At 42.9% G+C, this 72,089-nt stretch overlaps 2 long non-coding RNA genes across 5 annotated transcripts; both read right to left on the reverse strand.

Moving 5' to 3' along the window:
- Positions 1–3,384: 3,384 nt before the first annotated feature.
- Positions 3,385–18,007, reverse strand: LOC129527610 (uncharacterized). Of its 4 annotated transcripts, none has more exons than XR_010131524.1 (5): positions 13,908–18,007; positions 13,260–13,505; positions 12,687–12,832; positions 12,466–12,591; positions 3,385–3,559 (listed from the first exon to the last, which is right to left on the reverse strand). It is a non-coding gene; the product is annotated as an uncharacterized lncRNA (long non-coding RNA). The 4 variants fall into 4 exon arrangements; XR_008672608.2 differs by lacking the exon at positions 3,385–3,559 and adding an exon at positions 7,038–9,207; XR_010131523.1 differs by lacking the exons at positions 3,385–3,559; positions 12,687–12,832 and adding an exon at positions 7,038–9,207.
- Positions 18,008–18,036: 29 nt separating this feature from the next.
- Positions 18,037–23,991, reverse strand: LOC134757495 (uncharacterized). Its single transcript, XR_010131525.1, has 3 exons — positions 23,932–23,991; positions 23,286–23,344; positions 18,037–18,140 (listed from the first exon to the last, which is right to left on the reverse strand). It is a non-coding gene; the product is annotated as an uncharacterized lncRNA (long non-coding RNA).
- Between the last annotated feature and the right edge of the window lie 48,098 nt (positions 23,992–72,089).

Consider the following 72,089-nt stretch of genomic DNA (forward strand, 5'->3'; position numbering starts at 1 on the left):
TCGGTCTCCCAAAGTGCTGGGATTACAGGCATGAGCCACCGCGCCCGGCCTCAGGTGTAAATTTCTAAACTCTAGTCATGGGAGGAAACAATGATGTTGATTTGTTTTGCCTCTCTCATCCCACTGCTACCGTCTTCCATGAACTTATTTCCTGTTGATTCTAACTCTCCCAAGCCACTGAAAAAAATCTTCTCAGCCATAATGGTTGGTTCCTCTTGCCCTGTGTAGGCTAGTGTTTTAGTCTCTTTTGTGTTGCTATCAAGGAATACCTGAGGCTGGGTAATTTATAAAGGAAAGAGGTTTGTTTGGGCTTATGGTTCTGCAGGCTATACAAGAAGCATGGTGCTGGCATCTGCTCCTGGTGAGGCTTCAGGAAGCTTCCAATCATAGTAGAAGGCAAAGGGGTAGCTGGCATACCACATGGTGAGAGGGAGAATAAGAGAGAGATGATGAGGTGTCAGCTCCTTTTGAACAACCAGCTTTTGCATGAACTCATTGCCACAGGGACAGCACCAAGCCATTCATGATGGATATGCCTCCATAACCCAAATCCCTTATATCAGGCCCCAACTTCAAATTGGGGGTCACATTTCAGCATGAGATTTGAAAGGGACAAGCCTTTAAAGCATATCAGGCACGTAGCAGTGACCTACTGGTCCATCCATAGAGCCCACATTTTCAATGTTCCCTGTTGGAGGTGCATTCTTGATAGCATCTAGTGAGAGCCCAGGTGTATGTGACATTCACACTAGTATCATTAGCGAGAGTGGAGAAGGACTCCGGGGTTGGGCTCCTGCTCTATAATGGACTTTCTTTCTCTGGGAAATGTCCGTGCTGGAAAGAAGGGGAAATAGTTTTTTATTTTATTTTGCTTTGTGAAAGAACCAATTGTCCATGACGTCAAATAAAGGTGAAATACATATTAAAATACTATAGGTCTGCTAAAATCAGTTAGATGAAAAAAATAAAAGCTCCCATAATGCCAGTCCATGCCTCTGAGATTTATAATCATATTACATTGCTTGTAGTTTGGTAACAACTACAACAAAAATATAAGTGTGTCAGTTTAAAATATGATTCTAAGCAGTGAAGTGTATTGTAAAAAATAAACAAACAAACAAACAAATCTCTCAAGCAGAAATCGTGGGGCCGGATTCCATTCTGCATCCATCTAACTCCATGCCGAGACATTATAGTCCCCTCAAGACTCAGTTCTTCCAACCATAAGATTTGGGGATGAGGCTTGGCACAGTCTAGAGACCACCCCAGCATCTACATTGCTTCTCCTATTACGGTTTGGTTGCTGAGAATGTTCAATAGGATTTTTTAACTTGAAGAGTAAAGTGATGGACGAAGCCAGCTGAAACCTTTGCAAACCCACCTTGCTTCTGTAACTTTTTAAAGCTCTAATGCCTACCAGTTGCAAAAAGGTGGCTGCCCACCATTGCTCCAGAAAGGGGAATATACTGAGCTGGGCTTGTTTTTCCCACACAGATGTAGGTAGGGTGGAAGCTGCTTTTAAGTCCCTGCCTCATCAGCAGCCCAAGCCCAGCCTTCAGCTCACTCTCAGAGATGGAGTGTATGATCTCCCTAGGTTATAGAAAGGTGACCCACACAGAGCCGAGCTAGGTGTGGATTGAATCATGGAGTAGATGGGTGTCAATACTGTTAGAATGTCAGTTGGTCATTGGATGCTGCTGAGAGTGAAAGGTCCTACCCAATGCCAGTGCTCCCGGAAAGACCCACAGCAATGAAGTCTAGATAGCTGGGGGCAGTGACTCAGCCCTACTTAGCCCTGGCCTTGGACAGCCCTTCCTTGAGAGATGGTTGGGTGGCATGGGCTGAAGGCTCTTTCCTCTCCATGGAAACATTCCATGTCTTGCTTGTTTTCCCCCTTCTGAGTTCTACTTACCTCTGCCTCTGAATTAGTTTCCTATTGTTGCTATTATACATTAGCTCAAACTTACTGGCTTAAAACAACATAAATGTATTGCCTTGTAGTTCTGGAAGTCAGAAATCCAAAAGGGTTCTCAGTGGGCTAAATCAAGCTGTCGACAGGATTGCATTCGTTCTGACAATTTTTGGGGAAAATCTGTTTCCTTGCCTTTTCTAGCTTCTAGAGGCAACCTGTTTCCTTGGCTCATGGCCCCTTCCTCCATTTAAAAGCCAGCAGTGGCATCATTTTGACCTCTGCTTCTATCAACAGCCTCTGATCCCTCTGTCTTCCTCTTATAATAAAGATCCTGGTGATTACATGGGGCCCACTCAGATAATCCAGGCTAATCTCCCCATCTCAACATCTTTGACTTAATCACATTTGCAAAGTCCCATTTCCATGTAAAGTAACCTATTTACAGGTTGCAGGGATTCAAAGATGGACATCTTTGGGGGATCATTATTCTGCCAACTACTCCCCTCATCCCAGTCTTTTCTGTTTGTCACCTGTCCCCAATCCTGGAAACTTCTATTACTCTTGGAGAAAAAGAGATTTTATGGATCTTTTAGTCTTCCAAAAGCTCCAGGCTTCTGGTTTTTTATCTAAAAGCATTTTTCTCTGCTTTTTCTGCTCTGAAACCCTTCCCTGAGGCTACTGATGCCTCACAGTCTAAGTTTAAAAACAATGACAGGCAAATAATTACCGGGAACAGAAAGGGTGTGAATAAATGCATTACCATATTATCCCAACAAGAAAAAAGTCCATCAGTCAGTGACTCATATTGCCTACTCTTCATTTGCTTCTCTGCTGGAAAGAGGAGGAGACTGGGGTCTAGAAGTTCATGTTGACAGTTCTTGCAGCAGTCCAGGACACTTAAGTCACAACCACTGCACAATGCCGCCTGCTTCACGCCAGACCACATGGTGAGAGTTTAAGATGCAATCATAAATAGTAGGGGGCTTTGCCTCAGAAAAAGCTGAAACCATAGTGGGCTAGCACTAATATTTGTGCGTGTGTGTGTATATATATATATATGTATATTTTAATGAGATACATGTTTCCAAATTTAAAAATACAAACAGATATGCAAGTGAAGAAAGAATAAGTCTTCCTTTAATTCTTATCTTCCAGTCCTAGTTAATTACCTTCCCATTAAATACAATACCTTTTTGCCCTTTCTAAAATAATAAACACTTTCAAAGCAAATTGAACAGGTAAACAAGATTAAAAGGAGGTGTTTAATGTTCTGTCTTCATTATGCTCTATTTTATCAATGCTAAGCAAAGAATGACCAAGCAGAAAGCCAGCTGCTATACTACCTGGTCAAGCCAAAGAAAAGCACAGGTAAGCCATCAAATTCAAGCCCAAAGGAATAAAAGATGAGGTCTGTTAATCGGGATATACTAACTGCTGTAACAAGTAATTCAGAAATCTTAGTTGCTAAACAAAATAAGTTTATTTTTCATAGCACATGTTCATCAGCAGAAGGAAGTGCTCCACACAGTCATTCAGAAACTCAGGTGTCTTCCATATTGTGGCTTTTTCTTCCCCTAGGTCCTTTGGAATCCTCCTACTTTGGCAGCAGGTTCCCCCAGAGTATGTGGATGTTTACATGGAAGGAGTCTATAGGGAGGTCAATACACAGTATGCATCATTTCTGCCCACATTCTCTGGAACATATTTTAGTCTCAGGGACCTAGCTAAATATAAGAAAGGCTGAAAAGTGGAATCTAGCTGTGTGCCCAGAAAGAAAATGTACGAGGATGAACACAGAAATTCATGGATCCTGTTGAGGACCAAATCCTGTGAGAGCAAATAGGTGAAAAGTTTAAATGGAGTCTATTGCTGAGGCTGCGGCTATGGGGAACACAAGCAAATTCTACACATGCTTTGCAATTTCCATCCTAGGTCCCATAGAATCAATTCTTCACACAGTGATAAGTTAAAAATGTGAATTTGACCATGTTTTTCTCCCAAGTTAGTACCCAGCTCACTAGTCTCTTATGCTTATATATTGTGGGTGTTCAATGGTGTAAGCACTTTGGAAAACAGTTTGGCAATTACTTATTAATTAAACCTACACTTACCATATTGCACAGCAATTCCACTCCTAGATATTTACCCAAAATAAATGAAAACATATGTTCATAAAAAGACCTATAGTGAAGGTTCTTAGCAGCAATATTCATAAAAGCCCAAATCTCAAATACCTATCAACAAATACATGGAACAACAATTTTTGAAATATCTATGGCATAAAATACTCCTTAGAATAAAAAAGAACTCAAACTGATATACACAACATGATGTATGTCAAAAACATTATGTTGAGTTTAAAAGAAGCCAGTATCAACAGGATATACACTGTATCATTTATCGGAATATCTAGAAAATGCAAACTAATCTATGGGGACAGAAAGCAGATCTGTGGTTGCCTAGGTGGAATGGGATTGACTGCAAAATGGTTCAGGGGGACTTTCTGGAGTGATGGAAATATTCTATATCTTGAGTGGTAGTTATGGAGGTGTGGTCATTTGCCAAACTCATTAAACTATATGCTTAAAAGGGGAGCATTTTATTGTATGCAAATTATGCCTCAATAAAGATGACTTAAAATATTTTTTAATTCTCCTCATTTTTTAACTCTCATTCAGAATAAATTCCAAAGTCGTCACCACAGCTCCACAAATCCCTTTCCTCTCTTGCCCCTCTTCCCCTTGCTTCCCATGCCCAGACACACCGGCCTGCTCTTCCTCACACACACCACGCCTTCTCCCACATGCATTGATGCTCCCAATTCCTTCTACGTGGACACCTAATTCCCTAGATGTCTTCCTGGCTCCTGGCCTTGCTGCACCCAGTCTCTGCTCAAATGTGGCCTCCTCAGAGAACCTCCCCTGATCTCCCCTTTCCATCCCTCACAATATCTTTATTTTAATTTTCCTTCTTGTAGCTGATCATTACCTGAAATTATGCCGTAAGTCATTTATTGCTAGAAAGGAAGTTTTGAGGGCAGGAATTTTGCTCAGCCGTCTCCATAGAGTCAACGCCTATTATAGTGCCTAGTATGTAATAGCTTCTTAGCAAACGTGTGTTTAATTTATAAGAATATATTTGTGTGTCTGTATACATATATCTATAGACACATACACATATATATACACACACATGTATTAATATATACACACATATATCCACAGGTACATATTACATAAAGCACTAAATGCTATGAAGAAAAATAAAGCAGGGTGTGAACATAGGGAGTGATGTGTGTGTGTGTAAAGGGGGATATTTTGGATGGTGTAGTCAATGAAAATATCTCCAAGAAGGTGAGTTTTGAACACATACATAAATGTAATGAGGGAGCAAATTATGCAGATATCTGAGTGAGAGCATTCTGGCAGAGGGAACAGCAGGGGCAAAGGCCCTGAGGTTGCCACTTGCCTGAGGTATACAGTAACAATAATGAGACCAGTGTGTCTGGAAAACACAAGATGCAACACCCCCCCCATCCACAGTAATATTTTCTACCACTGCATCCGATTCCTTTCCACTGTCACACTTTTGACCATTTGAAATTATACACATATTTAAAGTTATGGATTGCTTGTCTCTTCCCCAAGACTGTAAGTTCCATGAAGGAAACCCCATGTCCATTTTATTCAACAGGATATATCTGCACCGAACATTAAACACCACCTTTTAATCTTGTTTGCCTGTTTCATTTGCTTTGAAAGTGTTTATTATTTTAGAAAGGGCAAAAAGGTATTGTATTTAATGGGAAAGTAATTAACTAGGACCGGAAGATAAGAATGAAAGGAAGGCTTATTCTTTCTTCACTTGTATATTCTTTGGTATTTTTAAAATTTCAAAACATGTATTTCTTTAAAATATACACATGTACAGCTCCTGGAACAGGGTAGGTGCAAACTGAAGCATGTATTGAAGGCATCAATTATGTAATGAGTGAATGAGAGGCAGAGAAGAGGAGAAAAGCGCCAAGTTGGCCCTGGGCAAGGAACTCTCAGATTCAAGGTTCCAAATGAGAATACTGGTGTTATGCTGGAGGCAGGGTCACTTTGAAATCTTGTGACAGAAGGGGCAGTAGAAATCAGGCAACCTCCTGGTTTTGTCAGACAGTTTGGGTAGATGGCAAACAAATCCACTTCCCTCTCATCTCAGAAGCATGGCTTCTGTGGACACCACGGGTTCTGCTGTTCACCTGATCTTATTTGGTTACACGGGGGACAGCTGAGAAGATTTTTAAAGTAATTTATGAATCCTTGATGCATTTTTCTGAGAGACAAATACACCATCCTACTTCTGACACCTGCATTCCTAGCACTAGAACTTTCTTACCTGAAGAATTATTTTCCTGATGGCCAAAAAGTAACAGTGTGTTACTATAAAACATACACAGACAGACAGACAGACAAACACACATATCACCCATAATTCACCAATTGAAAGACAACCATCATTTATATTTTGTTGTATTCTAGTCCAGCCTTTTGGTATATTGAAAATGCATAATTTTTTAGCAATGTAAACATCATACTATAAATGCTATTTTGTAACAAGTTTAAATACAGCAACTAATTTTAATGATTTCTCTTGTCATTGAATAGTCCACTAAAACTCAAATTTTGAGGCTACTTTGAAAGGAGGTACTGTAATTTTATCTCACCCTGGTATTGAGCATTAAGATTTTTTATGGTTGTTGTTGTGCTTATACAGAGCTGCAAAAGAAGTCTATGTGCGTATCTTTTTTGTCACCATCTGTGAATTTCTCACCTGGGGATATGTTCTGAGAGATTTGCTGGATGAGAGGAGGAGAAGAATTATATGTGTCGTCAATGTGCTGCCATTTTATCCTCCAGAAATGCTGGATCCCCCTTCCACCAAGTGTGCATAAATTTCTCCTACGTCCAAATCTTTTGCAAATGTATTACCTTTTTATTTCTTAATTACTTACACCAGGGCTAGTCATTGAATGATTTATTTGTTAACCAACATTGTCATTTTTATCGACATGATGCATGAATGAGAAGACAGATGAGAAGAGTCAACGACAAAAAAGCTAACATCTCCCACCCCACTCTTCTGCATCCCAAGTTCAACGACCCATGGATCCTTCTTAAATCATCAAGATTTTATTTCTTCTGATGATTACTTCCATACGATGGGATGATATACAGCACTTCTATTTATTAGAAAATAGTTATCCTCTCCTCGATACTAAATGGTACTGCTTATATCATTTATGATACATCATCTTCTTCCCCTCTGGTGCTTCCTATATTTCATAGTTATATATTCCTTCTTATTCTTCTGTTGGCCACATTTTTTAACTTTTTGCTGTGAAATAATCCCAAATTTCCAGAAAAGTTATAGACCCACTAAAGGAATGTCTGTATATTCTTCACCCAGATTCCCCAAACAACATTCTCATTCTTTCTAACAATATAAATTTAAACATGCATACAGATACAGATGAGGATATATATATACTAATAAACAATAGTTATATATATACTAATAATTTAAAGTTATGTATATGTAAAGTTATATATAAATATAATTTAAAGTTATATATGTAGTAAGAAATAATAGTTTATATATATATATAAAAACTATTATTCTGAAGTGTTTGAATTGAGTTGCAAATACGATGCTCCATTACTTCTAAACACATCTGTGTGTACTTCCCTGTGTGTACTTCCTGAGAATCAGGACATGCTCTTATACAACCACAGTACAATGATCAAAATCAAGAAATTACATTGACACAATACTCTTATCTAATCTACAGCCCTTATTCAAACCTTTCCAATTGCCCACTACTGTCTTTTATACTACAACCAAAAAAATAATTAGCTGTCTTTTAAACTTTGAATGTTAAATACAGATCACCATCTCCAGGTTCATTTGCTTTATTCGTGTCATCTTTTATATCCCTTAATAAATGTAGTACATTTCTTATTGTAGGTCTCCTATAATGCTGGTTAAGTGTATTCCTAGACATTTTAATTTGTTTTTGCTGATATTATTGTAAATGGTATCTATTAATTTTTCATAATGTACCTTACTGAACTCTTAATATTAGTTCAAAGCCTGTTTTACCCAATTTTCTAAGTAGACAGCCATATTATCTGCAAATAATAATTATTGCATTGCTTCCTGTCTAAAAATTTAACTTATTCCTTTATTCTGTCCTTCTGCACTGGCCATAATGTCCAGACTATAAATTGTTCTTGTTTATTTTCTCAATTTTTAAATTTAGAATGACTACAGAATCACAGGAAATTGCAAAGAACTGTACAAGGAGGCCCTGTGCATACTTGACCTTGCCTTGCCCACATTGCCGTCTTCCCTAACTGTAGGACAATAACAAAATCAGGAAATCAGCATTGGCATAATCCATAGAGTCAGGCATATTTTACCATTAACACATGCACTCACACACACATGTGAATATGTGTGCGTGTGGCTCTATGCGTAGACGGAGTCTTACTCTGTCGACCAGGCTGGAGTACAATGGTGTGATCTCGGCTCACTGCAACCTCTGCCCCCCCAGTTCAAGTGATTCTCTTGCCTCAGCCTCCTGAGTAGCTGGGATTACAGGCGCCTGCCACCAAGCCCAGCTAATTTTTGTATTTTTAGTAGAGACGGAACTTCACCATACTGCTCAGTCTGTTCTCAAACTCCTGACCTCAGGTGATCCACCCACCTCAGCCTCCCAAAGTGCTGGGTTTACAGGTGTGAGCCACTGTGCCCGGCAGGTTCTATGCAATTTTATGTGTGTAGCTTCATATGACTAACTCTGTAATCCATTTTCTTTTTTAAATAAAGAAAAGGAAAACAGAAATTAAGCCAGAGACCCTTCCAAAGATACATCAAAACATCTTATGAGGTGTACAACCAGCCCCAGAAATTTAGAAAATCTTGAGTTAAATACGTGCAGTTTTTTGATAAGTAAATTTTTTCCTAAATTAATGCAAACTTATGAATAAACTCATCCAGCCACAGTCTAAGACATAAAAAGCAAAATAATGCTATCTTATCAACAATGCAAATTAACGTGTAGAATTGGGTCAATTTTACTGAGCAATTTCCAAGGAAAGAAAAGCAAGAAGTAAAGGGCATTTGGGAGAGCTTCCTCTGAACTAAGGAAGATGAATTGTTATTTCCACTTCTGCTATGGGCTTCTCATTCTTACTCATCAGTCCTGTCTCTCGTTCTCCCAGCTTTTTCATCCTAATCTTCCAGTCCTGTGAGACAGTATGTAAAAGACACAGAGTCACCTGTGAAACATTCTGGGCAAAAAATGTTTAAGTTTTTAATTTTAATTTTCAGTTTCTAAGAAATACAAAGAATAGAGGAACAAGTTAAAGACTCCCACAAGGAAGTATGTAGAGAAATCCAAAATGTAGGTCATGCTATAAGAGGGAGAGATGCTGTTTCAGATTAAAAGGAAAATAAAAACCAAATGGGAACTGTCACAGCTAAGAGGAGTCTAAGTGGACATGATGACTAAATGTAATGTAGGATCCTGGGTAAGACACAGGACAGAAAAAGGACATTAGGTAAAAACCAACAAAACCTAAATGAAAAATTGACTTTAGCCAATAATAATGCATGAATGCATCAATATTGGTTCAATAACTGTGACGAAAGTTCCATACTAATGTAGGATGTTAATAATAGGGGAGGCCAGGCGCAATGGCTCACACCTGTAATCCCAGTACTTTGGGAGGCCGAGGCAGGTGGATCACCTGAGGTCAGGAGTTCAAGACCAGCCTGGCCAACATGGTGAAACCCTGTCTCTACTAAAATACAAAAATTAGCTGGGTGTGGTGGCGTGTGCCTGTAATCCCAGCTACTCACGAGGCTGAGGCACGAGAATCGCTTGAACCTGGGAGGTGGAGGTTGCAGTGAGCCGAGATCGTGCCACTGCACTCCAGCCTGGGCAACAGAGTGAGACTCTGTCTCAAATCATCATCATCATCATCATCATCATCATCATCATCATCATCATCATTATCATCATCATCATCATAGGGGAAACTGGGTATGTGGTATATGAGACCTCTTATACTATCAATTATTTCTGTAACTCTGAAACTATTCTAAAATAAAAAGGTTATTCAAGAACAAATGTAGATACTTGGAAGATTTTTTTAATGTGAACTGGATGTTAAATAATATTAGAGCTTAGGTATTATTAGATGGGATAAATATGTTGAGTTATAAGGATAATGCCCTTACTTTTTGGCAATTTGTGCTGTAAGTATTTAAGGATAAAGTGGCTTGGTATATGAACTTACTTTAAAATGATTCAGCCCAACTCCTAGGGAATGACTGTCTGTGAAAACCTATTAGGTTAAAAGCTGTCAGGGACTTTACAATGGGTAGATTAAATGATGCAACACCGGAACCTACTTAATATCACAAAAAGAGACAACCAGACATTATGACCCTCCTAATGGAACCACACGGACGCTGCTTATAAAATACTCTGGCCCAAAATCAGATGTGGATCTGATGAAGGCTCAATAGCTAAATCCCAGTTTACAGGAGATAAAAGGAAAGGAATAACATGTTAAATAGCACCAAAAGGCTAACTCTGCAAAATTTCAAAAGTGGGGAAATTGCACAGGAGAAACAATGCAGATTTTTCAACAAATATATTGCACTAGGGGAACAAAATAATAACAAACAGAAAAACAAGAAGACAAAACCCAGGGACTTAAACAATTATCAACCAAATTCACTGTGGAGATTTTTGTTTTAATCCCCATTAAAAGACAGCAATTATAAAAACAAAAGAGAGAGAGAGAGGGAGAGGAAGAGCAGGAATCAAGAAATTTACACACTGACTAGGTATTTGGTGATATTCAGAAAGTGTTCATTATTTCAGATGTGAAAGTGACATTATGATTATATAAATGAATAAATATATATATATATCTAGAGAGAGAGAGAGAGAGAGAGAGAGAGAGAGAGAGGGAGACGGAGTCTCGCTCTGTCCCCCAGGCTGGAGTGCAGTGGCTGGAACTCGGCTCACTGCAAGCTCCGCCTCCGTGGTTCATGCCATTCTCCTGCCTCAGCCTCCCAATCAGCTGGAACTACAGGCGCCCGCCACCATGCTTGGCTAATTTTTTGTATTTTCAGTAGAGACGAGGTTTCACTGTGTTAGCCAGGATGGTCTTGATCTCCTGACCTCCTGATCTACCCGCCTCAGCCTCCCAGAGTGCTGGAATTACAGGCGTGAGTCACCACGCCTGGTCATGATTATATTTTTAAAAGAGTCCTTATCGTTCAGAGAGACAGACTGAAATATTTACAGATAAATGTCTGGGATTTGCTTCAGAAAGAATCCAGAGCTGGGGAAGAATAGGCATGGAATGACTGAGAGAACAAATGAAATGAGATTGTCCACACATTGAAGATATTGAAGCTGGAATGGATCCACTTTACCAGTCTCTCTGCTTCAATATATAGTTGATATTTTACAAAATAAAATGCTTAAACAATGGCTAAGCAAATAAAAATACGGGGCAAATAAAAGCTAAACATTAAAAAGTTGTTGAATCCAGTTGTTCAATTATAGGTATATCATATTCAATAGTACTATCCTTTCTAATTTTCTGCATGTTTGATAATTTTCATAAAATATTAAAATGAATGACTGCATGACTGAATAAATAAAATAATGCAAAATTCAGGAAAGCAGCATCCTGCAGAGAGAAGGGGCAAGATGGAATTAGAAAGAAACACACAAAGCTACTAAGCTATAGCTAAAATTATATTTCTTAAAAACGATGGTGAACTCACAGATGTTCATTTTATTAATGGCTCAAAAACTATGAATGTATGCTCTATTCACCTTTATGTATGACACAAAAAGAAAGGATAAGAGTACTCTTTTTTTTAAGGTTAGAGATGCTTCGAGATCCTCCCTGCAAAATCTTTGCCTTGGCACTTGGCTCCCGGGGAGTCTTATTTATGTGTCCCACCATAAATCATGGCTAGCTTAGAGACTAGAAGTGGGAACTGACCACATCTCTACCTGCTTTCCTGGAAGAAGATGAAACAGAGTTATCAGCAGTGGGAGTCAAAGGGAACTAACTAAAGAAAGGAATAAACATCACAGACATGTCACTCTCCAGTTTGTGATTTTTCCTTCCTTCTTTTCTTTCTTCCTTCCTCCCCTTTCCCTCTTTTTCTCTTTCTCTCCTCTTTCTTTTAAGATGAAGTTAAATTTTAAAAGTCTCCACTAGCTTTCCATCCTCCTAAGAGAAAAGGTTCAACCCTTATTCATTTCGAGGTATTTGACAAGAACAAGGCTTTCATATAAAGTGTTAAAATAACCTGCGAGCAGGGTAGCCCCTCTTGGGGTGCTTAAGTAGAAATGATTTGACCCAGAGAATGTGACCCACCAGGAGGTTGAAGTAGGTCAGCCATAGAGGAGACAGCAACGGACAGAGAGACACAGGACGTCAGAGAGCCAGATAGCTCTGTCTCACCATATAAATGAGTGCCCGCCAGAATGACGTTTCTTTAGGCTTGCTGTGTGACTTCTGACCAGTAACTACTCCTCTCTAAGCAGCAATTTTCACTCCAGTAAAATGGACTTAGTCAGTGGCTGCCAACTGCAGGGGCCAGGTAGAGAAAGTAAAGGAGCAAAGTGAGCTAGGGCTGGGGGTGAGGGAGGGAAGGGGTCTGAACTAGAGAACAGTATGTGCACCTGATCTAACTGAAAGTCAGGACTCAGCTCCAGGTGGGAATGAAGCCCCCTTTTAGTCAGAGCACCCATTTCTTTCTGAACAACATGAAAGTCTGATATTTGAAAGTGCAGTCTCCCTATTTTCAAATGCTGACAATAAATTCAATCTGAAAAGGAAAGAGAAGCAACAATCAAAGAAAAAGCAACCATAAACCCATTGTGCAGCTCCGAACTAAAGTTATCTGGGAGTTGAAGGTGGGATAGTATCTTCAGATACCATCTAATCTGTATTAGATGGTATCTGAAGAACCTCTGAAGTTTTAGCAGTCTATGTTAAAAGTCTGACTTAGGGGTTAGGAAGATATACTTCAGATTCAGAAAGAACTGTGTTCAAGCCCATTTCAAGCTTTCTCTTCCTGCATCTGTGATATTGGGCAAGTTTCTTAACCTCTCTTAGTTTCAGCATCCTCCCCTGATACTGTGCATCTGCAAGTTCAGAATGAGAAACCCCCAGCCCTAGCTCACTTTGCACAAAATGTAACCCCCCGTGCCTACCACAGTCCTCAATAAATGACAATCATCATAATTCTCTACCTTCACCAGTATATGATAGCTGCATACTTTTACATCCGGATGACTCGAAGCAAATAAATAATTGGATGAACTTCTGGTTGCTTGGGTTTCCCAGGAACACAGCAGGAAATTCCACTGGGGAAGCATCAGACAAGACACCGATGACGCAGAAAGGCTTCATTTCAGCCACTGCAGGCGACGGGCTGCTCTTGAGTTCATCTCCTGGATCTCTAAGTCTGGGGACCTTGTGGAAACTGATGCCCACAACTAAACCAAGATTAAATCAAAAGCAATTCAATATTTTATTTTGAAAGCTGTGTTTTAAGTATTTCTTTCTTGTGTAGTAATTTTAGACTTATCAAATGGCTTTAAAGATAGTACGGGAGGTTCCTATATACCCTCGCCAAGTTTTCCCAGTTAAAAAAATTTTTAAGGAGAAATTATTTGACCCAGAGAATTTTACTTGAGATGGGATCTCACTATGTTGCCCAGGCTGGTCTCTAACTCCTGGGCTCAAGCATTCCTCCCACCTCAGCCACCCGAAGTGCTGGGATTCGTTAACACAAACTAAATAGGGACTCTGTACTTCTATATTTGAGTCCTTGTGGACAAACTGCAACCTAACTTAATAGGTAGACAAAATTGAAAACTGAACATAGGAGTACACACCTGTAACAACAGCTGAGTCTTGGCCAATCCCAGGAGCTGCACTTCAACCACTCATACACCGATGAGTGTTGAAGCTGTGTTCAAATGAGGCAAACGCCAACCTGTAACCAATCCAGCTGTTCTGTACCTCACTTCTGATTTGTGTACATCATTTCCCCCCACTTTCTTTTTTTGAGACAGAGTCTTGCTCTGTTTCCCAGGCTGTAGTGGCGTGATCTCTGCTCACTGCAAGCTCTGCCTCCCGGGTTCACGCCATTCTCCTGCCCCAGCCTCCTGAGTAGCTGGGACTACAGGCGCCTGCCACAACGCCCGGCTGATTTTTTGTATTTTTAGTAGATGTGAGGTTTCACTGTGTTAGCCAGGATGGTCTCGATCTCCTGACCTCGTGATCCACCCGCCTCAGCCTCCCAAAGTGCTGGGATTAGAGGCGTGAGCCACTGCGCCCAGCCCTCTTTTTTTGTCTGTAAATCTTCCACTACATGGCTGTGCTGGAATCTCTTTGAATCAGCTGTGATTCTGGGGGATGTCCGATCCCCGAATCGTTCATTGCTCAACTAAACTCCTTTACATTCAATTTGACTGAAGTTTTTCTTTTCTTTTCTTTTTTCAGACGGAGTCTCGCACTGTCGCCTGGGCTAGAGTGCAATGACATGATCTCAGCTCACTGCAACCTCCGTCTCCCAGTTCAAGCAATTCTCCTGCCTCAGCTCCCGAGTAGCTGGGATTACAGGTGTCCACAACCATGCCTGGCTAATTTTTTGTACTTTCAGTAGAGACGGGATTTCACCATGTTGGCCAGGCTGGAGTGCAAAGGTCAGGTCTCAAACTACTGACCTCAGGTGATCCGCCCACCTTGGCCTCCCAAAGTGCTGGGATTACAGGCGTGGGCCACAGCACTTGGCTGAAGTTTTTCCTTTATCAGATGACAGGCATGAGCCAGTAGTTTTGCCCAGCCGTTTTCTCCTCTTGTTGACATCTCACATAACCTGAGTAAATTTGTTACAACTGAAAAACCAACATTCGTACATTATTATTAACTAAATTCTGTACTTAATTACAATTTCATCTGTCTTTCCATGTACGTCCTCTTTCTGTTCCAGCATCTGATCCAAGGTATCACATTGCGTTTAGTTGTAGCATCTCCCCAGTCTCCTCTGATGTGTCCATTTCTCAGTCTTTCCTTGGTTTTCATGACCTTGGCAGTCCTAGGGGGGATACTGGCCAGGTATTTTGTAGAATGTCCTCCACTCTGGGTTTCTCTGGTGGACTTCTCATGAGTAGACTGGAGTTTGGGTTTGGGGGAAGAACACCACAAAACTGAAGCATCTTCCTCTTCACATCTTATCCAAGGCTGCATGAGAGCCACCAGGCTTCCTCAGTGAGGTTGGCATTCATCACTTGGGTAGCATTTGCCAGGTTTCGCCACTTGCTTTTTCTTTTTTTCTTATTTTGAGATGGGGTGTCACTCTGTCACCCAGGCTGGAGTGCAATGGTGCTATCTCAGCTCACTGCAACCTCCACCTCCCAGGTTCAAGCGATTCTCCTGCCTCAGCCTCCTGAGTAGCTGGGATTACAGGCACGTGCAACCACGCCTGGCTAATTTTTGTATTTTTAGTAGAGACTGGGTTTCACCATGTTGATCAGGCTGGTCTCCAACTCCTGACCCATCTCGGCCTCCCAAAGTGCTGGGATTATAGGTGTGAGCCACCATGCCTAGCCTCCACTTTCTAATTAGTGTATTTTCCCTTCTCATACTTTATTCTTTGGAAGCAAACCACTAAGTCAAGCCCACTTTTTGTGGGACGTGGGAGGTGATGAGGAAGATTAAGTAGCTTCTCCCGGAGTGGGAGTGCCTACACATATTAAATGTAAGCAGCAACTGGCCGGATGCTGGGGCTCATGCCTGCATTCCCAGCATTTGGGGAGGCTTTGGAAGGATTGCTCAAGGCCAGGAGTTTGAGACCTGTCTGGGCAACATAGTGAGACCCCATCTCTACTAAAAAATTTTAAAATTATCTGGGCATAGTGACATGTGACTGTCATCCCAGCTACTCAGGAGGCTGAGGCAGGAGGATTGCTTGAGCCCAGGAGTTGGACGCTGCAGTGAGCCATGATTGTGCCACTGCACTCTAGTCTGGGCGACACTGCAAGACCCTGCCTCAAAACAAAATAAAAATTAAAATTAAAAAAATATATATATATACATATATATATATAATGATCTTTCATTCTTGTGTGGTACTCTACCCCTACTTTACAAAAGTGGAAATGGAGGCCCAGAAAGGTTAAATGACTTGCCCACAGTGGCTACATTTATAGATAACAAAGCTTAGGTTCAAACCTCCATCTCTCTGCCCGCAAAGCCCATCTTCTTAGTCCTGCATGGGATGCCAGACTCCACCAGCACTGCCTCCGCCCCTCTGCCTCTGGTTATCTCCACAGGAAACCATGAGTCTTTGATGATCTCACCTTTGCCATCTCCTTCAGGTCTGAAATGGTTGGTTTCTACCATCTATGGCGTGAGTTAAATCACTGACGTAGAAGCGTAGAAGAACAACCTGGCCCAGTCTTTCTCAGAATTGCTGTGCCCTCGTGGTCACCAAAACTGAGTCAGGAGTGAGTCACACTTATTTCCAGGTACTGGTGAAATCTTGTGGGGGCAACTGTCACCACAGCCTCTTAACAGCTCAGCAAGGTGCAAACTTACTTAGGCAAGCCCCTGGCACTCTAGAAAGTAAAATGCACAAGAAAGGATAGAAACACTTGTTTTTGTTACTACCTGGAATTCGGAAAAACAGCCGTGTTTTTCTAGACTCTTGACTTTCCAATGGAGGCACATTTATAACGCATTACTTTTCACAATACTCTACATTGAAAATACATCTACTGATCAGGACTCTATGATAACCTGGGGTTAAAAATCCAACGTAAGTTGACTGTAGCAAGAAACACAAGGTAGCATTCAGTTCATTTAAGTGAAAATCTAGTTTAGTTGTTACAGGAATGGCTTGACCCTGGAACTCAAAAAAACGTTGTTAGAATTCTTCCTTCTTATTTGTAAATTTCTATTCTTCTGTGTTGGCGTCAGTCTCAGACACCCTTTCTCCAACGTGACATGGCATCTTCCAGCTGCTCTAGGCTTAGAGCTTTTCAGCACAAAAGTATCAGTAGAAAAATAAATGTCTCTGTGCTAATTGTTCTAGCAAAAGTTTCAGTTCTAACTCTGATTGGCCATAAGTGTGGTCATGAACTGTATCAATTATCTACTGCCACAGAAAGAGTGAGCAACAAAGCCTCAGTGGTATATAAAAATAAATGTGTTCCTCATGCAGCTGGGGTCATTGGGGGCCCACTGGTGGCTTTGCTGATCTTGGATGGTCTTGCTCACATACCTGGGAGTTGGTTGGCCACCGGTTGAGGAGACTGGAGTGAGTTGGCTCTGCTCCACACGTTTTTCCTTCTCCAGCAGGCACGTTCCCATGGTGAATGTGTAATTGTAACAGATCCATTGCCAGATGTGTTCTGCAAGTCAACACCCCAAGACACCAGTTTGCAGCAGAGAAAGAGGTTTAATCGTAGGCTACCAAACAACAGGATAGGAGGAAACCTCAAGTCCATTTCTGAGGGATTTGGGGTAAGCGTTTTTAAGGGTTTTGGAGTAGGCTAAAATGTGGAGCTCATTGATTGGTGAAAGAGTACAGGGCGAAGTCATTGGACAGGGGGATGAAAGAAGCTGTATTCATGTGTCGATTTGGTTCCTCCCTGGGAATCTTTGAACTGGTGGGCTTCAGCTATTCCACTGGAATTCAGGACCTGAAAAACATCTAAAGCGATCCTTAAACAAAAGCCTTATGATTCTAATGCCAGAGATCCTGTCTATAGGAACAATGGGTATGCAAATCAATTCTTAAACAGCCTGTGACTCTCATGTCAGAGATCCTGTCTATAGGAATGATAGGAACGCAACGGTCAGTATCTAGTGCTGTGTGACTTTAATGACAAGGAAATGGGTAAGAGTGCAGCCTAATGAATGCTGAATTATATTTCTCTCCAGAACCCAGCATGCAATTCTTGTCACTCCTATGGAGATGGTAGGGATGATATCAATAGCAAAGCACAACAGTAGCCAGTGGAAACTCACCAGGCAGGTCTCAGCACCACAGTGACTCACCCCCACTTCCACTGCATCTGATTGGCAACTCCAGTGTCAAGGTTGGAGAAACGGGCTTCCTCCTTTTTAGTGAGAGGAATGCAACAGCATGCATGCGGGAAGCAGGGTGAAGAATTAATGTCACAGATGCAATCCATCTCACCCACTAGCCCTTATGGAATGAAAGTGAGGCAGACATGAGCTGTGTGCCCTCCTGAGTTGGGATATGAGAAGTAATTTTTTTTTTTTTTTGAGATGGACTCTTGCTCTTTCATCCAGGCTGGAGTGCAGTGGCACAATCTTGATTCACTGCAACCTCTGCCACCTGGGTTCAAGCCATTCTCCTGTCTCAGCCTCCTGAGTAACTTGGATTACAGGTGCGCGCCACCACACCTGGCTAATTTTTGTATTTTTAGTAGAGGTGGGGTTTCACCATGTTGATCAGGCTGGTCTCGAACTCCTGACCTTGTGATCCACCTGCCTCAGCCTCTCAAAGTGCTGAGATTACAGGCATAAGCCACCGTGCCTGGCCAAGAAGTGACTTCTTGTGGGAGGATGAGTGGAGTAGGGTTGTTTCCCCAGAGGAATACTGTAGGGGCAAATCCAGTGGAAGTACACTGCAGTATCCCTAAACTGAAGTTCAGATGTGGAAACAGACTCAACCAAGACCCGTGATTTTGGGGGTCACAATCAGAAGCTGTCCAGGTTGTGGGCCAGGTGCAGTGGCTCACGCCTATAATCCAGCACTTTGGGAGGCCCAGGCGGGTGGATCCCCTGAGGTCAGGAGTTCAAGACCAGCCTGGCCAACATGGTGAAACCCCATCTCTACTAAAAACACAAAAATCAGCTGGGTACAGTGGCACACCCCTGTAATCCCAGGTACTCGGGAGCCTGAGGCAGGAGAATTGCTTGAACCTGGGAAGCGGAGAGGTTGCAGTGAGCTGAGACTGCACAATTGTACTCTCCAGCCTGAGCAACAAGAGCAAACTCCATCTCAAAGAAAAAAAAGAAAGAAAGAAAGAAAGAAAGAAAGAAAGAAAGAAAGAAAGAAAGAAAGAAAGAAAGAAAGAAAGAAAGCAAGCAAGCAAGCTATCTAGGTTGTTTTTGCAGCCTAGACCTGTCTTCTACCAAAGCCAATTCGTTTGATGTCTCATCTTACTTTCTCTTGAGAATCTTTCACTCCTACAAACACTTTGGCTTTGACATTTTTTTTTTACTCCACTTGGGCACCCTATTAAAGTGAAACTGTCTTACTTGCCTTTTATGTATGATTTTATTTTGTCACCAAAAAAAGAAACTTTTTACTAAAGCTGATGCATCCATTGTAAATTATTTGCTATTATTTTAAAAAGGCACTCTTTAGCTTAATGCATCTCATCATGTTAATGCTTTATAAAACTGACATGATTTTAAATGGGAACTAGGAAGCCTTGTTGTCAGGAAGTTGCAAAGACTCACACCTCCAACATGTAAACCAAGGGGACAGCATCATCTTCCCCTTGGTGAATTTTGTTCCCAGGCTATTTGAGACACTTGGCAAAGATGTGCCAAGACACTTGGCAAAGATGTGCCTTGTCACTGAATGCCCGGGCTTCCTTGCCGTATTTCTGTGAATCAATCTTCCATGACAGGCAGTGGCTTCCTGAAGCCTGCAAAAGCCTTCTAAACAGACAACTTGAATTCATTCCTATCTCTGAGCCTGTGTTTAGATGGGAGCTGATATTGAAGGGTTTGGCAGCATCTAATCTCTGCAATAAATTCTGCTAAGAGCTGAAATCTCTCCTCTTGCAGGGAGCGGTGGCCTCTTGAATGGCCTATCTTGTAGCTGCTGAAAGGAGAATGAGGAAAGACATAGCGGATGAGACATAAGGACCCCTCTCCCAGGTCCAGAGAATCAGAGCTAGAACCTAAATCCATCAGAAGAGATTGTAAGAGAAGCAGTTATGCCCTGGCAACATTTTAACCCAAAAGCAATTCCATGAGTAGCCCAAAGGGGGTAAGGACACATCTGTTCATATCCACTGGCAGAGATGAGCTCAAGCTTCTGTTGTCCATGGAATGCACTACTGGTTTTTGAAAATTCACTCAACAAATGTTTATTGAGCACCTACTAAGTGCCAAGCACTAGAACACCACAATGGGCAAGACACAGAAGGTCTCTGCTCTCATGGAGCTGGGGATCATGTCATCCCCACAAGGAAGAAAGCGTGGAGTATGTCTGGACGGTCCTGACTAGGAAAGGAAAAGCAAATTGTGGGACCTTCAGGGAACCTGGAGGTTACTGGAAAGGTATGCAGAAAGACAAAGGAATCACAAGTAATGGTCAAGCTGATAAAAGTCAGGAACTGTTGAAAAAGGTTGAAGGAGCCTGGAAATCACTGGATGGGGTCCAGAGCAAGAGTAATTTTTATTTTTGTGTTTTTATTATTGCTGCTTCTGTTTTAGAGACAGGGTCTGGCTCTGTCACACAGGCTAGGCTGTAGTGGTGCAGTAGGATCATTGCGCACTGCAGCCTCAAACTCCTGAGCTCAAGTGATCCTCCTGCCTCAGCTTCTCGAGTAGCTGGGACTACAAGTGCATACCACCATGCCCAGCTAATCTTTTTCTTAAGGTTTTTGTACGGACAGGGTCTCACTATGTTGCCCAGGCTAGTCTCAAACTCCTGACCTCAAATGATCCTCCTGCCTCAGCCTCCCAAACTGTTGGGATTAAAGGCATGAGCCACTGAAACCAGCTCCCATTTATATGTTCAGCAAATACTTTCTGAGCATCTTTTCTTTGCAAAGCATTACTGAGCATTGAGAATGCAGCAGGGACCAAGATGGACATGCTCACTGCCCTCAGAAAGATTAGTTAAGTGAGGGCCACAGAGAAGAAAACAAGCAATTCTAACATAGGCAGGATCCATGCAGTAACTGAGAAAGCCATAAGGATCTGGGAAAAGGGGAGGGGCAGGCTCCTGATGTGGAAGAAGAGGTGGGAGAAGTTAGTGGGTGAAGACAAGCTGAGGTGAGTAAGGTGCAGGGAGCGAGGGGGAAGGGATTCCAGGCTCAGGCTCACCCTAAGCCGAACAAGCATGGCACATCAAATGTCCAGCTCCCAGTTCCATCCAGCTGGACGTAGAACTTATCATCAACAGATGAAACTAGACAGTCAAGCAGCAGCCCAGATAAGACAGCAGTCAGATAAGACAGCAGTCAGATAAGACGGGTCTTTTACACTTTACCAAGGGGCTCAAACTTTACCCTCAGGTCATTGAGAAACAACAGGGAAGGGAGATTTTATTTATTTTTTTAACTTACTTTATTTTTTAATGTTTTGTTTTAATTTGTGTAGGTACATAATAGGTGTACATGTTTATGGGTACATGAGGTATTTGAATATAGGTATGCAATGCATAAAAATCACATCATGGAAAATGGGGCATTCATCTCCTCGAACGTTTATCCTTTGTGTTACAAACAACCCAATTAATCTCTTTTACTTATTTTCAAATGTACAATTCTATTATTGTTGACTATAGTCACCCTGTTGTGGTATCAAATACTAGGTCTTATTCATCCTTTCTAACTGCGTTTTTTGTACCTATTAACCATCCCCACCTCTCACACACCCTCCCACTATGGGAAGGAGGGTTATTTATTTATTTATTTTTGAGACAGAGGCTTGCTCTGTCACCCAGGCTGGAGTGCAGTGGCATGATCTCAGCTCACTGCAAACTCCACCTCCTGGGTTCAAGCAATTCTCCTGTCTCAGCCTCCTAAGTAGCTGGGATTAGAGGTGCCCACCACCGTGCCTGGCTAATTTTTGTATTTTTAGTAGAGATGGGGTTTCACCATATTGGCCAGGCTGGTCTTGAACTCCTGACCTCAAGTGACCCTCCTGCCTGGGCCTCCCAAAGTGCTGGGATTACAAGCATGAGTCACTGTGCCCAGCCAGGAAGGAGGATTTTAAATAGGCATGTGACACAGCCCGGTTTGTAGTTTAGAAGGATCCTCGTGGCTTTAGTGTGACAAGCAGATGAGAGCTGGGCAAGACTAGAGATTGAGAGCCAGGTGAGGAGAGGCTATTTAGCCAGGCAGGAGGCCCTGCCCTGGGAAGCTGCATGATGCTGGAGCCATGGAGAAGCAGGAAGCCTAGAACCTACAGCATCGTTGTTTTAAATGGGGCAATGAAGAGATAGATCCACAAGAGATGCTGCAAAAGGCCTCCCTGGAGGGACAGATAGGTTAAGAATTAGGAGGGTGGAGGGTGAGAGTGTGATATGGTTTGCCTGTGTCCCCACTCAAATATCTATTATTTGAATTGTAGCTTGTTACTTGAATTGTAGCTCCCACAATTCCCACGTGTCATGGGAGGGACCCAGTGGGAGGTAATTGAGTCATGGGGGTGGGTCCTTCCTGTGCTATTCTCATGATAGTGAATAAGTCTCATGAAATCTGATGGTTTTATAAAGGGCAGCTCCCCTGCACACACTCTCTTGCCTGTCACCATGTAAGACATGTCTTTGCTCCTCCTTCGCCTTCCACCATGATTGTGAGGCCTCCCCAGGCATGTGGAACTGTGAGTTCATTAAACCTCTTCCCTTTATAAATTACCCCTGTGTCTTTATCAGCAGTGTGAGAACAGACTAATACAGGATGGGACTTGGTGCTAAGCAGGACAGCACTATTAGCTCCCTGGCATCCCTGTAACCTGAAGGGCTTGACTTTCATCTATCTTACGTAGAATTTGGTTGGAATAAAAGATTCAACTACTAAAAATGCTGTATGACAGAATGAATAAAAGTCTACATTGGGAGACTCTTAAGGGTCCTTCCACCTTGCTCCTGGATTCTGTGAATTGGAATCTCTGTGAGAGAGTCAGCCTGGGCTCCCAGAACCTGCGCAGGGGGCAGCTGGGACCTTTAGAGCAATCAAGAAGCCCGAGTAAATGAAAGAGGTCCTGAAAAGTGCTGTCAGGGCTCCATCTAAATGATGATTTAAAAATTCACAGGAAAGAGAAAGGACACTTCAAGCAATTGCTTAACAGGCAAAGCCTCCCAAAGCAATATTACTCGCTAACAGCCCAGCATCTGGTGGTGATGTGAAAATGCCTGTATTAGAAAACGGGAAAACGGGACCACTGGAGTTTCCAAGAAGTGGTTGCATAAGCTCAAGGATTTCTTCAGAGCTGTTCTGACTAAAGATGAAATTGGGAAGAGGCACACAAGAAAGAAAATCACTCACTGCTTGAGGCTGCCAGGTTCAGCTGACATTTTCTGTCTCATCGCGTCTACCTAGAAATACTGGGAAGGATGTCGTTTTAGGGAAAAGCCATCTCTAGACCCCCGGATATTGGAAGGACACCCCCACTCCACTATGCAGGGCATTACAGCATGGCATTTAACAGCCCCAACACTAGAGCGAGACGGCCTGGGTTGAAGTCCCATCTTTGCTGCTTTTGTTGGCAAAGTAGCTTAATCTCCTGTGCCTCAGTTTCTTCAGCTACAAAATGGATTTGTAATAATAAAATCTACCTTATAGGATTGGTAAAGAATTCAATTGGTTAATTTGATGTACAATGCTTAGAATAAAGCCCAGTACTTGGTGCTAGTAATTGGTAGTTACTATTGAATCAAAGGCTAATGCCAGTATATATTTAGAATAGGGAATATGATAAATACTGCGTTTTATGGTTTACAGTTGGGGAGGGGGCTGGCATCTCGGTACTGGATAGGAAAAGAGGCACATCCTTCTTTCTCCAAACAAAAGGGAGATTGGGCCAAAGAGTCTAGCACAAACCAGGGTTTTCAAACAGCTTCATATGGCCGTGCGGCAAAGCCAGGCTGATTCCCCAAACACAATATGCCTGCAATTATGTTACTTTACATACCTAATAAACGGACATGTGTTTGTTTTCCTCTGTCTACAGAAAGAAGACTCTCATTGTCTGAAGGAAAAAAAAAAACAACATGCCAGGCTTACTGACAGAAGCTTTTACAGGAAACAAAACCCACAACAACTTCTATCATCAAGGGCTCTTCAGACTGTTTCTAAACACTCACAGGAAGGCCAGGCTGACATTTTACACATGATTGACTGAGAGCGCTATGCTTGCTTCTGGATATGTGCGTGCTTGTATACGTGTGCAACTGTGTGTGTGCACGCATATGCCTGCATGCAAGCCTACGGGTGCTTACCTGGTCCTGTAGCTCAGCCTAAACAAAGATTCAGACTTGCTTATGCATAAATAATGAGTTGGCGGGGCCAGAAGCTGCCTAGGGTCTATTTATATAGATTGATTTGCATGTGCCAAGGGGAATTGGGAAGATACAGTGGAGAAGACAGCCTGGTGATTGTTTCAGGGGCCAGGATAGCAGCTGAACCCATGCAATCCTCCCTGAGACTTTAGTGAGTCTGCAAGGAATGAGCCCTCTCTGTTTGCAAGACCTCCAAGGCCAGCAGGATAAAAGCCTGGCAACCATGAAGTGAGAGTCATCCTTAGAATGAAGCCAGCACAGAGGAGAGCAGAAGAAGGATGGAGAGAGAGACTAGTCCTGATGCTTCTGTGTGGTGGCTTGGCTGGCACCTGCTGTGCCTATCTTCCCACTGGGAGCCTTAGCCTCATGCCCAGTTGATCCCTCCACTGGTGTCAACTAAGCTTGAGTTGGATTATCTGCTACTTGCTGATACTCCACTCACAGTCTCCCTGCATTATCCCAGCACCTGAGACATTTCTGATTAGATTGGCATCCATGGGGGTGTGAAAGTCACATTCTCAGAGAAAGAAAGTGATGAACCACCTGTACGGCAGAACCCACCAGTGACAACCCCACCCTACACCCTGGTCCAGGTTCCTCAGCTGTCTGTCAAATCCAGGAGCCAGGACACCAGGTGGAGTCCTGCAACCTTTTGCAGTCTCTGTGTCAGAGGTGTTAGAACTAGAATGACTCCATCTTGAAAACAGGCTGGGTAAAATGAGGCTTAGACTTACTGGGCTGCATTCCCAAGAGGTTAAGGCATTCTTAGTCACAGAATGAGATAGATGGTTGGCACAAGATACAGATCATAAAGACCTTACTGATAAAACAGGTTGCAGTTAAGACGCCGGCCAAAACCCATCAAAACCAAGATGGCGACAAGAGTGACCTCTGGTCATCCTCACAGCTCATTATAAGCTAGTTACAATATATTAGCAAGCTAAAAGACACTCCCACCAGTGCTGTGACAGTTTACAGATGCCGTGGCAACATCAGGAAATTACCCTATATGGTCTAAAAAGGCAAAGAACCCTCAGTTCTGGGAATTGTCCACTCCTTACTGTGAAAACTCATGAAGAATCAACCTCTTGTTTAGCATATAATCAAGAAATAACCATAAAAACGGGCAACCAGAAGCTCTTGAGAATGCTCTGCCTAGGGAGTAGCCATTCTTTTATTCCTTTACTGTCTCAATAAACTTGCTTTCACTGTATGAACTCACCTCGAATTCTTTCTTGTGCGAGATCCAAGAACCCTCTCTTGGGGGTCTGGATTGGGACCCCTTTCCTGTAACACCTAGGCATGATCCTTGTACCTACTGGATTAGTCTAGGCCATGGGACAAAGCTTTTGCCAAGTTTTCCCTTTCCTTGTTGCAACTAGCTTCCATGCCTGCATGCCTGTGGTAATACTCTTTGTTCGTGGTTCCTGGCACAAAACTCTTAAAACCCTCGGAACTTCCTAAATGGTAGGGTGAGAGGAGCATCTTTTGTTGTTTCTTATAGGCCCATTTCAACCATAATAACTGAGTTTATGCTAAAGAAGCCACTTGGTGGGTACCAAGATAACTTCAGGACCTGGTTGCCAGAAGAACCATCAATGTGATCAAAAGGGCTGGAATTTTCAGCCCCACCCCTCAATTTCCCGGGTACAGGGAGGGGCTGAAGATTGAGTCCAATCACCAAAGGTCAATGATTTAATCAACCACGCCTACATACTGCAGCCTCCATTAAAACCCCTAAATGACAGGGTTTGGAGAACTTTCGAGTGGCTGAACACATCAAGGTTCTGGGTAGGTGGAGGGTGATGTGTGGTGGGGAAGGCATGGGAGCGTCACACACCCCTTTCTCCCATACCTCACCCTGTACATCTCTTCCATCTGGCTCGTCCTAGTTGCACCCAGTAAAACAAACCAGTAATTGTAGGCAAAGCATTTTCTTAAGTTCTGTGAGCTGTTGTAGCAAATTATCAAACATTCGGAAGAGGTCATGGGAACCCCCAATTTATAGCAGGTGGGTCAGAAATACAGGTGGCAAGGGAGCTTGCGACTGGCATCTGAAGTGGGGGTAGTCTTGTGGGACTGAGCCCTTAGCCTGTAGGCTCTGCACTAACCCTGGGTGGGTAGTGTCAGAATTCAATTGAATTGTAGGACACCCAGGTGGTATCCAGAGAGTGGAAGGACTGGTTGTTGGTGTGGAAAACACTCACACATTTAGAGCAAGAAGGGTTGTGTGTGAAAATAGTGCAGACTGCCCCAATATTCCAAGTTGCTGCAGCTCAGATGAAAGTCTCCCTCAGTTTCCTGCCTGGGGCTTCACTGCCTGCCCCAAGTGCCCAACCCCTGAATCCAGGAACTGGGCCCTGTCATCTTGTACTTTTTTAACGGCTGATTTCAATATCTTTGCTGGATAGAGCTAAAACTAGGAAGAAATGAAAGGAAGGAAGGAACAGGAGAAAAAAGAAAGAAGCTAACACTCATTGAGCTCCTATATCGTGTTATTTAATGCCTCACTGCAGTGCTGTGAAAACAGTATCATGATTTCATTTTACAGGTTGACATACTGAGGCTCCAAGAGATTCATCTCTTTCCCATGGTCATACTGCTACTGGAAAGGGATCCCAATCCAGACCCCAAGAGAGAGTTCTTAGATCTCACACAGAAAGGAATTCAGTGTCAGTCCACAGAGTAAAGTGAAAGCAAGTGTATTAAGAAAGTAAAGGAATAAAAGAATGGCTACTCCATAGACAGAGCAGCCCCGAGGGCTGCTGGTTGCATATTTTTATGGTTATTTCTTGATTAGATGCTAAAAGGGATGAATTTTTCATGTCTCCCCCTTTTAGACTGGATTGGGTAACTTCCTGCTGTTGCCATGGCATTTGTAAACTGTCATGGCGCTGTTGGGAGTGTCACAGTGAGGATGACCAGAGGTCACTCCCGTGGCCATCTTGATTTTGGTGGATTCTAGCTGGCTTCTTTACTGCAATCTGTTTTATCAGCAAGGTCTTTATGACCTGTATCTTGTGCCAACCTCCTATCTCATCCTGTGACTTAGAATGCCTTAACCATCTGGGAATCCAACCCAGTAAGTCTCAGCCTCATTTTACCCAGCCCCTATTCGAGATGGAGTTGCTCTGGTTCAAACGCCTCTGACAATACCCTCTACTTGGTGGTGGAGTCAGGGTGTGAACCCATGTTGGGTAACCAATCAGAAAGGACTTCATTACAGCCCAGTGCTCTCCCAAGGAAGCCTGGCTGCTTGATTCCTGGACTCCCCACTTAGGGGTCCCACATCCTGGTCAGCTGTCCCCAAGCTGAGCACCCACCACTGTGACCACTGCTGGCCCCTGGCTCTCTTCAGGTCCAACCCCTGTAACCCCCTTGGCCTTGAGAGTAGTGCTCTAACCACCGCCAAAGTCTTTCTCTTACCAAAGAATCCAGCCAAGGATTCAGCCTGCCTGATACTCACGTCTCCTACCCTGAAGGCAAAACAAAGATGAGGTTTATATTTTTCTAATGCCCCTTCTAAACCCTTGGACCTCGAAGTTCTAAGGACCTATCTCAAGGTGAATGCCAATTTCTTCTTCATTTCAGCACTTTCCAGAATGATTTTTTCTTCTCTAAAATCCATTTTGATCTCCCGCTCAATGCAGAGCACCTTAGAAGTATAACAAAAGGGCCTCAGATTCTTTATCTACATCGTGCGGTCTCGCCTAAAGGTAGAAAAGATGCAGAGGAGTGGAACACGGATGGAGCCCAGGACATTATTTGTTTGTTTTTTTTTTAATGAACTAGCTTGTTGTCAAAAGAAGACAAGATATGAGGATTTTGGATATGTGGGTTTCGCTCATTCAGTGCAATTAGCTTTTTTTTTTTTGTAATAGGGTCCCACTCTGTCACCTAGGCTGGAGTCCAGTGGTGTAATCATAGCTCATTGCAGCCTCGAATTCCCGGGTTCAAGTGATCCCCCAACCTCAGCATCCCAAGTAGCTGGGAAGACAGATGCATGCCACCACAACTGGCTAATTAAAAAAATTTTTTTTGTAGACATGAGGTCTCACTATGTTGCCCAGGCTGACCTTGAACTCCTGGCCTCAAGCAGTCCTTCTGCCTCAGCCTTCCAAAGTGCTGGAATTACAGGCACGAGCCACTGCATCTGGCCAACAACCTCTCTTAACTTCTTTCTTCATGGGATTGGGATAATTAAAATAATTAGACAAATTATACAGGTGGCACTCCATCCTGGGGCCACCAGCAACATCAGACTAATCCTACCTTCAAGAAGTCAACACATCAAATTCACTTGGAAAGAAGGATGCCCATGTTCTTGACATTGGCATGACTTCTTCATGGCGGCTGCTTTCGAGCCATCTGAGAAGGGATCCTTGCCTAAGGTGCTTAATCAGGGCACCCCCCAAAACTGAAAACCATTGAGTTATGACAGCGGCTGCTCATTTCAGCCTTTCCTGTGATGCCCTGCCTCAGGGTTTCTCAGACACAACACTGTTAGCCTCTGGGGCTGGGTTATGTTTTGTTACAGCAAGCTGTCCTGTGAGTTGCAGGATGCTTAGCAGCTTCCCTGGCCTCTACCCATTAGATGCCAGTGACAACCAAATCTCTCGCCACATTGCCAACTCTTTCCCCTGGAGGGCAGAATCACCTTCTATTGAGAACTCCTGTTCTGAGCAGAAATGGGTGAGCACGGTCCTCTCCCTCACCAGGATTGCCCCCTATCCCAGAACCTCTGTATCTCAAAGATAACCCCAGTTCTCAGTCATGCCCCTCATCTCCTTGGGGCTCAGCCCACAGTGGCCAACAAGTACCACATGCTGTCTCCATATCCACATCTTACTCTCTGAGAGCCCACCTCCCAACTTCCTCCTATCCACTTCCTCATCTCCATTCAAGCACCTCAGCCCACCTTTCCATCAGGGAGCTCAAGATTCTGAAATCCAGCGGATGCCATCTGGGACACTCATTGCTGACACACATCCACTTCTCTTGCTCTCTGATCCCTTAGCAACCAATGGCCCACATGGATTCACATGCCTTTGATTTGTGATTTCAAAAGTATCCACTCTTCAAAAGCCTCTGGTGAATAACATTTGTTATATATAACAATACATATATAAATAATAACAATAACTACATATATTTATGTAGATATGTATTTATGTAGTTATTGTAATAAATATATAACATAGATATATGTTATATATTTATGTTTATATTTAAATTTTTTAATTACATATAAACATATATTTATGTTTACATTTAACATAAATATATTTTTTATTACATATAAACATATGTTTATGTTTACATTTAACATAAATATATTTTTATAAATATAAACATAAATATATGTAGTTTTTGTTATAAATATATAAATGTAAAAAATATGTAAGTGTAATAAATGTAAATAACATTTCTTATGCCTTTTTGTTGAACACCTACTATGTGCCCAACATTTTAGATACCTAATGTCATTTAAGCTTTGAGCAAACTTACAAACACAGATCCATGGGCACTTCCTAGCATTTCATTATACCATGTAGGGTCACCAGCATATATTTTTTAGATCTCATTTCAGCAAAATGTAAGATTCTAGGGGCAAAAAGTGCAAAGTTGTTCCCCACCACATTGTGAAGCGCAGGGCTAAACTTGCCTTTTCTTTTGTTTAAAACACTTTTTTTTTTTTTGAGATGGGTCTCACTCTGTCACCCAGGCTGGAGTGCAGTGGCACGATCTCGGCTCACTGCAACTCTTCCTCCTGGTTCAAGTGATTCTCCTGCCTCAGCCTCCCAAGTAGCTGGGACTACAAGTGCATGCCATCATGCCCAGCTAACTTTTTGTATTTTTAGTAGAGACGGGGTTTCACCATGTTGGCCAGGCTCATAAAACACTTTTTTATTCTGATCTCTCCATTTGTGTAACTTTTTTCCTACTTTCTATGCCTCATCTTCAAGGTAGCTTCCTCAAGAAGGCCTCCCTTCCTCTCCAAACTAGGCCAGCACATACTTTGGGATAAATTTGGCTGCGAATAACAGAACTCTAATTCACTAAGCGATAAAGAAAATAAATTTGTAAATTACGTTATTTTAAAAGCCGAGCAGTATGGTCAGCTTCAGGTAAAGTTTGATCTAGCAGGTAAGCAATATAACTGAGACATAGCTCTTTCCCTCTGTTTCCCAGGCTTGCTTCACATCTATCTATTCCATTTACAACAGGCTTTCCCTTCGGGTCATAAGATGACAGTCAAGAGCTCCCTTGCCTAACTTCTTCCAGATGTAAGTCCAACAAAATAGACAATTTCCATTTTTTCAGTGTTTCAAATATCCTCAAAGTAAATCTGGTTGGCCTCTATGACCAGACTTGCATAATGTGTTAATCTCCAAACAAATCACTATGGTTATAGCCAAGAAGAGCTTACCTGTGGGGTCGAAAAGGAGGATCAACACCCTCAAAACCACAAGGCTGGGAAATTTGAGGTGCTGCTAAAAAAGGGGGGAGATGAAATAAATTCTGAACAGGTGACAAGTATCCATTAGAATCTCACCTTTTTTTTTTTTTTTTTTTTTTTTTGACAGGATCTCACTCTGTTACCTAGGCCAGAGTGCAGGTGTGCAAACACAGCTCACTGCAGCCTCAACCTTCTGGGCTTAAGTGATCCTCCCACCTCAGCCTCCCAAGTAGCTAGGACAACAAGCATGCACCACCACACCTGGCTAATTTTTGTATTCTTTGTAGAGACAGGGTTTTGCCATATTGCCCAGGCTGGTCTTAAACTCCTGGGCTCAAGCAATCATCCTGCCTTGGCATCCCAAAGTGCTGGGATTACAGGCATGAGTAATTACCAGTCTACAGGCTCACTTCTTGATTTCAACTTTCTAAATACTGACTGACCCTCAGCTGTGATTCTTGTTCCATGCAGGAGTCCTCCACCAGAATGTAACACCCATGAAGTCAAGGACTGAATCCCTCTCCTGTGCCGTATACCATCCCTTATACCTAACACGGTGCCTGGAACATACTGAGTGCTCGATAACCACCGGTCTAATGAATTCATAAAAAGGCAAGTGAGTAAATGAATGAATCTGCTGACTGGATGTGATCTGTGATGTCTCAGGGCCTGTTGCAGGGGGTAAGAAAGAGGTGAAGCTGGTAGATCCAGGAGTCTGCAAATCCCTGCTTAAACCAGATCGACACATCGCATACCTGTTTTGCATTTTGGAGGGCTCTTCCTAAGATTTCATTTGCTAAAAGGGTTTCATTGCTTTGAAAAAAGATATCTTTGAAAACCATTGCTGTAATGCGAAAAGCAAGGCTTTGAAATCTGAAAACCTTGGGTGAAATCCCACGTTTTACTGAGTTTTATGTCAAAAAAATGCAAACTCACTACCGTGGTCTACAAGGCCTTGTGTGCTGGCCACTACCTACCTCCAGGCCATTCCCACAGCCACATAGCCACAGGACTTCCTTTCATGTCCTTGGGTTTCTCAAGGTCCTTCCCCTCTCACATCCTGTGCACACTGCCGGGAACGCTCTCCTCCACTCCTGCTCCCAGTGCTTTATATGACTGGCTGCCTCTCCATTTCTACACATTTGCCCAATAGCTTCTCAGAGAAGCTATCTGGAACATTCTGTCTAATGTAAATATTCACCTGTTTTCTACCTTTTCAGCCCTGTGATGTTTGCTTCACACTTTTATTTTCATTAGTTTTTTCATTGCATTTTTAGCTCCCCAAGTACGATATGTCACCCCACAACGGCAGAGGTAGTATCTGTCTTGGTTGCCACTGTGTCTCCAATGCCTAGAATGCTTTCCGGCATAATTTTGCATCAATACTCGTTGAATAAATGAGAATAGTTACATGACGTCAATAGGAACCTACCTGAACCTCCGTTTTCTCGTCTCTAAATTGGGGATGATACAAATTACCTCTCAGAAAGTGGTAATTATTAATTAAGCGGGATCCTGTCTGCAATGCCTCTGGCACTGGAGGGCCACGTTAACATTCACTGCCTGATTTCCTGCCTGCCTGCCAACTCTAGGCTCAGCAGCCTCAGGCTGGGGAGCCTCACTTGGAACTAAATTACATCTAAACCCAGAGCCATCCTTTAGCTGTGAAGCTGACAGGGGCTTGCAATCCTGCCTGTCAGCCTTAAGCTGCCACACATCTGAACACACAAACTGAAAAATTAATGTCCCTGGAAGGCATTGTCTCCCTTCCCATAGACACCACTGACCTTGCCTCTCTGCACAGCAGCGGAAGCCGGAGCTCCTGCTTTCACTGTCTGGGTGAAAGCCTCAGCACTGCAGGGCTGGCAGGAAACAGGAAAGAGGCTAGCATTCTCCTTGCATCTGAGGGCAACGGCAGGACCTAGTGTCTGGGCTGAGAACTCATGAACTCAGTACGGGAACTGGCAGGCACATTTGAGGTGAGAGCAAAGGCTCAGGCGACCTCCACATTCAGTGTTAGAGTCTGTAACCCATCTCTCTGGGACATCAGCAGGCCAGCTCCAGACAGGGCCAGGTGGGAGTCACAGGCTGGGAAGAAAGGAGCTCAAGGAGTGCACCAGAGTGAGGGAGAGAACACCATTAGACAGTGACTGTAATCTTGTAGATTCTTAAGAGCAACAGGCTCTTTCACGGCCTTGCAGGCAGACCAACAGACAATCCACTGCAGTCCTTCCAGCATGATGGCAGAGGTAAGCTCAGCATTTTATGATAGACCTTGGTTTTGGCTTGGACCGTTCCTAGGGACCTAGACTTATCATCTGCTTCTTCCTTCTTTTGTCATCTGAGACCAGTGTTCTAAAACTGGCCACCCAGAATGTGGTCTGCAGATGAGCAGCAGTGACAGAACCCTTGGATGTTTGCTAAAAAGCAGAGTCTCAGGCTGCACCCCAGACCTGCCACTCAGAATTGCATTTCAACAGGGGACTTGCATGTGTGTTGAAGTTTAGGGAGCTTTCTGTGAGCTGCAGGGATGGTTAATTTTACGTTTCAACTTGACTGGGCAATGGGGTGCCCAGCTGGTTGACATTATTTCTAGGTGTGTCTGTGAGGGAGTTTCCAGAAGAAATTAGTGTTTGAATCAGTGGACTGAGTTAAGCAGATCTCAATGTGCATAAGCGTCATCTGATCCATGGAGGACCTGAATAAAATAAAAAGGTGTAGGAAGGTTGGAGTTGCTCTTAGCCTGGCATCTTGAGCTGGAACATCAATCTTCTGCCCTGAGTGCTTCTGTCTTTCAGGCCTTTGGACTTTGACTGAAATCTGCAACACTAGTCCTCTGTGTCCTGCTCCCAGGCCTCCTTCAAACCACAGTACCAGCTCTTCTGGGTCTCCAGCTTCCAGATGGCAGGTTGCGGGACTTCTCAGCTTTTATAATTGCTTGAACCAGGCCAGGCACAGTGGCTCATGCCTGTAATCCCAGCAATTTGGGAGGCTGAAGCAGGCAGATCATTTGAGGTCAGGAGTTTGACACCAGCCTGGCCAACATGGTGAAACCCCATCTCTACTAAAAATACAAAAATTAGCTGGGTGTGGTGGTGGGTGCCTGGAATCCCAGCTACTTGGGAGGCTGAGGCAGAAGAATGGCTTGAACCTGGGAGGTAGAGATTGAGGTGAGCTGAGATTGCAACACTGCACTCCAGCATGGGTAACAATATAATATATAATAATATATTATATTATTATAAAAATAATAATGAAATAAAAAATTAAATAATTATTTGAACAAATACCTTATAATGTGCAGACATATACCTTCTATTGGCTCTGTTCCTCTGGAGAACCACAGCTGTGGCTTTACAACCCAATGGTGTTGTACATTGTGACACGTGTTTTGTAGTAATCCGTTCTCACACTGCTATAAAGAACTGCCACAGACTGGGTAACTAATAAAGAAAAGAGACTTAATTGACTCACTGTTCCACAGGTTTTATAGGAGCCATGGCTGGGGAGGCCTCAGGAAACTTATCACGGTGGAAGGGTGAAGGGGAAGGAAGCATACTTCACATGCTGGCAGGAGAAAGAAAGCAAAGAGGGAAGTGCAACACACTTTTAAACAACCATATCTTGTGAGAACTCACTGTCACGAGAACAGCAAGGGGGAAATCCACCTCCATGATTCAGTCACTGCCCACCAGGTCCCTCCTCCAACATGTGAGCATTACAATTAAACACATGATTTGGGTGGGAACCCAGAGCCAAACCATATCATGGTGTGAGGGTGCGTGCAATGCAGTGGTTATAAGCTTGGGATTTAGGGTGGAAAAACGAGCACTTGTATTCCAGCTCTGCCATGCTGGTGGACTCTGACCTCTCTCCAAACCTTAGCTTTCCTGAAAACGTGAAAGACAAGAGGACTCCTAGCCAGGCACAGTGGCTCATGCCTGAAATCCCAGCACTTTGGGAGGCTGAGGTGGGTGGATCTTGAGGTCAGGAGTTCGAGACCAGCCTGACCGACATGATGAAACCTTGTCTCTCTTTAAAATACAAAAATTAGCCAGGTGGGTGGTGCATGTCTGTAATCCCAGCTACTCAGGAGGCTGAGGCAGGAGAATCACTTGAACCTGGGAGATGGAGGTTGCAGTGAGCCGAGATCGCACCACTGCACTCCAGTCTGGGCGACAGAGTGAGATTCTATCTCAAAAAAAAAAAAAAACAAAACAAAACAAAAATGAAAATAAAAAAAATAAAAAGACTCCTTTCTGGGACTGTTGGGAGGATGAAACCAGCCAATAGAAGGAATGACTCATTCATCACAGCACCTGCCACATGCTGGGTGCCTTGTGCCTATTATTATCATTTTTATTAATTTTTTTATTTCCATAGGTTATTAGGAAACAGGTGGGGTTTGGTTACATAAGTAAGTTCCTTAGTGGTGATTTGTAAGATTTTGGTGCCCCCATCACCCAAGCAGTATACACTGCACCCAATTAGTGGTCTTTTATCCCTCACCCCCTTCCCACCCTTTCCCCCTGAGTCCCCAAAGTTCATTGTGTCTTTCTTATACCTTTGCATCCTCATAACTTAGCTCCCACATGTGAGTGAGAACATACAATGTTTGTTTTCCCATTCCTGTGTTACTTCACTTAGAATAATACTCTCCAATCTCATCCAGGTCACTGCAAATGCCGTTAATTCATTCCTTTTTATGGCTGAGTAGTATTCCGTCTGTATGTATACCACAGTTTCTTTATCTACTCATCGATTGATGGGCATTTGGATTGGTTCCACATTTTCGCAACTGCAAATTGTGCTGTTACAAACTTGCCTGTGCAAGTATCTTTTTTGTGTAATGACTTCTTTCTTTCTGGGTAGATACCCAGTAGTGGGATTGCTGGATCAAATGGTAGTTCCACTTTCAGCTCTTTAAAGAATCTCCACACTGTTTTCCATAGTGGTTGTACTAGTTTACATTCCTATCAGCAGTGTAGAAATGTTCCCCGTTCTCCACATCCGTGCTCACATCTATTATTTTTTGAGATTTTATTATGGCCCTTCTTGCAGGAGTAAGGTGGTATCATATTGTGGTTTTGATTTGCATTTCCCTGATCATTAGTGATGCTGAGCATTTTTTCATATGTTTATTGGCCACTTGTATATCTTCTTTGAGCTTGTCTATTCATGTCCTTAGCCCACTTTTTGATAGGATTGTTTGTTTTTTTCTTGCTAATTTGTTTGAGTTCACATCGTAGATTCTGGAAATTAGTCCTTTGTCAGATGTATAGATTGTGAAGATTTTCTCCCACTCTGTGGGTTGTCTGTTTACTTTGCTGACTGTTCCTTTTGCCATGCAAAAGCTCTTTAGTTTAATTGTCACAGCTATTTATCTTTGTTTTTACTGCATTTGCTTTTGGGTTATTGGTTATGAAATCATTACCTAAGCCCATGTCTAGAAGGGTTTTTCCAATGTTATCTTCTAGAATTTTTATATTTTTAGGTCTTAGGTTTCAGTCCTTGATCCATCTAGAGTTGATTTTTGTATAAGGTGAGAGAAGAAGATCCAGTTTTATTCGCCTACATGTGGCTTGCCAATTATCCCAGCACCATTTGTTGAATAGGTTGTCATTTCCCCATTTTATGTTTTTGTTTGCTTTGTCGAAGATCAGTTGGCTGTGAGTATTTGGGTTTATTCCTGGGTTCTCTATTCTGTTCCATTGGTCTAGTGCCTATTTTTATGCCAGTACCATATTGTTTTGGTGCCTTATAATATAGTTTGAAATCAGGTAATTTGATGCCTCCAGATTTGTTCTTGCTTAGTCTTGCTTTAGCTATGTGGGCTCTTTTTTGATTCCATATGTATTTTAGGATTGCTTTTTCTAGTTCTCTGAAGAATGATGGTGTTATTTTAGTAGGAATTGCATGCAATTTGTAGATTGCTTTTGGCAGTATAGGCATTTTTACAATATCAGTTCTACCTGTCCATGAGCATGGGATGTGTTTCCATTCATTTGTGTCATCTGTCATCTCTTTCAGCAGTGTTTTGTAGTTTTCCTTGTAGAGGTCTTTCACCTCCTTGGTTAGGTATATTCCTAAGTATCTTTTTTGTCAGCTATTGTAAAAGGGGTTGGGTTCTTGATTCGATTCTCAGCTTGGTCACTGTTGGTGTATGGAAGAGTTACTAATTTGTGTACATTAATTTTGTATTTGGGAACTTTGCTAAATTATTTTATCAGCTCTAGGAGCTTTATGGAGGAGGTTTTAGGTTTTTCTAGGTAAACAATCACATCATCAGCAAATTGTGACAGTTTGACTTCCTCTTTACTGATTTGGATGCCCTTTATTTCTTCCTCTTGTCTGATTGCTCTGACCACGACTTCCAGTGCTGTGTTGAAGGGGAGTGGTGAGACTAGGCGTCCTTGTCTTGTTCCAGTTCTCAGAGGGAATGCTTTCAACTTTTCCCCATTCAGTATTATGTTGGCTGTGGGTTCGTCATAGATGGTGTTTATTACATTAAGGCATGTCCCTTGTATGCCAATTTTGCTGAGAGTTTTAATCATAGAGATGCTGGATTTTGTCTAATGATTCTTCTGCATCTACTGAGACGGTCATGCGATTTTTGGTTTTGATTCTGTTTATGTGGTGTATCACATTTATTGACTTGCATTTGTTAAACCATCCCTATATCACTGGTATGAAACCCACTTGATCATGGTGGATTATCTTTTGGATATGTTGTTTGATTTGGTTAGCTAGTATCTTATTAAAGATTTTAGCATATATGTTCATCAGGGACATTGGTCTGTAGTTTTCTTTTTTACTTATGTCCTTTCCTGGTTTTGGTATTAGGGTGATACTGGCCTTATAGAATTATTTAGGGAGGGTTTCCTCTTTCTCTATCTTGTGGAATAGTGTCAATAGAATTGGTACCAATTCTTCTTTGAATGTCTGGTAGAATTCTGCTGTGAATCTGTCTGGTCCTGGACTTTATTTGTTGGTAATTTTTTTATTACCATTTCAATCTTGCTACTTGTTATTGGTCTGTTCAGAGTATCTAATTCTTCCTGATTTAAGCTAGAAAGATTGTATGTTTTCTAGTTTATGTGCATAAAGGTGTTCATAGTAGCCTTGAATGATCTTTTGTATTTCTGTGGTGTCAGTTGTAATATCTCCCATTTCATTTCTAATTGAGCTTATTTGGATTTTCTGCCTTCTTTTCTTGGTTAACTTTGCTAATGGTCTATCAATTTATTTATCTTTTCAAAGAACCAGCTTTTTGTTTCATTTATCTTTTGTATTTTTTGTTTGTTTGTTTGTTTGTTTCAATTTCATTTAGTTCTGCTTTGATCTTGGTTATTTCCTTTCTTCCACTTGGTTTGGGTTTGGTTTCTTCTTGTTTCCCTAGTTCCTTGAGTGTGACCTTAAATTATCTATTTGTGCTCTTTCAGACTCTTTGATATAGACTTTTAGGGCTATGAAGTTTCCTCTTAGCACCACATTTGCTATATCTCAAAGGTTTCGATAGCTTGTGTAACTATTGTCATTTCAGTTCAAATAATTTTTTAATTTCCATCTTGATTTCATTTTTGACTCAATGATCATTCAGAAGCAGGTTATTTAATTTCCACATATTTGCATGGTTTTGAAGGTTCCTTTTGGAGGTGATTTCCAGTTTTATTCCACTGTGGTCTGAGAGAGTGCTTGATATAATTTCAATTTTCTTGAGTTTATTGAAGCTAGTTTCGTGGCCTATCATATGGTCTATCTTGGAGAAAGTTCCATGCACTGTCGAATAGACTGTCTAGTCTGTGGTTGTTGGGTAGAATGTTCTGTAAATATCTGTTAAGTCCATTTGTTCCAGGGTATAGTTTAAATCTATTGTTTCTTTGTTGACTTTCTGTCTTGATGACCTGTTTAGTGCTGTCAGTGGAGTATTGAAGTCCCCCACTATTATTGTGTTGCTGTCTATCTCATTTCTTAGGTCTATTAGTAATTGTTGTATAAATTTGGAAGCCCCAGTGTTAGGTGCATATATTTTTAGGATTGTGATATTTTCCTGTTGGCCTTGTGCCTATTATTAATTATTGTTACAGCTACTGAATTGCTTCTAGTAACAAAGTATCCATGTTTGTGAATTACTTACTCCCTCTTTTCTTTATTGAAAACTTTGAGCAGATTCAAGTTAACCTTATACTAGGTGCATTCCCACCTGCACTGGGAGGAACACTGCAGGAGGAAAGTGTGGACACAGAGAGAGGAACCTGGAGCTGCAGCTCTCTCCACCCTCCCTGAGCTGCCACTCCTGATGATCCAGGAGAAACTCAGCACTTTCATAGAATAACAGAGTTGTGTTTTTTTCTAACTACAAATGGGGTCACGGTTTTTTCACAGTCTGAATCCCACCATGGTAGAGTGCTGGACAACTGAAAGTCCTCTGTTGTATGTATTGCAGAAAAAACACAGCCGGAAATCATTGATTTAGTCAAAAGTTGTGCAGCCCTGAGAGTGGACAGGATCCAAGTGGATGGTCATTCTGGATCTGCATGAGGGCAGGAAAAGGTGACAGAGAAGAAGGAAAGAGGGACAGGACACAGGACAGGAGCCAGAGGGCACCACAGATGGGATGTGGACAGCCCTGGGGCTCAGGTTAGAACTGGGATTGAGGTCTTGCACAGTGGCTCATGCTTGTAATCCTGGCACTTTGGGAGGCCGAGGCAGGCAGATCACCTGAGGTCAGGAGTTTGAGACCAGCCTGACCAACATGGTGAAACCCTGTCTCTACTAAAAATATAAAAACTGGCTGGACGTGGTGTTGTGTGCCTATAATCCCAGCTACCTGGGAAGCTGAGGCAGTAGAATTGCTTGAAACTGAGACGCACAGGTTGCAGTGATCCAGGATCATGCCATTGCACTCCAGCCTGGGCAACAAGAGTGAAACTCTGTCAAAAAAATAAAAATAAAAATAAAAAAGAACTGGGATTAGGCTGGGGTTAGAGCCAGGGCTAGGGTCTAGGTTCATTTTAAAGCCATGGTTCTCAGCTTGGGTTACATTACAGTCACCTGGGGGACATATTAAATACCTGGGATCCACCCCTTGGAGACTGTGATTCAACTGGTGAAGTCTGGGCATGAGTCTTTGTTAAAAGCCTGCGGGATTGAGAACCCGTGAAGAAGATGTGAAGAGATCCATGCAAGAAGCAAGCAGCGGAGACCACATTCAGAATGAAGAGTCATCCATCCTTCCATTCAGTCCTCTCCTGAGCAAAATTTTAGCCCCCCTAATATCAGAGGACCCAAGCCAATTCCAGAATAATGCAGTAGTAAGTGCTCAAACCAGGGAACTTAAGTTGCCTTTGATTTATTTAATTAAGTCAAGAAAAAAAGGCAGGGTTGGGCCCAGGTCTTAGTTGGAACACGCTTCCAGGTAGCACTCATTCAGAGAAGGATGCAGCTTAGACACAGACCTGGTTGATGTCAGGCCTGGATACATAATTGATTTCTGTCTTTGTGCCTCTTTCTCTCATAACAGGGCTGTTGTTAGGACAGGCTGGCACCCCTAGAAAGCGCCAGTGGGCTTGCGCAGATGGCTTCCCTCCACTTCCAGTGGGAAATCGACCTTTGGAAAGACAGAGTTTCACTCTTGAAGAAGATTTTTAGCACCCCAATGAAAATTCTCAATACTATATAAAGAGACAAATATTTATATATGTGTATGCACATACATATATATTAACTTTCAATCACACTTAACATTGATGGAAATCCTTAGCAATTAGTGTCTAAGAAAACATCCTCTGTCAAGGCTGTAACTGACTGTGTTGGTTGCCCTGCTCCTCTACCCATATAAATAGCTCCAACCAATGAAACAGAAACTCTAAAATTAAACATAAAAATGCAACATCAACTGCCAATTTAATAGTATTTCCTGGAAAGTGAGTAGATACACATGGTCCCATTTTGCAGATGAGGACATTTAGCTGCCATAGGTTAATTGATTCATTTACAAGGTTGAGCTGATCTCAAAGTCTATACAGCCCCTACCTCTGGCTTCAGGCAAATGTTTGTTTCAATTTTAGGAAGAAGGTCAACTTTCAGGGTACCATAAAAGGAAAAAAACGACTGAGAAAACATGGTTGCTCCCAGTCTCCTGTGTCAGTCTAGCTCCTGATGGGCACCAGGCTGCAATGAAGTTGGCACAAGATCAAGATTACAAAGGCAGAAACATGAATTGCCTACCTCATTCCTCCCACATGCCCATGATGCAAACAGGGCCTGCACCCAAGCCCCAACCCCATTTCCACCTGTGCCCAGCCTGGCACAGTGTCTGGCAACAAGTCACCACATATTGATCTCTCTTAGCTGATATTAATGAATCATAGGGTACTTCCTATGTGGCAAGGGCCACAGGAAGTCTCTCATTAATTTATTTATTCATTTATTCAACAAATATTTACTGAGCAGCTACTACTTTCCAGGCATCGTTCTGGGAACCTTTTGTGCATGACTTAATGGAATTCTCATTTAGAAAAAGAAAACCCTGGCCAGGAAATGTGGCTCACACCTGTAATTCCAACACTTTGGGAGGCCAAGGTGGGAAGATCACTTGAGCCCAGGAGTTCAAGACCAGCCTGGGCAACATAGCAAGTCCCTGTCTCCACAAGAAATTAAAAAATTAGCCAGGAGTAGTCATCCGTCATTGTCTGTCTCAGCCGATGTCATCATCTATCTTAGAGGATCCTCCTGCTGAGTAGCTGAGACTACAAGTGTGCACCACCACGCCTGGCTAATTTTTAATTTTTTTTTTGTTGTAGACATGGGGGTCTCACTATGTTGCCCAGGCTGGTCTCCAATTACTTTGACCTCTTATTGCTAGACACTGTACTAAATATTTTGCATCATTTAATGCTCCCCTCAATGCTATGAGGTTGCACAGATGTTATCCCCATTCTCCAGATGGGAAAACTGAGGCTCAAGAGTTTGTAATCCCAGCTACTTGGGAGACTGAGGTGAAAGGATCGCTTGAGCCCAGGAGTTTGAGGCTGCAGTGAACTATGATCATACCACAGCACCCCAGCCTAGGCAACAGAGCAAGACCCTTTCTCTAAAAACAAAACAACACAAAACAAACAAAAACCTGAGGTAGGGATTGTTATTAGTTTCATTTCACAGTTAGGGAAACGAATGCTTATGCAGATTGTGGCTTGCAGGAAACAGCACCAGAAAGCAGCAGCGTTCACACTCACATCCACCTTTATCCTAAGTCCCCAGACCTAACCAATGCCTTCTCAGTATCATCCAAAGCCTAGGTCTTCTCTTATTCCGTGGGATAACTGCACACAAAACCAGGATCTTCCAGCTGCAGATAGAGCAGCTCAGCAATTCCCAGCCTCAGTTACAGGAAGGGCGGGGACTCCTGCATGTCCAGGGAGGAAAAGACCTAATTATAATTGTCTAACGAGAAACCACTACATCCTATGGAGACAGACGATGACAGAGACAGGGGGACAACGAGGAGTGAAGGAAAAGACAAAAATAGAGGCAAGAGGCAGGGAGGGGAGAGATGAAGAATGAAAGAGAAAGAAGAGGGGAGAAGGGATGGAAGAAACGAGCAAGCAGAGAGAGAGGGGAAGAGGAGGGAGCAGCAGCAAGAAACATAGGGGAGGGGGAGAGAGAAAAACCAAGAAGACAGAAAAAGTGGAGAAACAGACCCAGAAAACCAGAGGGGAGGAGGCAAGAGGCAGGCACGAGGGAAAACACAGGAGGCAGACAGCAAGAGAGGAGAGGGAGAGGGAGAATAGGAGCCACGCGCCCCCCAGCACACACACACAGACACAGACACACACACACACTCTCCTGTGGTTGGTTGTGTTTTGTGCATGTTCCTCTGAAGAGACCCTGGGAGCAGCCGTCCCTGCAGCACCGCCCTCGTGCTCAGCCAGGGCGAAGGACATGCCTATCAGACAGGCGCTCTGTAAAGGAGCTAGTTCCCAAGGTAAAATTGATTTTATATGTTTGTTTGTTCTGACCTTGACTGTTCCCCATTGGGACGCCTCAGAAGCAGCATTGAATACATGAGGAGATATGAATGTGTCTGTGCTGTGGCTGGGTCAGGGCAGCTCCATGCAGGAAATGCCACAGGCCCTGAGCCAGCAGGTGGACCTGTGAGCCTCACCGTCCAAGGGGCAGAGTTGGCTCAAAGGACCACAGGCTGTGATGCACCTGGGGCTACCAGAGTCATGAGGCATGTTTGAGGCCAGGAATGTCGACCCAAGGAGAAGAGAATGTGCATCAGAAAAGATGGAAGAGAAATGGAAAAACCAACATGTCTAAGAGGCTGATCCCAGAGGTGCAATAACCTAGGAATCTGGCTAACAGTGCTTCATCACGATCATGATCATGATCATCATCATCTCTCTACTTTAACCTCCTTTTTTCTTTTATTTTGGTGAGGTCTTGCTCTGTTGCCTAGGCTGTAGTGTGGTGGCATGATCTCGGCTTACTGCAACCTCTGCCTCCCAGTTTCAAGCAATTCTCCTGCCTTAGCCTCCCAAGAAGCTGGGATTACAGGTGCGCACCACCACTCCCAGCTATTTTTTGTATTTTTAGTAAAGACGGGTTTCCACCATGTTGGCTAGTCTCAAACTCCTGACCTCAAATGATCCACCCACCTTGGCTTTCCAGGGTGCTGGGATTACAGGTGTGAGCCGCCATGCCTGGCCTATTTTAAACCCTTAACAAAATGTAATTTTTTTTTTATAGATAAGGTCTCACTCTGTTGCCCAGGCTAAAGCGCATGATCTGTTTAGCCCAGGCTAAAGTGCATAATCTCACTCTGTTGCCCAGGCTAAAGACATGATCACAGCTCACTGAAACCCCAAACTCCTGGGCTTAAGTAATCCTCCAATCTCAGCCTCCTGAGTAGCTGAGAAAACAGGTGCCCACCATCATGCCTAGCTAATTTTTAAATTTTTTGTAGAGACAGTGGTCTCACTAAGTTGCCCAGGTTGATCTCCAACTATTTTGCCTCTTAATGCTAGACACCGTACTAAATATTTTACATCATTTAACCCATACATCAATGATATGAGGTTGCACAGATGTTATCCCCATTCTCCAGGTGAGAAAACTGAGGCTCAGGAAGCCTTCTCCCAAGGTCCCCGAACTAGTAAATAATACCATGGCTCTTGAACTCAAATCTTCCTGATGCCTATGCCTATCCTTGCAACAGCTCTCCCTTGGCTCTCTCAGATTCCCAAATACCCAGTCAGGAGCAGCAAAGTTCCATCCACGCAGCAGAATTTGGGTCAGATGTCATGGGCATCCAAGGCTGCCTGGGTAGGGGTGGTGAGGCCAGGCTGAAAAGATTCTCAAATCCCCTCAGAAGGGCAGAGGGGATGTAGTTTGGGCGGTCTGTTTATTCCCAGAGGACTCCAGTCTGTGGTTTTCGAATAGTCCTGGGGGCAGGGCTGAAGTCTGTAGGGAGGAGATGGTTCCTTTCAGGCAGGTGTCAGGGCACAGACAAGGAGAGCCAGGAGGGAAAGAGAGGCACACATTTAACTGTACAGAAGTGGCAGAGAGGTAGACAGAGGCCATGCCCCAGGGTACTCAGAGGCTATTAGGCACACATGCAGGCAGCTCTATGGCAGCAAGACTTCATCTAGTGGCCTGTCTCCAAATGGGATCCACCTGCCTGGTCAGATGGGCTCAGGAGCTGGGCAGGGCCAGGCCTGCAGAAGGTCTTGGGGACTGAAGCTGGCAGAGGCCAGGGAAGGGCAGAGCAAAGAGACCAGAGTCAGTCAACCCATATGGGAAATGGCTCCTCTTTGTCCAACATCAAAACCTCTAAGGACATAACTCCCTTGTACAGTAACAATCATATTTAAGTAAGTCATAATCTAACATATTAAGAACCATATGAAATGGCCTTGCTGAGAGCTGAGGAGACTCAGGGGAAGGAACTCATGCCTGAGGAACTGAAAGAAGTCTTTCAATAGCTGGGAAGAGAAGAAGGAAGGCACCCAAGACAGGGAGCTCACGGAGGCCTAAATGGATGTTGCATTTTCAGGGAAGTTAGGTGTAGCTACACCTCAGGGAGAAGGAAGGGTTAGAGGGGGAGGTAAGGAAGGAGAAAACCAGAAATGTGGGTTGGGCATAGATTGTGAAGATCCACTTATACTGTGAGTGGTGTCTTGAGGGCTTATGTGAAATGCACAGTGCTCACGAAAAGATGAACACACATAAGCACTTGGCATGCAGCACTCCATAATCTAGGTAGCATTCTTACCCTCTGTTGACCATGGGAATTGCCATGATATTCACTCAAGGAGATAATGACAACATTTAAAGAATAGGGATTTATCTGTCCATTAAATTCATCTCTTTGTTTTATAATCTCAAGGTCACACCTTCCATGTGAGAAATAAAAATACAATTCTAAGCTCCCCAACCAACTGAACAGAAATCCCCTTGGCCAATGGGATACTAGCAAAGCCTTAAAAACTGAGTTCCAGGGCAGAGTGTGGTATCTCATGCCTGTAATTCTAGCAATTTGGGAGGCCAAGGCAGGAGGATTACTTAAGGCCAGGAGTTTGAGAACAGCCTGGACAACATAGCAAGACCCCATCTCTACACAAAAATAAAATACATTAACCAGGCTGGTAGCATGCACTTATAGTCCCAACTACTGGAGAGGCCTAGGTGGGAGGATCACTCGAGCCCAGGAGTTGGAAGCTGCAATGATCCATGATTGCACCACTGCATTCCAGCTGGGCACACAGCAAGACACTGTCTCTGAAAAGAAAAAGAAAAATGGATTTTCTATCTACAATGAGATGGGAAGTTGGAGTTAGACATGCCTCAAATTACCCCCTCCCTCACTAACTGCCATTACGGTTTCTTTCCTAAGAGTAAAACAAAAACCAGCCCCTTTGAAAGAGTTGTTCCACCGCTGATTTACACAGCAACTGACCAGCACTCCTTCCTGAGAAGAGACCACCATGGGCTGGTTCTAATTTACAGAGCCTGCACACAGGATACCGCTGTGTTCTCTGTTTCACCTTTTGACAAATAAAGCCTAAGTTTAATGTATTTAAATGTTAAATCTCCACTTCAACATGAACAAGGGACTTATGTAATGGGTATGTTTGCTTACTATGGATTGGTGCACCCACCCTCATCACGAATGTTCATAGCCTCTCCAATAACCTCTTAAAGGTTAGCTTAGCCAACCCATTTGGCATAAATTTCTGTTGCAGTCTTTTCTCCTTCAAAGTGCTGGCCTTGGTTTCTACCAGAGGCTATGCTTCCCAGTATGCGGAATGGCCACCATGCAGGCTGTAACCCTTTATCAGAAATAAAACCCTCCTCCCCAAAATTATGAACCTCATGGTTCTTCAGTTGACACATGTTGATTTATAATTTGGGTTACCCCTGTATCTAACATTCTTTAAACATTCCACATTTATCCCATTTATAGGTCCAAATGGAAGCAGGATTTAGAAGCAATATACTAGTAATAGCACCTATAATATTGAAGCATAGAGATACTTTTAAAAGAATTTTGGAAACCTTTCTCCTTCATGCATCAATGTATCCATGGAGCCAAAGATGAGATATTTAGGATGGTGGAGGGCAAGAGAGGAAAGGACATCACCTTTTACATCAGGAAAATAGCCAGACTCCTACTGGAATTAGGTAGCCCAGATATGAGGGGAGGCCTTTGAAAGATTTCAGGGTGTTTTCTGAATACACATGGATAAAAAGCAGATGTTTAGAGAATTCTTAATCTTGTTGATGCAAATGTTATTTCATTGATGACCTCAAAAACATTGGAAATTGTATGGAAGGAATAAAGGACGGCATTAGAGACATCTCTCACCTCATGGTCTCTCAGGGAACATGAATTTGAGGCAGCAGATCTAATCTGAAGAAATGCACAAACTAGATAGAGAAAAATAGCAAGTCTGGATGGCATCGCCTAAGTGTTTTGAAAGAACTCAAGGATGAAATTGGGGACGTGTTGGCCAAAATGTGGAATGGATCTTTAAAAATGGCTGCTCTGATGAGAACTGGAGCAGGCACTGTCCTGAGCTGACCAAGATGACACGTGGATGTCTAGGTCAGTGAAAGAAGTCTTATTTCCCTGCAGGTCATATCAGCCCTCTAGGGCAGAGAGAGAAATCAATGGAACAGTTCTGCCATTATAAACTGCATCATTACAGGATTACACCCTTCTGATTCCTCCAAGGGCATTCTAGCCTGGTTCATTCAATCACATGAAGTGAGTTGTTCAAAGGATAGTTGACTTAACTCCCTCACCAAAGACTCTTAGGTCAAGAGAAACTAGTTTGGAGATTGAAGGGAAAGGTTTAACCAGGACTTCAGATGGGCTACAGATTTTTTTAAGTCCTTATGCTTTTATTTCTACAAATGGGAATGTTGCTTTTAAATTAATTGTAAACATGGGAATCCCTGCAGTCAACTTGCAGACTCTATGACAGTTTGCCTTTGCTTCCTTTTGGTCACCTTCTCCCAAGCTTCAGGACTCTCTTGCAGGCACCTCACTGTCCCAGATCTGGACATTTTAACAGGAGCCCTTCACTCGTGGGTTGTTCAAAGCACCGACTAAAAGAAGCCCTCCTGCAGTGGCATTCATTTCAAGGGTTTCTCAGAATTTCTTTATTTGATCCCAATTTTCTTCTTATTAAAATTTACTTCTCTTCTACCACTCCTTCTCAATGAAGATCTCTCAGCCAACTATCTACTCATTTGCATCAGGTCACTGCTGAAATATGTATGTTTGGATGCACCTTCTAACATGGAGCTTCACAAAACTGGATCTTCCAAAAGGGGACAACAAAGGTGGAGAAGCATTGAAAGCCACGGGAAATTGAGGGAATCAGAAATGTTTGGCAGAGGTAAAAGAGAATGAGATCTCTCTTTGCAGAAGAGACAGTCTGAAAATGGGGCAAATGAGAGGAGCCTAAATTTATCATTCATTCATTCAAAGTTTTATTGAACACCTACTATGAAGCAACATCCTTCAAGGTATTAGAGAGACAACAGTGAATAAGACAAAAAGGACCTTAGTCTCAAGGACATTGCATTCTAGTGAAGAAAAAAAGAGAAAAATAAACAAACAAAAATTATATATATATATATATATATATATAAAATAAAATAGAGCAATGTGATCAAAAGTGCAAGGTGGGAGGTAATTTACATTGGCTGATTAATGAAGACTTGAAAAATCACTTTATGAAGAACCAAACTCTTCAGTGAATTAATTGTAGACAGGAGTAGTTTCCTGAGACTTCAGATGCATAAAATATTTAAAAGTAGGAGTTTGGCCAAAAAGATGTCCTGAAGTTTAGTGCATTAATGAATGACTTAAGCATCAGCACATCTAAGAGAGGCCTAGAAGGAAATGCAGTCTTCATCCAGTTACAAAACCATGGTCAGTGAAAAACTAGAGAGATATAGTCATGGTATCTTTTGGGAATATATCCCATGTCAGCTTAGAAGTTAAGGAAAGCACTGTTTAACAATTTTCTTCTTTATAGGAAATAATTGATATTAACAATTGAGATTATTACTTCTTGTTCTTAAGCAATCTATGCTGATATCTCTGTTTCACTTCCAAATATAGGCTGCATATCTAACAAAGAAAAGAAAATTAAATCATCTCTCTAAATCCTATTGAGTTCTTTTGTTGTATGTGTTTCAACCAGACTCTCCAAACTGTTCTATGAAAGAATAGTTACAAACAAACCCTACGTATTTGAAATAAATAAAGATGTAATTGCATGCCAGCAGGATCCCATAATTTCTGCCCCGAGAAAAGCAAATAAAGGGTATCTGCTCACTCTTTTGGTATGGTCAATATTGCTCAGTCAGTCAGGCTCAGCTGGGGGTCTCGGGTTATTCTGCTAACATTTGCTCCATCAAGCAAATAAGTAACAGAGTCTAGGACTGGCCATATAGTTAAAGAACCTACCGTCAAGCAGTAGTAGTGTTAGAAATTGCTCGATAGTTGTATTAGTCTGTTTTCATGCTGTGATACAGACACACCCAAGACTGGGTAAATTTATAAAGAAAAAGAGGTTTGATTGACTCACAGTTCCACATGGCTGGGGAGGCCTCAAAATCATGGTGGAAGGCTAAAGGACATCTTACATGGTGGCAGACAAGAGAGAATCAGGACCAAGCAAAAAGAGTTTCCCCTTGTAAAGCTAACAGATCTTGTGAGACTTATTCACTACCATGAGAACAGTATGAGGGAAATTGCCCCCATGATATAATTATTTCTTACCAACTCCCTCCCACTTACTAGAGCTACAATTCAAGATGAAATTTGGATGGGGACACAGCCAACCATATCATTCTGCCCCTGGCCCCTCCCAAATCTCATGTCCTCACATTTGAAACCAATAATGCCTTCCCAACAGTCCCCCAAAGTCTTAACTTATTTCAGTATTAACTCAAAAGTCCACAGTCCAAAGTCTTATCTGAGACAAGGCAAGGCCCTTCTGCCTATGAGCCTGTAAAATCAAAAGCAAATTAGTTCCTTCCTAGATACAGTGGGGGTAAAGGTGTTGGATAAATACAGCTGTTCCAAATGGGAGAAATTAGCCAAAAAAAAGGGGCAACAGGCTCCATGCAAGTCTGAAATCCAATAGGGCAGTCATTAAACTTTGAAGTTTTGAAATGATCCCTTTGACTCCATGTCTCATATCCAGGGCATGCTGATGCAAGAGGTGGGCTCCCATGGCCTTGGACAGCTCTGCCCCTGTGGCTTTACAGGTTACAGTCCTACTCCTGTCTGCTTTCATGGGCTGGTGTTGAGTGTCTGTGACTTTTCCAGGTGCACAGTGCAGGCTGTCAGTGAATCTACCATTCTGGGGTCTGGAAGGCCACGGTCCTCTTCTCACAGCTCCATTAGGCAGTGCTCCAGTGGGAACTCTGTGTGGGAACTCACACCCCACATTTCCCTTCTGCACTGCCCTAGCAGAGGTTCTCCATGAAGGCCCCACCCCTGCAGCAAACTTCTGCCCGGACATCCAGGCATTTTTATACATCCTCTGAAATCTAGGCAGAGGTTTCCAAACCTCAGTTCTTGACTTCTGTGCACCTGCAGGCTCAACATCACATGGAAGCTGCCAAGGCTTGAGGCTTGCACCCTCTGAAGCCATGGCCGAAGCTGAACCTTGGCCCCTTTAGACATGGCTAGAACGGAGGGACACAGGGCACCAAGTCCCTAGGCTGCACACAGCAGGGGTTTCCTGGGCCCAGCCCATTAAACCATTTTTAACTCCTAAGTCTCTGGGTCTGTAATGGGAGGGGCTGCTACAAAGGTCTCTGACATGCCTTGGAGACATTTTCCCCATTGTTTTGGTGATTAACATTTGGCTCCTCATTACGTTTGCAAATTTTTGCAGCAGACTTGAATTTCTCATCAGAAAATTGGGTTTTTCTTTTCTATCACGTCGTCAGGCTGCAAATTTTCCAAACATTTATGCTCTGTTTCCCTTTTAAAACTAAATGCTTTTAACAGCACCCAGGTCACTCTTGAATGCTTTGCTGCTTAGAAATTTCTTCTGCCAGATAACCTAAATTATCTCCCTTAAGTTCAAAACTCCACAAATCTCTCAGGCGGGAGCAAAATGACATCAGTGTCTTTGTTAAAACACAGCAAGAGTCACCTTTTAGTCAAGTTCCCAACAAGTTCCTCATCTCCATCTGAGAGCACCTCAGGCTGGATTTCATTGTCCATATCATTATCAGCATTTTGGTTAAAGTCATTCGACAAGTCTCTACAAAGTTCTAAACTTTCCCACATCTTCCTGTCTTCTGAGCCCTCCAAGTTTCTAGGAAGTTCCAAACTTTCCCACATTTTCCCATCTTCTTCTGAGCCTTCCAAGCCATTCCAACATTTGCCTGTTACCCAGCTCCGAAGCCACTTCCCCATTTTCAGGTATCTTTACAGCAGTGCCCCACTCTCTCATTACCAATTTACTGCATTAGTCCATGTTCATGCCATTGAAAAAGATATACCTGAGACTGGGTCATTTATAAATAAAAATAAGTTTAATTGACTCACAGTTCCACGTGGCTGGGGAGGCCTCTTAACCATGGTAGAAGGCAAAAGTCATGTCTTACATGGCAGCAGACAAGAAAGAATCAGGACCAAGTGAAAGGGGTTTCCCTTTATAAAACTATCAGATTTCGTGAGACCCATTCAATACCATGAGAACAGTATGAGGGAAACTTCCCCCATGATTTAATTATCTCATACTGGGTCCCTCCCACAACATGTTGGAATTATGGGAGCTACAATTCAAGATGAGGTTTGGGTGGGGACACAGCCATCCATATCAACAGTGCAGATGATAAAGAAAAAAGGTAGAATTAAACCCTTTGACAAGTCTCTCTCTCTCAATGACCTGTAATTTCCATTTTACCATCATCCAAAATAATACAGCTATGGTCTGGTATAGATGAGCAAGAAATCACAAATTTGGTAGACTCTAAAGTAAGACAAGAGACAGGCTCAGTGACAATTTTACCAATAAAACACCCAAAGTGAGATGAACTTTTAAAAATTCTCCCATTGTCCTTAACACCACATGAGGCAAAAATTTACAAATGGAATGTGATTAAAACTGCATCTTCTTTGACCAATTTCAAGAAAATATTCTCCAAGGCATGCTGGAATTATGGAACATTGTGCAAGACTGTCTGGGTGCCAGAAGCTGTTATTGGAAATATAGAATAAACTTGAGGGTAACAGGCAGTTGCAGGAACCCCCAAACATTAATTTTAGTCACAGTTGGCTGCATCGTATCAACCTATAAACACCTCTCCACTTTCAATTAACATTGCTCTGTCTCCTGTCTCGCTGAATATTATATTTAACTAATTTAAGAGGATTGGTAAAGAGAGTTTTCACACTTCACAGGAAAACATAATGAAATAATTATACCTCTACCTACAAAAGGCATGAGAACATTACATAAGCAGCTTCAAGGCTTTCCAACTAAAACCTCTTTCCTGTGTCTTCTGTTTGAGATTTAGTGTCTGAGCTTTCACTTAGATATACTCCATTTTTACATCCTTGTGCATGCATGTTGCAAAATGTTTGATTACTTCTGGGGATTGCTCTTCTGGCATCTTCTTTGGTTACTCAGTATATTGGCCATGATACATCTGGTGGGGTTAGATACATGGCAGGCTGGGACCCCAGCCACATGTGTTGGTGGAGAAGAATGAAATCTGGGATTTGGGACTGGGAAAAGAAATTCATAAGACTGTTCTCAACATAGGTGTGACCTGTGGGACAAGGTATAATGTTAGCATTCTTGTCTAGTATATCAGTCAGCTATTGACACAACAATGCTGCATAACCAACCATCTTAAAACTTGTGTGTTACAAACACAGCATTTATTCTCATGCTTATGGATTTTATAGACCAATGGTGGCTCAAAGGAATCTGTCAAGTGGCAGGTTGCCTGAGCTTGCATCCAAGCCATCAACTGGGTTCAGGTCTGATCCATGTTCTCAGGCCTGGGCTGAAAGGGCAGGGACTGCTCAGTAGATGGGTATCACAAAAACTGCAGAGCCAAGCCAAACCATGCCAGCATATTTAAGGCCTCTACTTACATTGTGTCTGTCAATATTCCTTTGGCCAAAGAAGTCACATGGCCAGGCCAAAAATCTAGGGAAAGAGGAGCATGTATCATTCTCAGTGGGAGCTATAAGGTAGTACGTATTTGCAGAATAATCAATAATCCTATCCGTCAGAGTCATGAAAGGACAATCCAATGGGGAGGGTGAGCAGTGAGTAAAGAGATAAAGAGTATTCAAAATCAAGCCAAGCTCTGGGAGAAAGGTCATTTATCACCAAAATAGAGTGCCATGGCCCCAGCCATCCAGAGGGGAGTTCAATATGACTTGTGAGATGGAGCATCAGGAAAACAGGAAGAAACAGACTTCAAGGTGCAACATATGAGCAGAAAGCCAAGTTCACAACAAAATTAATGTACAACCCATGTTGAGTTGAGCTGAGCTGATGAGGTGTTCCCTGACCTGGCAGCACTACCTCAGGCTCTAGCCAGGGGGATTCTGCAGAGGAGGCCTCACTGGTACCACCTGAGTGGAGTTTGGGAAGCTGGGAGATATTTAGTACAACATACTCCATATCTATGGCACCCTCGGAGAGCCTACATGGGATGCAGCAAGATGTTAAGATGGGATTGTTTAGTCTTGTTTTGTTTTGCTTTGTGCTTTGAACTGGGTTCCTCAAGCATTTAAATCATTGTTCAGAATGCAGAAATCACAAAAAGCTAAAAGAGTAACATGAGCAGCCAGAGAAGAGGTCAGATCCCATACAAGCCTGGTTATGGAAAGCCAAAAGTTTCTAGTTAAAAAACATTTAAAACCTAATCTGCCACATTTTCTTAATCCAGTCTATCATTGTTGGATATTTGGGTTGGTTCCAAGTCTTTGTTATTGTGAATAGTGCTGCAATAAACACACGTGTGCATGTGTCTTTATAGCAGCATGATTTATAGTCCTTTGAGTATATATCCAGTAATGGGATACTATGCAGCCATAAAAAATGATGAGTTCACGTCCTTTGTAGGGACATGGATGAAACTGGAAATCATCATTCTCAGTAAACTATCACAAGAACAAAAAACCAAACACCACATATTCTCACTCATAGGTGGGAACTGAACAATGGGAACACATGGACATAGGAGGGGAACATCACACTCTGGGGACTGTTGTGGGGTGGGGGGAGGGGTGAGGGATAGCATTGGGAGATATACCTAATGCTAGATGACGAGTTAGTGGGTGCAGCGCACCAGCATGTCACATGTATATGTAGGTAACTAACCTGAAAATTGTGCACATGTACCCTAAAACTTAAAGTATAATAATAAAAAAAAAACCTAATCTGCATTACCATTGCTGAGGGTAATGCAGCAGGCATAATGGCTGCTTACCATTGCAGCAGGCATAATGACTGCCCCCCAGCAAGTAAGGGACTCTTCTCGCCTCTATGTTGCGCAGAAGATAATGTGGCCAACGATTCTGATTCTGTAAATCAGTGCTCAGGATAAGAGGCATCAAAGAATAAAATAGAGCTAAACAATGATTTACAAACATCCAAGAAAGTTTTGACATAATTACAGTTAACGTAGAGAGATAAGGCTATGAAATCAAAGTGTTTATAGTCAAGTATTATGTAAATAGAAGGGCAAAAATAATCCAGTGTTAAGAAAATTGATGTTCCTTCAGTAGAGAAGCCAATAAACACAAAAGGAAAAAGAAACACAAATATATTAGAAGAAAAATATCTGAGTCTATTTTGTGTTGCTATAAAGGAATACCTGAGTCTGGGTAATTTATAAAGGAAAGATGTTATTTTGGTTCACAGTTCCATAGCCTGTACAAGAAGCACAGTGCCTGCATTTGCTTGGTCTCTGGTGAGGACCTCAGGCTGCTTCCAATCATGGCAGAAGCTGGCAGGGAGCTGCCATGTGCAGAAATCACATGTCGAGAGAGGAAGCAAGAGAGAAGGAAGCAAGAGAGAAGGAAGCAAGGTACCAGGCTTTTTAAAACAACCAGCTGTCTTGGGAACAGAGTGAGAACTCACTCACCCCTGAGGAATGGAATAAATCTATTCATGAGAGACCCACCCTCATGACTCAAACACCTCCTATTATGCCTCACTTCCAACACTGGGGATTAAATTTCAACATGAGATTTGGAAGAGATGAGCATCTAAACCATAGCAAAGAATTTCCCAAAATCAGAATTAAAAAAAAAATCTACAGAATGAAAGCACATATTATCTTCCAGGAAGAGTTAGTACAGAGCAGAAAAGGCACAGTACGGTAAACGCACTTGAAAAATACAGAAAAATTTTACCCTATAGGCAACAGAAAGCAAGTCATGTATAGGAAGAAAAGTCAAGGTGGCTTCAGACTTTTCCATCACAGCATTAAACATCCAGGAGAAAATGCAGCAATAGTCACACAAATCTGAGGTGAAGGAAGTAAAATTCTAAAACATTCTATCATGCCATTCAGCATAAAAACAACGTGGCAAACATTCTCAAAGATGAAATAAATCAGAGCTAATAGCACACCTGAGTTCATCTAGAGCAATTATGTAATAATACATCTTGCCAGCTACAAAAAAAAAAAAAAAAAAGAACTGAGGGAATGAAGAACTTTGGCAAACAGCCTTAAAGTAGAGTCCATTTAATTATACATTCTGGATTCAGTAACTAGGGTTTCAGTGTTCCAAGAACAAAGCATAAGTTACTAAATGGTGATGAAGTAAAAGTGAAGATAAAATCCACACATCAAGAGGGTTGGGGATATTAGGTTGGATATGGGAGCATGAATATCTTTTCGTGCATCATTCATACTGTCCAAAATTAAAATATGAAGTTAAAAAAATTAACTTCTACTTCTGTCAATTTTTTTTTCTTAACCTTAGAGGGCTCTTATAAAGAATAATACCATTTGTGGTAAACAATTACATTTTAGCAAGTTCTTCTGTTTTACTTCAATTGCTTTTTCTTCCATTTAGTTCAGGAAAATTTAATAACTTTTATTGAAACAGCAAATATATTATAATTATATTTGTTGCCACACCTCTCCCTGTCTGTCTTTCTGTGTATATACTAAAAAGCTGTTTGGAATAATATACAGTCCATGTTGACAATGGCTATTTTTAGGTTGTAAGATTTTCAAGGGGATTTATTTTACTTCTTCCTACTTGAGTACCATTTGAATTACTTATAATGAGCAGGTATCGTTTTAAAAATACAGTCATTATTTTAAAAATCAAAGAATCCAAACCAACATCTTTATATAAAGATGCTTTTTCTGGGAAAACAGAGAAAGCAAAACTAGGTAAGCAGAATTATTTATCTAATGTCAACACTCCAAGACTGATTTCTGCCCAGATGTGTTATGTGTTTTAGGACAGCAGGGCAGGGAGCTCTGGAAAGAAAAATGAGAGCTCTGAACCTCCTAGAAAAGAAAAGACCTTCACAAGGAAATGAGGAAGAAATTAAAAGCAATAAAATGCTAAAATATATTGAGTATTTCTATGAACCAGATACTGTGCTGAGAACTATACATTGATTTTCTATCTTAATTATAACCATAATCCTGCTAAATAGGCACTGTTATTACTCATAATATTCTGCATAAGGAGATTGAGACTATGCATTAGGAGACTGCCCAAGGCCACCCCACAGGTGGCAGAGCTGATACTCTGACTTCAAATCTGAGTTTTTAACCTTTCTAAAAACTCAATTTCTAAAACCCAATTTCTAAAAGAAGGCACAGAATCTAGGACTTGAGCCACCTGAGCTACCTGAAGGCTGTTAGTCTCATACAAATGGCCACAGAACTTACCCTACACTGAACCAAGGTCATGTCTGCTCATAAATGTATTTCCCAATGGGACGATTTCCAGACACAGCCATCAAAAGTTGGCCAGTGCTTAGCTGGGCGTGTTGGTGGGTGCCTGTGGTCCCAGCTACTCAGAGGCTGAGGCAGGAGAATGGCGTGAACCTGGGAGGCTGAGCTTGCAGTGAGCCAAGATTGTGCCACTGCACTCCAGCCTGGGCGACAGAGTGAGACTCCGTCTCAAAAAAAAAAAAAAAAAAAAAGTTGGCCAATGCTCAGACAACTTCAACTTTAGAGTGCATGATTATCTCAGAATAAAAAAAAATAACCACCCCTCCTGATCACTGTGTGCTGCTATGGTGCTTTCATTGTCAGGAGACCTTGCTTTAGGTTCTAAAGTTCTCTGTGTGTAGAAGTCTGGAGCTGGGTTGTCTCCTCATCCCCAGAAGCAGCTATGCAAAGCCTGTGCAAAGCTTCCATGAGTAAGCAGCAATCTGCCGTTCCAGAAATCTGGGGTGCAATCTTTCCAGCAGCAGCATGGACCAACAGAACTGCCCACCAAGCCCAGATAATCAGGCCTTCTGGGAAATTCTCTGTAGTGGGTTAAATGGTAACCACACCCCCAACTGCAACAAAAGAAAGATATGTCCACCTGGAACTGTGAAATATGATCTTATTTGGGAAAAGAGTCTTTGCAGATGTAATTAAGCTAAGGACCTCAACATGAGATCATCCCGGATTATGGTGAGCTCTAAATCTAATGGCAAGTGGCCTTAGAAGAGAATGGAGGAAGACACACATTGGAGAAAGTGATTTGAAGACTGAGGGAGAAATTGGTGTGATGAGTCTGCAAACCAAGGAATGCCAAAGATCGCCGGCAGCCACCTGAGGCTAGAAGAGAGAGGCAGGGGAAAGATTCTCCCTCAGAACCTCCAGAAGAAACCAACCCTGACATCATCTTGATTGTGGACTTCCGACTTCCTGAACTATGAGGGCGTATATTTCTGGTGATTTAAGCTGCCAAGTTTGTGGTTAAAATTTGTGATGGCAGCCACAAGAAACACATACATTCCCACGCTATCTAAACTCCAAATATCCACCCCTCCATGTCCAACATCATTCATGTATGAATTATATTAATCCATGAATTCACACCTCAGTTCAGTCTGTGCCAACAGTAAGGCTCAGAACTCTACCTACCTGATTTTGGCGTGGAATGTAAGCTCCTGGACACGGTGTGCACTGCACAGAGTGGGTGCTCAATGAACATTTGTCACATGAATGATTTGGGTGGGGGTGAGATAACAGCCATTTAAGACTTACTCCATAGGATATGATAAATAGGCATGAGTTGAGAGAATATAAATGGCAACCTAGTGTCAGCTTCATTTCTTGCTTTGCTGAATGATCTTAGGAAAGTCACCAGTAGGTTCAGAGCTTCTGATTCCTCATCTATGGGATGGATCTACTAAAACCTGCTCTAATTATTTCAGGGACTGTTGTGAAGATTAAATTAGAGAATAGATATCAAAGTTTCAAACTGTTAAGATTCATAAGCCTTTGTTTTTGGTGTTATTTCTAGAACAAAGAATCCCATATTTTTTTTAAAAAAGAATGTTTAAAGCTACTCAAATAATTTGTTTGTTTAGGGGTCTAAGACAAGTACCATAAAGTCCGGTATAAAGAGAAGGGACAGAATGCTGCCTGGGCCTTGTCTTCCTGGAACTCAGGATTCACTGTGGAATTAGCACACGAGCCTGGAGCTCCAAGTAATGTGGAGATCTGTCTTCATCAGGGGTAGAAAGGAGACTCTGAAAGCTGCTGTTTTATATCTGCACTTAGAAGTGAGTTTTCTCTTCCTATTGATCTTTTTCAACATTTATTGAGACATTATTATGTGTCAGGCATCAAAAAGCATTTTACAGGTATAAACTCCTTTCATCATCCCCATTTTACAGATGAGAAAAGTCAGATGCAGACACATAAATGGTGGAGCTCAGGTGTTAGTGGTGCGTCCAGAGCCTGAACTCCTAACCTCTGTGCGTTGCTGCTCTCTCAGCTATCTACTGAGCACCTTTTCTTGGAGTGCCTCATGAAGGGCTTAGAAAGCAGAAGCAGTCCCTCCTTCAAGAAAGTCACAGATTGATGGGGAAGGTAGACATGTGAACAATTTACCATATAATGTGTTGTTATCTAACAGCAAATAATTGTGCCTAGTCCTGCAAGGAAGGAGGAATTATGGGCTGAAGGATAAAGGAAGGATTCACAAAGAAAGTGACTTTGAGCTGGGTCTTGCAGTGTGAACAGCGGTCCGCCATCTTACCTAGAGGAAAAAGAAGCTCAGAGGCATGAAAGTGGTTGATGGACCTGAGAAACAGCAGTTTGCTGTAGCTGAAACACAGGTGTGTGTTTGGAGAGATGGGCGGCGGAGGCAGATGAAGCTGGGAGAATAAGTTTGTGCAGATGATGAGATACCAGTAGTGCTTTGGTCAAGAGATGAGATTTTATCCTCTACACCAGAACTTGCAAGCTGGTGGTCCCAGAGGCCCAGATTTGGCCCACAGACAAGTTTTGTTTGGCCCATCTGTGTTTAAAATTATTTTAATTGGTCTAAGTTAAGATATCAGGACTGTATCATGATGTCAACAAAATTTTGTTCCAACTCAATCTGATTTCCTCTGATTGAAGTCTAGTGACAATTTGTAGCAATTTGTCATCCTTCAATCATTAGAAAAGGGAAAGAAGAAAACACAAGAAAGGTAGGGAGGGAGGTGAAGATGTAAAAGAGAATAAAGACTGGATATATTCCTCTCCCTCCCCATCTACCTACCCATGAAAAATTATTTTAATTAACTACCAATATTTGTAAGTGACAAGAACCTTACATAACCATCTGAATGTCAGTTCTCATTCGAAAAATTCAAAATCTGGCAGCACCGGGCCCTTATTTATTCACTGCTACTGACTGGGGCTGCAGAACGTGTGTCCTTTTAAACCCATCTTGCGTTCTTCTGTTGACACAGCCCCCACTCTGCCCACTGCACCCACTTTTCACTCCTGGCCTAATGCCTGTGGACATCTGAGTTCTTACCCCCTTTGGATGGGTCCATCTTGGAGGTTAGGCAGATGAGTAATGTGCTCAGGTCTGAATGGGTCCAGGCTATTTTGGCTGGAGTGCAGTGGACAGAACAAAAGGAGAAGAACCAGACACAGAGAAACCAGTTTCAAGACTGTCCAGGTAATGTGACTAGAGATGAAAGGGTAATGAATATGGGTGTGGGCATCTTCAAAAGGTTTGTTTCCTTAATGTTGCAATCTCTCCTTCTTAGTAGAGCCTTCTTTACTGCCCTATTTAAAGTTACACCCCCATCCTCCATCTCCCTCCCCTGCCTCATTCTTCTGCATTATACGAATCCTTCCCCAACATTCTGGATGCTTTACATATTCATCTTTTCATTATCTGTCTCCTCCAACTAGAACGGAAGCTCCAGGTGGCCAGGAATTTTGTTTGTTTGATGCCCTGCTATATTCCCAGTGCCCAGCACAGAATGTTTTTTTTAACAAAGAAATGTTTGTTTTAGATTTAAAAATGATGTTTTAAGTTATTTTTAAATATATACCATCTCAATACAGGAGGAAGATGGGCTATGTTTTTCTAGCCCGCCAGCACAGCCCAGGACCTCCAGGACTGTTCCGCTCCCAGTCTAAGAAATTCGTCTCTGCCAAGCGCAGTGGCTCACGCCTGTCATCCCAGCACTTTGAGAGGCCGAGGCGGGAGGATTGCTTGAGCCCAGGTGTTCAAAACCAGCCTGGGTAACATAATGAGACTTCTTCTCTACAAAAATATAAAAATAAAAATAAAGTAACCAGGCATAGTGGTGCGCACCTGCAGCCCCAGTTACTCAGTAGATTGAGGTGGGAGGATCGCTTGAGCCTGAGAGGTTGAGGCTGCAGTGAGCTATGATCGCGCTGCTGCACTGCAGCCTGGGCAGCCAAGCAAGACCTTGTCTCAAAAACAAACAAACCAAAACAGGAAGTTCATGTCCACACTAGCCATGCAGTGGCAGGGGTAGACATGCCACCTTTTGGAAGCCAAGTCCCCCAAGGCTGGGGTATGTCCAGGACTTGCTCACACCTCCACGTCCACAGCTCTCTGGACATGGACACTAGACCCTCCGGGGCCCCAGCACCCTGGGACCCATACAGCCTTTGAAAGGAGGGCTCAGATTAAGTGTCCTTTATCTCCATTGTGATTTCTCCCCTGTTTTTTTCTGAACAAGTGGCAAGGCTCTCAGAGCCTCCCTTTGATGCTTAATTGCTTAATTATCAGCTTACTCCACTAACTCTAAAAAAGGGAATTGAACCACTTTAAAAAGGGAGGTGGGGTTGGAGGCTGCCCAGGGAGTGCGGCTCCCCTCTGGGTCTGCAACAGTTAACTCCAGAGAGGGTAGGAGGGCTTCTTACAACTTGGGTTCAGGGGCCTGTCCCCTCCTGCCACCACTATCATCACCCTTTCTGTCCCTCTTCATCAAGATGAATGCTTGGAGATGAGTGTGAGGATATCTGAGCCCCCGGGGCCACTATCCAGCTTACCCTTTTTTTTATTTTTATTTTTTATTTTATTTTATTTTTTTTTGAGACAGGGTCTCTCTCTCTCTCTGCCACCCAGGCTGGAGTGCAGCGGCACAATCTTGGCTCACTGCAGCCTCAACCTCCCCAGGCTCAGGTGGTCCTCCCACCTCAGCCTCCTGAGTAGCTGGGACTGCAGGCACACACCACCACACCTGGGTAACACATTTTTTGTAGAGACAGGGCCTCACCACGCTGTCCAGGCTGGTCTCAAACTGGGCTTAAGCGATCTGTCCACTCTGACCTCCCAAAGTGCTTTTTCCTCTGAAAGCATCTAAATCTTTTCAAATTTCAATTATTTTTATGCCGCTGACATTTGTTCCTCCATTCTATCTTCCTTTCGTTTATTCATTGACACAGTTTACATGCCAGGGTCAAATGAGGCACTCAGGACCAAAGAATAAAAAGATGGATCTGAAAACAGCCGCCATTCAAATACCCTGATAGTCTGGGCAGGATGTGGGGAGGGGTTAATCCTACTGAGCTGAGAGTGGGGCTCTGTGTACGTGGGGATCAGAACCACCTTCAGGAGGAAGTGACATTTCATAGGTCCAAGAAGCATAGGTGGGTGCTCAAGATGTCAGCAGCTTTCACCTTCTCTTCTCTTTCATCTCTTCCCTGCCCCTCCTCTCTTTCCTTCTATCCTCCTCCTCCTCTTCTTCCCTCCACCCTCTGCTGCTCTTTCACTCTCTTAGACACACATACACACACACACACACATATATCTTCCTCAATTTGTGAATAAAATAGTTTCACAAACACACAGACGATCTCACTATACCCACCTCTGCTGTCTCCAGTTGGTGTCTCAGAAGCAGACTCTGAGTCAAGTTCTTGAGTGCAGGCAGTTTATTAGGGGGATGATCCCAGGAAGCCTGATGAGGGAGTGGAGAAGTGAGTCAGGGAAGAGAAAAGCCAACAGAGTGTGTGCTAATAAGTGCACTGTTGCTGTGGGCAGCTGAAGCTTAGTGCTGCTGGGATCCTCTGAGACGGTGTGGGACGTGCTTCAGAATTGTCCCAAGGAGGGAGAAGAAGGCTGCAGCATTTATGCACCAATTCCAGGGTGGAGGATCCCTCCTGTGGGCTTACCCTGTTGGTGCTTCTGGTCTGACCCCACATATGCATGAAAACCCCCTCAGGGAAATGGCTAAGGGAGAGATGTGCTGGGCACCAGGGGCTGCTACAGGGAGGAACTCTGTGCAGGTTACAGTCTGGGGTGGGCTGGGGGGCTGTGCTGGGAGAACTAGCAATATCTGCTTCACGTACATTCCATATTCTTCTCCCTTCTTCCCTCCTTCTCCCTTTCTCTCTCTCTCTCGCTGTCATACACACTTACACACATGCACACAAGCACACGCTAAGGTGATCAGTCACATAGATATAAAATGACACAGAAGCTCCCAGAGAAGATGGGTAGTCCCATCTCAGAGACCTTTGTCTTCTACCAGCTTACTTGACTGTAATTCCTCCCATCTTTAGGATACTGGTATAGTGGATCCAGTTTCTCAGCACACAAATGTGCTCATACACATTCTATGTCGACCTAGTCCAACAGGGCTTTGTTTTTTCTTTTTATTAAAAAGAATTACCCCTGAGATGAGGTCCAGAAGGGAGCTACATCCCACACAGATGCAGAAGAGACCTACAAGAATTTCCCTCACAGTGCAGCAGAGTCGAGGCTCAGATGGGTTCCTCTCACTCCCATCCCCCTTGGGCTACAGGGAGCAAGTCCTGTACACAGAACATAGCATGCGGGCCTCTCTATAACCCACAGATTTTTCTTTCTTTCTCAGGTCCCACAAGATCAACAAAATCTAAAAAGATCCAATAAACAAATACTTTCAATGGCATTATCATTATTATTATTATTGTTTATTTTTTTGAGACAGAGTCTCACTCTGTCGGCCAGGCTGGAGTGCAGTGGCGTGATCTCAGCTCACTGCAACCTCCATTTCCCTGGCTCAGGCAGTTCTCCTGCCTCAGCCTCCCAAGTAGCTTGGATTACAGGCATGCGCCACCACACCTGGCTCATCTTTGTGTTTTTAATAGAGACGGGGTTTCACCATGCTGGCCAGACGGGTCTCAAACTTATGACCTCAGGTAACCCACCCGCCTCAGCCTCCCAAAGTGCTGGGATTACAGGCGTGAACCACCGCACCTGGCCTAATGGCATTATTTTTAATGGCAAAAAACCACAATTACTTTTGCACCAATCTCATAAATGTTTCTACCAGTCACCCTACCAGAGCATTTACTGCAGTATCTCGAACCACTTGGTAGGGGTCCCACTGAGAATGACTTGACTGGCCACTACCATGCTGCCCTAGGTAGTTTGCTACAGTAAGGACCCCAGTGCATCATGCATCTATTACTTTATGTGTGCCTCTCCTCATTGACTCTGGGCTTGGCTTTGTGACTTGCTTTGGCCAATGGTACATGTACAAACCTGGTGCCAGCAGAAGTGTAATGAGTACTTGTGCACTGAGGCTTCCTCTCTGAGACCACTGATGAGGGATCTGGTGTAGAGTAAACCACATGAGAGGCCACATGCAGAACCAAGATGCCTCAGCCAACAGCTGACACCAGCTGCCAGACGTGTGACTGGCAAATTCAAAGCCTTTGAATTCATGAAAGAGGAAGATTTTTCTCCTACAATCTTAGGAGGTAGGGAAAGTGCCCAGCAGATAGCTCCTTCAACACGGAAAACAGGTAGCCCTGGCCACGTGGAGCTGGAGAGGGGAGACGCAGACAGAGCTAGGAGTGGCCAGAAGCCAGAAAAAGTTGAGTCTGGCAAATCTCTCGGCCACCTTGACTAGAGTTCTGGAGTTCATATGGAAACATGGATATTTTATAGAGTCATGTATTTTCCTTGTTTATTTCCCCAGCTTCTCACACATTTTCAGCGATGCTCTTTGTGGAAATGTCAGCCTCTCAGCTCTGCTCAAGAAAACCCAGGAACAGAGAGAGCTGGCTCAGATCTGCGCCAAGTTTTTGAGAGGCAGCAGCGCCCCCAAGGGGCCAGCAAGGTGGGGCAGCGGCAGGAGTGCTGAGCTCCGGAGGGGAGCTCTCCTTTCTTCAACAGGCATTTATTGAGCACCTGCTGTATGTGGTCCAGGCAGCAGCGGGAGAAGGGGAGAGTGGAAAACCAGACAAGGCCATATCATGAGGGACTTAGGACTTCTGGAATTTTAATGAGCTGGTTTGCCCCTTTATTTCCTTTCAGACTTCCTGTTGATTCAAGTCATCAAAATGAAAGAATGCCAGCGTCCAAACACACATCTGGAAATAGAGCAATAAGGTTTTTAATATTTTGTTTCCTAATACAGAAGCTCCTTTGAGATGCTATCAAATGAGGTGGGCATAACACATTCATTTGATTTCTTTTCCCTGCAAACGGGATCATTAAGGCATCCAAATTAACTGGGTGTAATCATGAATTAAATCGAGCTCTTTTATTAGGGAAACTTAGAGGCATCTTTCATCTTAATATCCTGACAGGACTCTCCTGACTTGAAGGTATGATTAGGGGAAAGGTGGCAAAAAAAAGGAAAATAAAATAAAATAAAGAAGAAAAAACCCTCTGCAGCTCAACCATGAGTGGAATTGGTAATAAAACACTGGTTCCCCAGTGAACTCACCACCTTTCCACTCCTCCTCAGCTGAGTTCATTATTTTATTTCTCTACTTGATAGGTTGAAAAATTGCCTGCAAACTAGTTAATTAGGACTAACAGTGCTTAGTAACTGGGGAGACAATTGCAGTTTGAGAAATTAATGCTCATGATTCATCTATTAAAGTGCATCTAGACACGTGGTTTGCCTCATGGTAGTGTCAATCCAGCCATCTGTGCCTGTGGCCAGGGTAACTGAGCACTTCTCCGTCTGAGTTTGGATGTAGTGGTGGTAAGAAACAGAACCCACTTTGCAAAAAAAGGGGGGGAGTTTCTTATAAGGACACAAAGGTAATTCCATATGGGACATCTGGGGATGGAATATGCTATGGACTGAATGTTTGTGACTGCCCCCTGCCAGCCCTCCACTAAGTTCACGTGTTCAAGCCTAACCTCTAATGTGATGGTATTAGGTTGGTGCAAAAGTAATAGCGGTTTTTGCCATTACCTTTAATGGCAAATTAAATGGCCATTGCTTTTAATGGCAAAAACTCCAATTACATTTGAACCAATCTAATATTAGGAGGTGGGGCCTTTGGGATGTAATTAGGATTAAATGCAGTCACGAAGATGGAACCCTCATGAAGAGGAGCAGTGTCCTTATAGAAGGGAATCCAGCGACCCCCGCCCCCCGCCTTGCTTCGTCCCCCATGTGAGGACACAACAACAAAAAACCCAGCCAAATATGAACCAGGAAGCAGGCTGTCACCAGACACCAAACCTGTCAATGCTTTGATCTTGGATTTCCCAGCCTCCAGGACTGTGAGAAATACATTTCTGTTGTTTGTAAGCCAACCAGTCTATGGTATTTCATTATGGCAACTCAAACAGACTAAGACAGTATAAAACTAAGAAAGGGAGATGCTATGGGAGTTTCTTTATCACTCCTTTCCTCCCTCCCCTCCCTCCTTCACTAGCCTCCCTAAATGACCATGGTTTTCTAATTTCTGTTTTGCCCTGGGTACCAGCTCCGTTTCCTTCTCTGCATAAAACCATCCTCCACTTAGTAATGGTGATGTGGACTACTCACCACACATTCATTCTTCTTCCAGATGTTTGGGGATCCTCTCCTTCCCTTTTGTCAGTTCATATGATTTGGTTAAAGTCCCATTGACCTTATCACAGTTAATAAGATGCAGAGCGGCTTTTGCTGGGGTATTTTGGAAAGAGACTGCCTCGCTTTACTAAGGAGATTTCAAGATAAGGGAGAAAGGTCTGGGGGCTGCTGGAGTCATCTTCCAATGATCAAGACAAATCCTGTTTGAGAATAAAGCCAGCACATGGAGTAGGACAGGGAAATAGATTGCACGACATCATTTGAGCCCCTGTATCAAGTGACACCTGATGCTTACATTAGCCTGGATTTTACAGTTGCCTGAGCCAGTAAATCCCCTTTTTTGTGTATAAGCTAATTTGTTTTTGATTTTCTGTCACTTACGGTAGAAAGAATTCCTACTGAAACCCATGACTTCCTTTTGAATGGCAAAGTCCCCAGGTGTGAACTGACTCCGTATGGCCTTCCAGTCCAAGCACCACCACCTGATTATAGTTTCTGTATATATTACTTCATAGTCTCCAGAGGGACCCTCATTCAATCATCCCAGTCAAGGATTAAATCTCCTGATTCACCAGTGCTCTAATCAGCTACAGCCAGGAGGATGAGGTGACAGAGTATAAACACAGTCGTGGTCCAGCAGGAACTGCAGGAGAAGGACAATACAAAAGAAGAGTCCAAATTGTGACCACTACATCCTTATTGGGTTCACTCAGCCCACTGAACAGGCACACGGAAATCCCTCTGAAATTCACAGCATCCAGGTATCTCAGCTGCTATGGCTCATTGGCCCATTAGGTTGCATTAGCAACACTTCATGTTTGCCAGGCCTTGAGTTGGTGCCATGGAGCTCCCACTATGCAAAAAGGAGGCATCTTTGATTCTGCTTAGAGACTTTCATGTATCTGAAGAAACTATCACCCATTAACATCTTTCTGTCTGATGCTGAAAAATGTCAACTCTAGGAAATGGCTGGCTAGCACACAAATTCTAGTCATTGCCCATGAAACTCTGGCTAGGGATTAGCAAGAAGAACAACCTAAAGTTCCCATTCACATCTGTGCATGGAGACAAGGAAGCACTGGTTCATTAATATGTGTACTTAGCAAATGTTTTCTGGGTCCTGGCGTCTAAGACATAATTTAAAAAAAAACTGGGATGTTTTTAAGTGTCTTGCTTTAGCAGGACTTGGGTGTTCAAAGGCAAGTGACATAACATCTCTGAGCTTTAACTCTTCATCTTGAAAAGGGGAGGTGGTAATCCCTCCTTTATCTGCCTCAAAATGATGCTCACGCTCATCTCCAGGAAGACTGGGCTGCCACAGCTCTCTTTGTTATCAGAAGATGGGTTCTGAGGACTGTGCCTCTAGCATCAGCAGCAAAAGCACACAGATCCCATGCCAATGTGAGCTGCAGTGGACTTATTGACCCCACCCAGAGGAGGTGCTATCTATGCCCCTCCTTGTGTGCCGTCTGCCTACTGGGGTCCCCAGCTGTTAAGCAGGCCAACAACTGCCCACCTCAGTCTCCAGTAGAAAACGTGAAGACTCCCCTCTCCTCTGGTAGTGTCAATCTAGCCATAAGCATTTAGGCTTATGCTTTATGCTGTATTAGGCTTATGCCTAGCCTTCTGCACCATCCACCACAGGACTTGCTATAGCACAAACAGGAGGTGTAAACAACAGGAGTGGTTGAAAGGAGTCAGTAGACAGTAGACAGTAGACAGTGGCCCAGCCTTCTCAAGCCCCATTGGTGTGATGCTAAGGTAGTTCTTCAGAGACACCCCAGCAGGATTAAACCCCAAGTGCTTGCAGCAGTGACCTGCTCATGAATGGCAACTCTTATTGGATTTCCTTCCTTCCCTGTCTCACCTTCACCATTCCCCAACTTGGGCTCCCTGGGATCACCTTGTAGAAAAACTACCTACATCCAAATCCTGGTCTCAGGGTGTATGCTAGAGGAACCCAAACCAAACCACCAGCCCAGCCCTGACTCCTTTCACAAGCATCTTGTCTACAGTCCAGACTCATTTTTTGGAGTGTAATTCATTCCTGGAATTAAACAAGTGTGATCTGAATTTTTGGGTATCCTTCCAGGGATATTTTATGCATTTACAAGCAAATGTGGATATAAAATTCATACACAAGCAAGATTCTGTCTTTTATACCAAGACTTTGGATTTCTTCCTGTATTCTTCCATGCTTCTCCTCCATTCCCACAATCTAATTTTCTATCAGGTCTTACCTAACTGCAGTGAAAAGGTGCTATGAAGCAGGAGATGCCAGGGGCAACACGAAACAAGGGCAATTAACCCACACAGGGGAAAGGAGAAGTCAGAGAAGGCTTCCTACAGGATGTGCTATTTGTGTTGAAACCTGAGGATTAAGTGGAAGCTAATCAGGTAAACCACACAGTATATGCAATGGCCTGGAAGCCTAAAAAAGATTGGCTTGTTCAAAGAATTGCAAGTGATCTGTTCAAAAGCAGCCAGGGGCCAGGCACGGTGGTTCATGCCTATAATCCCAGCACTTCGGGAGGCCGAGGCGGGCAGATCACAAGGTCAAGAGATCGAGACCATCCTGGCCAACATGGTGAAACCCCATCTCTACTAAAAATACAAAAAAAAAAAAAATAGCCAGGCCTGGGGGCATGTGCCTGCAGTCCCAGCTACTTGGGAGGCTGAGGCAGGAGAATCGCTTGAACCAGGAGGCAGAGGTTGCAGTGAGCTGAGATCATGCCACCGCACTCCAGCCTGGTGACAGAACAAGACTCTGCCTCAAAAAAAAAAAAAAAAATTAAGCGGGCGTAGTGGCATACACCTGGAGTCCCAGCTTCTTGGGAGGCTGAGGCAGGAGAATTGCTTGAACCTGGGAGGCAGAGGTTCCAGTGAGCCCAGATCATGCCACTGCACTCCAGCCTGGGCAACAGAGCAAGATTGTGTCTCAAAAAAAAAAAAAAAAAGCAGGCTAGAATGTAAGGATAGGAATGGGAACAGCCAAGACTGAGAGATGGCCCAAACCTTTTCATTCTTTCCAACTCTGGCCTGTTTTTCTCTCCAACCACATCTTCTACTCCAGGACATGTGTTGGAATGCATTGTTTGTTTGTTTGTTTGTTTTGAGATAGAGTCTCACTCTGTTGCCCAGGTTGGAGTACAGTGGTGTGATCTCAGCTTACTGAAACCTCTGCCTCCTGGGTTCAAGCAATTCTCCTGTCTCAGCCTCCCGAGTAGCTGGGACTACAGGAGCCTGCCACCACAACTGACTAATTTTTACTAGGGACAGAGTATCGCCATGGTGGCCAGGCTGGTCTCAAACTTCTGATCTCAGGTGATCCACCTGCCTTGGCCTCCCAAAGTGCTGGGATTACAGGCATGAACCACCGCACCCAGCCCCTTCTTACATGTTGATCCCCATTTCTCCTAAAACCCAACCAAGTTTACTTGGGAAATCCTTCCAAGTCTGGCATAAATGGTGCCCACCATGAGAATCTTCCTGGTCTTCAAAGAAGTTGTGGTTTGAATGCATCCTCCATCCCTGCATCAATCAGCTTAGGTGTATCACCCTGTCAGAGCTCCTTAAGAGCCAAGGGCACATAGTAGATACTGAATAAAAATGTTGACTTATACATCACAAATATCTCTACTATCTAACATTCTGTTGGTTGGATTTTTTTTTACTTAAAAATAAATGATAAATTCACAGGAAGTTGCAAAAGTCATATAGGAAGTCCCTGTGTACCTTTTACCTACCTTTTACCCGTTTCCCCCCAGTGGTTATGTTGCTGAAATACCAAGGGTTTGGTCCAGGTCCTGCTGCTCACTGCACAGAAAGCCAATCACTGAGACAATGAGTACTGCCAGGGAAGAAGACTTTATTTAGGTGATGCAGCTGAGGAGATGGGAGATCAGTTTCAAATCTGTTTCTTCAAGCAACTAAAATTAGGGGTTTATATAGCAGGGAAGAAATGTAACTATTGGTGAGAAAATGAGAATTAGAGAGGGGTAAGGAAGAGGAGCTGGTCAACAGGAGGCAGGTGGTTGGTGAGGCAACCATGACGAGTGAGGGGTCTGATGTCTCATTGTCTAGATGTTGTGATCTGGTGAGTTTCAGTTCCTTAGTACTATTTGGGATGCCTGATGGTTGGTTTCTTGACAATGGAATCAGAAAAGATAAATGTAACTTTCTCAAGTCTTGAGACTGGGAGGGTCAGTTTCTATGTTTATTCAAAAGAAACCATAACATCACTTCTATGGGACAATTTGGCTACTTTCAGTTACATCTTCCTTACTTATCATACCATTTCAAAGCTAGTGACTTGTCATTGGTACAATCTGTGTGTGTAGGTTTATGTTATTTTATCATGAGTATATATTCCTGCAACTACCACAGTCAACATAGAGAATAATTCCATCACCACAAATGTCTACCTCCTGCCACTCCTTTAGAGTCATATCCTCCACCAACCCCTCCACCTCCACTTCTGCAATTGCCCTAATGCTAGGTAATCGTTAATCTGTTTTCCAACTTGAAATGTGGTCATTTCAAGAATGTCACACAACGCAATCACACAGTATGTGATCTTTTGAGATTGGCTTTATTCACACAGCATAATGCCCTTGAGATCCATCTAAATTATTGAGTCTATCAGTAATTCACTCCTTTTTATTGCTGTGTAGTTGTATTAGTCTGTTCTCACATTACTATAAAGTAATACCTGAAACTTGGTAATTTATAAAGAAAATAGGTTTAATTGGCTCGTGGTTCTGCAGGTTGTACAGGAAGCATGATGCTGGCATCTGCTTCCGGGAAGCCCCAGGAAACTTACAACCATGGGTAAAGGAGAAGGGGAAGCAGGCATGTCTAACATGGCCGGAGCAGGAGGAAAGAGAGCTGGGAGGTGCCACACACTTTTAAACAACTGGATCTGGTGAGAACTCTGTCATGAGATAGCACTGGGGAATGGTGCTAACCCATCAGAAACCTCCCTCATCACCTCCCACCAGGCCCCAACTCCAATATTGGTGATTACAATTCTACATGAGATTTGGGTGGGGACACAGATCCAAACTGTATCAGTGGTATTCTATAGCATGGGTGTAGCAGTTTATTTAACCATTCCTGTATACAGGGCATTTTATGTGCTTCCAGTTTTTGGCTATTACAAATATAGTCGCTACAAACAGTCATGTACAGGTTTTGTGTGGACATACGTTTTTAGTTCTTTCAGAAAATGGCCAGAAGTGCAATTACTGGGTCATATGGTAAGTGTATGTTTAGTTTTTTTAAAAAGCTATCTACCAAAGTGGCTAGATAATTGCACATTCCCAGCAATGTATACGTGATCCAGTTTATCCACATCCTCCCCATAATCTGCTATTTGTCACTATTTTTTAAACTTAGTATTACAGCAGGTGTGTAGTGATATAGCTCATTGTGATTTTAATTTGCGTTTCCCTAAGTCCCAGTGATGTCAAACATCTTTTCATCTGCTTTTGTGCCATCTTGTATATCTTCAGTGAGATGTCTATTCTTGTCTTTTGTCCATATTCTTTTTGTTTGTTTGTTTGTTTGGTTTTTTTTGAGACAGAGTCTCGCTCTGTCGCCCAGGCTGGAGTGCAGTGGCGCGATCTCGGCTCACTGCAAGCTCCGCCTCCCAGGTTCACGCCATTCTCCTGCCTCAGCCTCCCGAGTAGCTGGGACTACAGGCGCCCGCCACCACACCCAGTTAATTTCTTGTATTTTTAGTAGAGACGGGGTTTCACCATGTTAGCCAGGATGGTCTTGATCTCCTGACCTCATGATCCGCCCGCCTCGGCCTCCCAAAGTGCTGGGATTACAGGTGTGAGCCACCGCACCCGGCCCTTTTGTCCATATTCGAATTGCATTATTGTTTGTTTTTTCAACTGCTGAGTTTTGACAAGTTTTAAAATATATTCTCGATATTACTACTTAGTCACATATGTAGTTTACAAATATAACTCCCAATCTGTAGCCTGTCTTTTCATACTCTTAACAGTATCTTTTAGAGAGCAAAGATTTTACTTTGGATGAAGTTTAGTTCATTTATTTTTTTTAAATGGCTTATGCTTTTGGTGTCACATCTAAGAACTCTTCACCAAACCTTAGGTTCAGAAAATTTTATCCTGTGTTATTTTCAAATATTGTATAGTTTTACATTTTGCATTAGAATCCATGATAAATTCTGAGTTAGTTTTTGTGTAAGGTAAGAGGTTTAAATCAAAGTTCCTTTTTTGCCTGTGAGTGTCTAGTGTTCCAGGACCACTTGTAGACTCTCTTGCCTCCACTGAATTACTTTTGCACCTTTGTCAAAAATAGGTTGGCCATATTTGCGTGATGCTACTATTTTAGGTTCTTTTTTTTTTTGAGACGGAGTCTCACTCTGTCACCCAGGCTGGAGTGCAGTGGTGCGGTCTTGGCTCCCTGCAAACTCTGCCTCCCGGGTTCACGCCATTCTCCTGGCTCAGCCTCCCGAGTAGCTGGGACTACAGGCGCCCGCTACCACGCCTGGCTAATTTTTTTTTTTTTTTTT

The sequence above is a fragment of the Gorilla gorilla genome, chromosome 18 (genome assembly GCF_029281585.2).
Source record: "Gorilla gorilla gorilla isolate KB3781 chromosome 18, NHGRI_mGorGor1-v2.1_pri, whole genome shotgun sequence".
NCBI classification, from domain to species: domain Eukaryota; kingdom Metazoa; phylum Chordata; class Mammalia; order Primates; family Hominidae; genus Gorilla; species Gorilla gorilla.